Source organism: Neomonachus schauinslandi, chromosome 7 (genome assembly GCF_002201575.2).
Source record: "Neomonachus schauinslandi chromosome 7, ASM220157v2, whole genome shotgun sequence".
Taxonomy (NCBI): domain Eukaryota; kingdom Metazoa; phylum Chordata; class Mammalia; order Carnivora; family Phocidae; genus Neomonachus; species Neomonachus schauinslandi.
In genome coordinates this window covers 139,216,904-139,280,638 of record NC_058409.1, presented here as the reverse complement: position 1 = coordinate 139,280,638, position 63,735 = coordinate 139,216,904, and the positions used below count along the sequence as shown (strand labels likewise).

Here is a 63,735-nt window from a genome sequence, read left to right as displayed (position 1 = left end):
CCCCCCCCCACTCACACACACATCCATACTCTCACACGTACACAAAACAAGCCACTCATACACACATATTCTCACACACACACTCACTCTCACACATACACGCAGCACTCACACACACACTCATACACGTTCTCACACATATGCACAGCATGCCACTCACATACTCACACACACACACACAAAGACACACACACCTCCTTCATTGCAAAGAATCAGTCTTCAGTTACTAGGTCCATGCAGGGCCCGCAAGTTCTCTTCAGAGATGGAAAGGAAAGAAAGACATCACCTACTCCCTCATTCTCCATTAATTCAATGCACTGTTAGCAACCGTGTGAATTCTAGAGGGAGGAACGAGGATAACTATCCGGGCTTTTGCTCTCTTCCGGGACGAGGACATCCTGGCCAGGGCTCAGCTCGCGGGGGGGGTTAGGTCGACTTCCGTGGGCAGCCTGGGACCCCACTGCTGTTCACCACATGAATTCTCTGGTAAAATGTACGCAGATGTCAGACGTCCCGCATTGGTAAGTTTGCAGGCTAGGGACCTCCCTCATCCCACTGGACTTTTTAAATACTGGTTTGCATTTCCTGTGGTGCCCTGGTGGTTGAAAGAGCCCAGACTCTTCTAGCCAAACCCCAAAGGTCATGGGTTGTGTGTTGTTCACGGTGATTTCTCATTAACATAATGCACTGAACTTGATTTCCCCTCACCTACTAATGTCAACGAGATATTTTATGTGGTCTTTGTTTCTTGGCATTTGACATAAAAGGGAAACCCTCAGGGTTATGCTTCTCGCTGGGCAACATGGAAGGAACCTCCCTTACTGTTCCTGGCAACACTTGACCATGCTTGTCTCCTACAGGTGACAAGTCACAACTCCTGTCCCCTCTCCCTGTGCTTCAGGACCCTGCGTCCATTCAGCTGCTCACTGCATTCTTCTCACATTTTCCTCACTTCCCAAGATTATTCATGATACGTACACCCTCCGGGTTGAGTAGTGCCCATCTGCATGGTTACAAAGAACGCAGTCTTTTTTCAGGAGCGATACCAAATTCTCCTGGAGTTCCTTGATGTGTTTGAACTCACAAAATAAACTTCAGAGTCTGCAGCATGGAGAGATTATAGATAAACATGTGTTAAAGTCAATCTCAGACAGGAAAATCTTCTGCTTCATAAACGTTAGACAGTGATTAGCTGCATTAGGAATTTAATCTTTTTAAAAATTATGTCAAAGTGATATAATATTATGGAAACTAGGAAAGAATTCCATCACCAGCATAACCACTCTTTTATTAAAGAATTGTATTTGGAAACAAAGATCTAGGTGCTGGTTTCACACTGACTTCTAGCTAATGATTTTTTTTTTTCTGTTCTCAATGTTGTTGATTTCTTCTCTTTATTATATCCTATACAACAATTTTGGAGAACCGTCAGTATTTACTAAAATTGTATAAGTTCATACCCAGTGGCTCGACAATGTCATTTCTAGGAATTTACCCAATAGAAGTGCATACATGTAAAAGAATATCCACAGTCACCCGGTCATACACCTGAAACTAACAGAACACTCTGTTAATTATACTGGAATTAAAATTTAAAAAAATTTCTTAAAAATAAGGAAATTCTAAAAAAAAGAATATCTACAAAAACCATATATATAATTACCCAAAGCTAGAAACAATCCATGTGCCATTCAACAGTAAAATGGATAAACAAATTGTGGTTTATTTCTACAGTGGAATACTACTCAGCAATAAAAAAGAACCAACCACTGATATATGCAATGACATGACAATCTCAAAAACATTATGCAAGGGCGCCTGGCTGGCTCAATCGATAGAGTGTGTGACTCTTGATCTCGGGGTCATGAGTTTGAGCCCCACATTGGGCACAGAAATGACTTTAAAAAAAACCAACGTTACGCAAGGGAAAGAAGCCAAATACAAAAAAGAGTCCACTGTATGGATTTATGAAAAATTTAAAATGAGTCAAACTAATATGTTGTCAGAAGACGGGATAGAAGTACTTTTGGGGAATGGTGGTAGGGATTTGGAAAGAGGATGAGGGACACTTCTTGAGTATGGTGATGTTCTGTTTCTGGATTCGGGGTGGTTTCATGGGTAGGCTCATTATTATTTTTTAAGACTTGGGGTAGCCTTTTTTTAAAAAGATGTATTTATTTATTTATTTGAGAGAGAGAGAAAGAACATGGGCTGGGGGAGGGGCAGAGGGAGAGAGAGAAAGAATCCTTTTAAGCAAACTCCCTGCTGAGCGCGGAGCCCGAGTCGGGTCTTGATCCCAGAACCTTGAGATCATGACCTGAGCCGAACGAAATCAAGAGCCAGCAGCTTAACTGACTGAGCCACCCAGGTGCCCCACTCATTATTATTATTGTAATAATTTATCAAGTTGTATCATTTTTGGAAATGAATGGGATATTTTATTTAAAAAGTTTATTTTTCAAAAATTGTTCCAGATTTGGGGGCGACTGGGCGGCTCAGTCGTTAGGCGTCTGCCTTCGGCTCAGGTCATGATCCCAGGGTCCTGGGATGGAGCCCCGCATCGGGCTCCCTGCTCAGCGGGAAGCCTGTTTCTCTCTCTCCCACTCCCCCTGCTTGTGTTCCCTCTCTTGCTGTGTCTCCCTCTGTCAAATAAATAAATAAAATATTTTAAAAAAAATTGTTCCAGATTGGTTCTTTCTCCTGTATGTCTCGCATCTGGCCCAGACGGAAACACTCGTGTGAACTTTGTCCTGATAAACTCCAGGGTGTAAGCCGCACCCTCTGCAGTGCCCTCCCCTCCCCCTCCTCTGTCAGAACCATTAGATTGGAACTCTCATGGGTGGGGGGGGGATCAGGCTCCAAAGAAATCCTCACAAAGTGCCCCCTCAGTTTCCAACACCCCCACCATGTTTATCCCCTGAGCGTGGATTTAAGTGTGGATATGTTTCTTTTTACTCTCCCATGACCACCACATTGAGAGCACTTCTGACACCAGACACGGGGGTTTTCTCTACACCAAGCAATTCTGCGACACCAGCTGGGTGTCCTACAGGCTGACCCTGTCTACCTGGACATAGCATCATATCCCACAGGTTGAAGGCTCAGTCCCACAAGACTGCCCCCACTTCTGATGCCAATCACAATAGTGGGTCTCCAGTTACCCACAACTTCTGTCCATCTTAGCTATGAATCAGAAGTTCCATGACCTCCTCCCCTTGGATTCGATTATTTGCTAGAACAGCTCACAGAACTCAAGGAAACACGTATGCTTACCAGTTTATAAGAGGATATGATCAAGGATATACATGAACAGCCAGATGAGGAAATATAGAGGGTGAGGTCTGGGAGGGTCCTGAGCACAAGCAGCTTCTGTCCCTGTGGAGTTGGGGTGTGTCACCCTCCCGGTGTGGATGTGTTCACTGACCTGGAAGCTCCCTGAACCCCAAGCTATTGGGATTTTTATGGAGGCTTCCTCGCATAGGAATGACCAATATTAACACCATCTCCAGCCCCTCTCTTCTCTCTAGAGAATGGAGCACAGAGCTGAAAATTCCAAGCTTCTAATCATGGTCTTTCTGGTGACCAGCCCCCATCCAGGAACTGCCCAAGAGCCCGCCAGAGTCGTGTCATGAGAGCAAAAGGCACTCCTACCACCCAAAAAATTCCTAAGGATTTGGTACGCCGTATCAAGAACCAGGTACAAAGACCAAACATTAGAACAAAAGATGTTCCTGATGCTCTTATCACTTAGGAAATTACAAGGGACCTAGGAGCTCTGTGCCAGGAAGCAGGGGCAGAGACCAATATACATATTTTCTATTATCCCCCAGGATCCAAGAATCCTGAGCTAGTTCTCAGACATTTCCTTAGAAAATCTGCCCCTCGATACCATTGCATTCACTTTGGTATCTGATGTTTATTTATCTGGGCTTCTCTGCTGGAACGTCCAGCATAATATCCTCTAACATCCTTCTAAAATCCTGACTCTGCTGTTCAGACAGAGTCCAGTGTTCCTTTATAATCATTTTTAATGGGTTCTTTATGAAGAATACACACACACACACAAGAAGGATTGGTTGAGAACATCTGAACCCAGAACCTAAAATTAGAAACAGATACATTTTTCTGTAGACATTTGCAGTGGGCATCTCTTGCTTTGTCTACCTATTCTGGCAACAGAATTCTTCATTCCCGTGGCAAACCCACTCCATAGACCTGGCCCTGCCTTCTCCTCCACCTGGATGACAGTGGTGGGCAGGTGACCGATTCTAAGCCAACAAGAAGACTCCACCCTTGTACCACCGAATGTGCCAAGTCAGCCAGGCCTGCATCTTCCTGGGCAAAGGCAAGTGTGTCTTTCTATGCGGTTGCTAGCCAGGAAGAGTAAGTCTGGAGCACTCACATGGAGAACTCCCAACTGTTTGAAACCTGAGGCCAAGTAGAGAGACATGTGCAGATGGGAAACAGAGAGAGAGAGAAAGAGAGATTTACAGAGAAAGAGAAAGGATGATGTTGGTATGGTGGAAAGACCAGATCCAGCCATGTCTAAAGCTGGAAGCCCTGCCCGCCTCCAGACATGTTAGTCACGTTAGTAACATGAGCCACGAATTCCCTTTTCTGTTTATGGCAGTCAGAGTTATATCTCTGTCCATTCACGGCTGCAAGAGTCCTGAATATTTCCTGCATACATAAACAATAACTTGCACAAATTATTCAGTGGGATTCCATTATAAATCAAACTGGAGGTTGATGGCAACCAGGATGCCCAGAAAAAGTATGGTCCATCCTGTACTTTCTTCTCTATGCTGCAGACCCTGTCTGTTCGCAGGACCTCTTCCCCCTTTAACACCTGAATGGGAATTGGGTGGTTCTGTGTCACAGCCTAGGTGACACCTAGAAGCATCGTCTCAGTGGTGGGGGCACAGGGCATGGCCAAGGATGTCAACATTCATTGCCACATGCCAAGTATTTTATGGGCTACAATATTATATAAAATGACAAATGCATTTTGCCCATCAGAAATGAATCATGGTCATATTTAAACTAGAGATGAACACCCTAGGGATGCTTTCTCATAGCTAGGAATTGTATATTCTGCCCCGTCCATGGACATTTTATGGAAGAAAAGCAGTGCCACTTTGGACAATGCCAACCAACTCAATCCCATTCAGCCTTTCTACTTAGGTAGGGACACTTGAAAAGCTCTGAACAATACCAGGGAGCCCCTCCTGGTCTTGTAACTGCTTACCAAAAGGCAGCCCCTCAAAGAGGAAATTTAACAGACATTACATAATTACTTACGAATTTTCTTCTGGTGGGTCACTTGCCAGAAGACTGGGAATGGGGAATGTCCTAGAAATTCCAGAGAGGGACGCCTGGGTGGCTCAGTTGGTTAAGCCATTGCCTTCGGCTCAGGTCATGAACCCAGAGTCCTGGGATCAAGCCCCACATTGGGCTTCCGGCTCAGCAGGGAGCCTGCTTCTCCCTCTGACCCTCTCCCTTCTCATGCTGTTTCTCTCTCGCTCGCTCTCAAATAAATAAATAAAATCTTTAAAAAAAAAAAAAGAAAGAAAGAAAGAAATTCTGGAGAGACAGCTTGTCCTGACAACAGGAATAAACCAGAAGCTTACGTGGGGGGGGGGGGGGGGGCCGGGGTGCAGAGCAGGATGAGGACCGAGTGATGATTCTTTACTATCTACAATTTTTGAAGCTTCACACAAAAGCTACTTTTGATCATTGGCTGAAAGGGAAAGATCTGGATTAAATGACTTCCCTCTCATTTAAGCACACCATGGTATGGTTGGAATTCCACACCTCCTTCTGGGACTCAGGTTACAGAGGGGTCCCTGCGGCTGAGTCTTCCAGGTGTGGGGAGTGGGGAGCCATAGGTACCCCCATAGTTATCTGGGGGAGGTCAGAATGGCTGATGGCTTGATCTCCCAACTGAGCTGCCCACCCAGCTTTCAGGAAAGACACAAGCAGCTCAGGGCTTCAGTCACTCCTTGCTTACTGACATCTCCCTCAGCAACTGGAAAACCAGGAAAGTTTCCATCATTGTGATGTAAGGAGGAAGCTATTCATGAAATGCCTAGTGAAGAATTTTCCTCTCAGTCCCCTGGGTTGTTTCTCCTTCTCCCCCTCTTTCTGGCAGTCTTTCCTCCTGAAGGAAAAACAACATGCCTTGAGGCCAAAATGGGGAAGTGTCAACAGACTGGGGGAGGAGAAGGCGGGGGTGGAGGGGGTGGGTGGGGTGTGTGTGGAAGAGACTTTGCAGCTTCTTGGGATCAGAATCCCACGGGCAGGAGGACAAGGAGAAACAGCAAGGCAGGGGATAAAAGCGGAGCAGGAAATCCCTGAGCAGAAAGCTTGAGCAAGTGCCAGCTTCCCCAGGTGCAGCCTGAGGAAAGGACTGAATGCCTCTCACAGGGGAAGGCTCAGGGGGCCTCAGGCCACAGCCCGCATCCATCCAGCCCAATTAGCAACTGCTGATCGCGGTGCCTCGCCAGGCTGAGGTGTGCATGCGGGTCCCTCCTCCTGCAGACCGGATGAGGGAAAGCCAGACCCAGCGAGGCTGGTGCCCCACTTCCTGCCACATTCAACATGGCACAGAAAGGGCGCAGCTGGGAGGGTGGCGGGAAGTGTCTGTCTGGACAGAGAGTGTCCGGTAGGGTCCCAAACCCTATGTCAGCGTAGGCACTTGTGCTTGTCACGCGGGCGGACGCAGGGGCTGACCGGGGGAGCTCTGGGCCGGCAAGCAAGCAGGACAGGAGGCTGCAGAATGCGGGGCAAGAGGCAGGGACCAGGACTGGACAGTGCCCACACCACCACCCCAAACACCAGGCAGGTGTGGGCATGAAGGCATCGAGCTAGCAACCACCCTGCAGAGGGGACACGGGAGAACATGGAGCAAGTGTTCACCCCTTAGTGCCTGTAGCTTGGGGTGGGGCCGCCATCTTGAAAGAGAGAAGGGAAAAAGAAGCCTCTTGAAGAAACACCCCTGGTGGAAATGAGAACTTCAGATGAACTCAGTGTTTACCTCCAAGGAGAGGGAATTAACCCCAAAGAGAGTATTCAACTGACGGCTGGCTGCCTGTTCTTTTTTTTTTTCAGAACGGAAAGGAAAGAAAAATCTCCATGCTTCCCTGTAAGGATAGCCAGCAACGGGACAGACGTGGTTTATGGTCCATGCTTCTCTTCTCTTTGGCTGCTGAAGTGTTTTCTAAGACTTTGCTGCAGAGCAACCCAGTTAGAGCCAATGGGGTGTCTGGTGTGGTGAACTCAGTTCCTCTCTGGTTTCCTGTGGGCCCTGCCGGGTGAGACTCCAGCAGTGGGCACTCCTACCGGGCTATAAACCCAGCCCCAGACTCTTTATCTGTGCCCTGTTTTTAGTGGGGGGTAATTAAGGCTCTTTCCTGCCCCACCCACCCGTCCACCTCTGTGTTCGCCCAAGCTGCTCTGGTGGCGAAGGGCAGCTGGTTGGGGCCAAAGCTGTGGCTTCTACGGGCTACAGAGCAGACGAGAGCAAACTAGCTGCTTGTGGAGTCCCGGAACAGGTGCATGCAGAATTTAGACACAGTGTCTGGGAGGACATAAAGTATTTCTGGAGCCTCGCACCCTCAAACCTGTAGAGGGTGGACGCCAAAGCCACACCCTCCTCCCCTCCTCTCTGGTCTTAAATGTAAGCCCTTCAGATCTAACAGCAATATCTGAGCTATGAACAGTAAGGAAAATCTTCAAACTATAAAACATAGGACTGGTCATAGTACAAACAGCTAACATTCACTGGGTGATGGTCACTTGTCTGGCATGGGTTAGCCCCCAACAACACTGTGAGGAGCTCCTGCACTCATCCCCATTTTGCAGAGTTAGAAACTGAGGCAATAAAGAGGGTGAGTGACCTAACCAAGGTCTCCTAGCTACTAAGTGGTAGAGTCCGGCTTTGAACCCAGGTGCTCTGGAGCCAAAGCATTCCTCTCTTCACCATGACGTCCCTGCAATTTGAATGAGAACATGGTTCTATCGACCATACAGTTATCACATCCTGTGATTATAGCCGCATTGCTGAATGCTTGCCAGGTGCCAGGCCGCCCTTCAATCCTTTACCTACACCACCTCGCTCCATCCTGCTAACACGTCAGCAAGACAGGTACTATTGTGATCCTGCTGCTCCTGATGAGACCTTGGGACTCAGGGAGGCTGAGGGATTTGCCCCAGGTGCCAGAGAACAGGGTTCACACTCAGAGACTGAGCCCCGGAGTGTCGGGACCTACTGATGAAGCTAACATGGTGCCCAGGCCTCAAGGCCTCCCTGATCAGCCTGTTTTCTGCACTGATAAATGTATTTCCAAGACAGTCAGCCTGTGGTCTATGCATTGTATTTCTCATCTCGGGCCCCAGGAATTCAAATGGCCTGCACGAGCAAACTCGTGACTCTGGCCCAGGCTGCCCCAGGCATAAAGCATTACCTAACGTGGCTCTTGAACATACTAGAATAGAAGCATGGACAGAGATGGTTCACGAACTTTCTAGCTGTCCTTTGATGAAGGCATTGGTGAAATGCACCTGTCTCTACAAGATTCCAGCCGACCTGGACTGACATCTTATTTAGACCACTAGGCTACACCATGTAGCCCTAAAGAAAAGTTGTCGTTTGACTTAGCTTCAGAGGTCGCAGCCCCGGCTACTTTGCGTGTAAAATGAGAGGACTTCCAGAGCCCCGTGCCCTGGCGTCCCAGGCGTTCACAAGCCGTGTCTCTGGTGACTCTCCACAAGGATTCCTTGTGATGTGGCAGAGCCACGGGACGGTTTTGTGGCACCATTGGTTCTTAGTCTGCCCTTAGAGGGTTTGCCCAGTGGTCCAGTTACCACCGCTGCCTAACATACGACCCCAAACTCGGTGATTTGAAAACTCCACCATTTTATTATGTTCGTGGATTTCGTGAGCCAGGAATTTGGAAAAGGCATAGCAGGGAACTTTCTCTGCCCCACGACGACGTATGAGGCCTCAGCCGAGAAGGCTCACAGGTGGAGCTGGCTTGGCAGCTGGGGGCTGACGGCATCTCAAGGCACATTCATTCTGGAACGTGGCACAGGCTGGGAGCAGCACGGACGGAGGCCTGCGGACCAGAGGGCTCACAGGGGCTCTGCATGTAACAGGACGCCTCCCGGTGTGGCTGCACAGCTGCTCGGACCGCTAATAGGTGCGACCATCCCAGAGAACGAGGGGCAAGCCGCATGCATCGCCTTTCATGACAACCTAGGAAGTCACACCGCATCACTCCCACAACGCTGAGTGGTGGGTTGTCAACAAAGTGACAAGCCACTCAGATTCAAGAAGAGGGCTAAGATGCCGCCTCGTCATGGGAGGGTGGCATTGAGGAGTGGCCCTGGGGGCGGGGGCGCTCTGCGGCCACTGCTGGAAATCTGCCATAACGGGTCCAAGAACAGAAAGGGGAAATCACAGGATCGACTTGCCTCAAAAGAAAACCAATGACCTCACTACCCAAAATAAATGAATAAATAAAAATAAAATCTTTGAAGAAAAGCTGGCTTTTCCTATACTCCAGCATTTGCTGGTTCCTCCGTGAAAGCTCATGAGAATAGAGAGCTAAGGAAATGCGGTTAATGAAGCCAAACTATGTGCTTTAAGTAACTGCAGGCAGAGGGACTGAGAAATCTCCGGCCACAGTATTAGGAGCAGAGAGCTCAGTGGATGGCCTGGAATATGCTTTCATGAGAATGAACAGGACGTTAGCGAAGCCTGCAGGATTAGAATGACAAAAGAGGAAAATTTGAAGAGCTCAAGACAGAGGCTTGTTCCTGGCAATGGATTTCATGGATGCCCTGGTAAGCAGTGATAATTACTTAATACAAGCATAACGCTCTATTAAATATCTAATTATGCTTAAGTCATAGTTAAGCTTAAGTTATATATATATACATATGTTGTTTTTAGGAACAGGTATTTTTGTAGTTTTTGCCTGTCCATGATTCCTTGCTCCTTCTCTGGTAACAGATGGGCCGGTCCACATTGGAAACTGATGCTCTCCGACCTGGTGGGGCTGATAAATCCAGAGCCCCCACCATCTCTCCTCTGGGCTCACGATCTAGGATGGCCCCACGCAGTGATGCATGCAGTGACTGTCTCAGGAGAGTGTGTGCATCCCTGTGTGCGTGTGGTGTCTCCTGTGGGACCACAATCCGTTCTCTAGGATTTCCGTGGCTTCTGGGAAAGAGACTCTTCTTTTTTGACTGTGTGTGCTAAAGATCACATGAGGCTGGATGTGGAGAGACATAGACAGAGAATAATGATATGACATTGTCTGAATGTTGGGAAACAGTTATGCTTGGATCCAGAGCTATCCCTTGGGCCTCCCACTTAATGGAGGGAATAAATTCCATTTTTAACACGTGCTAGTTCTGATTGGAATTTTGTCCCCTACAACCACAAGGTCCTGACTGATACATTAGAGGACAGGCAACACTGCATGGTGTGGGTCCGCCTTTCTCGTCCAGATCTTTTGTCCTCCTCATATGGTCTCCCGGGGGTAGTTAGAGTTGGTGATCTAGACCAGAGGGTTCCCAGATTATCCCCTTCATGATTCTGAAGTTCAGCCTGGGCAGAAAGGCAAGCAGCGATCCTTTCTGGTGGTTCACACAACTCAGGAATATTTTCTTGGCCTTCAGGCGGAACTGATAACATCACAGATACCCCATGCATCATTGGCAGGACTGTGGAGGGCCGAGATCAAAGAGAAAGGGTTAGGGAGTCAGTCCCAAGATTGCATGCAGCAAGAAAAGAAGGCCTGAGAATATCGAGTTCCTGAAAAATGGAAACTCTTTGTTTTTCCCTGGCACAAATCCATGCACACATATTCACAGCTATTATTTTTAAGATGTTTAAAATGTTATGTACTGAGATCTCAGCCCTGCCCTTGAACATGATGTGCTAAAGGGCTCGGGGCCAGAGCCTGGGTCCTGCCAGCTCATGGGCTGCCTCCCCTTTAGCCCCACTATCAGGCTAAAGACCGCCCTTTGCACTGTACTGTTGCAGAGAGGTTGCTTTTAATAAAAACTCTTTTTTCTTGCCTTTTCTTCCTTCTATAGTGTTAACTTTCTCTATATTCATGGAGACTTATGTTTGAAGGAGGCATATGTATTTTGTTTCTTGAGTTTATGTGCTGACTCATTTTAAGGCAATAAGATAATTGATTTATTTTGAAGGTCACGATACAACCCACTGGTTTCTCAGAGACTACTGATTATGTTATATTTTTACAAAATACATAATTTTTCAAATGTACATATATATGTATACACACAAATATATATGCACACACACATTTTTATGTAGGCTTATATTAAATATATGTTTATTTACTTATTTATTTATTTTTATTTTTTTATTTTTTTAAGTAGGCTCCACACCCAACTTGGAGCTTGAACTCATGACCCTGAGATCAAGAGTTGCATGCTCTACCAACTGAGCCAGCCAGGCGCCCCTGAAACTTGTATTTCTAATAAAAATACATTCATATATATTTCCTACATATGTAAAATAGTAGTACATATGGTATATATAAATATACATTTTTTTCTGTTAAAAAAACAAATTTAACTGAGTAAATTTGAAGATGTAATGACTTCATTTTCATTTCATGAATCAGGCAGCATCTTATCTAGCAAGTAGCTTCAAAGGGCTACAGAAAGGGAAAGGCAGGACAAGGACGTTGTAAACAGAAAAAAGGATTATTTTGGGTGAGGTCACCTTCCTTTGGGGACAAAGGGTCTTATTACATGGATGACCTCATCTTCCTTTGGGAGATGGAGGGGGCCCATGTGACAGGTTAGCTTATTAAGGTGTTGACCAGAAAATTCCTGACTGACCAGTGAAAACTACATTTCTGGGGAAGGTTGAAACTGTAATTAGGTATTAAGCCCCAGCTTCACGACATGGCCTAACATAAGTGACTCCACTTTCAGTCTGTGATTTTCTTTCTAACACAATATATGTATTCACTATGTATATATTATACTATACCACATACTATATATATTAATAGTGAGCACATATGGTTTTAAAGACCACATCATTTTTTTTTAAAGATTTTATTTATCTATTTCAGAGAGAGAGAATGAGAGAGAACACATGAGAAGGGGGAGGGGCAGAGGGAGAAGCAGACTCCCCGCCGAGCAGGGAGCCCGATGCGGGACTTGATCCCGGGACTCCAGGATCATGACCTGAGCCGAAGGCAGTCGCCCAACCGACTGAGCCACCCAGGCGTCCCTTTTTTTTTTTTTTTTTTTAAAGATTTTATTTATTTATTTGAGAGAGAGAGAGAGTGAGCACGAGAGTGGGGAGCGGGAGAGGGAGAAGCAGACTCCCTGCCGAGCAGGGAGCCCGACGCGGGACTCGATCCCGGGACTCCAGGATCACGACCTGAGCCGAAGGCAGTCGCCCAACCGACTGAGCCACCCAGGCGCCCAAGACCACATCATTTTTAAAAGCCTGTAACAACAGCAAAACTCCCAAGCTTCTTGCTCTAAAATTTCCACTCTTATCCTAGTGCTTCTGGTATTTGTTTTCACATTTCTAAATAAGATGCCTTTTCTGCTGTTTATCATTTTAGACACTATCTTTTGACTTCCTGCTACCACAGATGAAAATTTCTGTCTGTTACTCTTTCCCACATTTTTATCTCCTCCCATCCCACCATTATGGTATGTCACAATTTTTTCAACCTTATTATAACTACGTCAACATTGTTCATTGCGGAGCCAAGAAGTGTGACGATGAGAGATGCTTCCCTTCTCGTACACCTGTTTGTTCTTCCTGGCCTTCACTGCCTTACTTTGTTCGCTTGACCACATACCGTATGTCATTTGTCGCCAAGTGTACCATCAGCTCTGCCAGGTGCCTACCATATTATTTTCCAGAAGCTCAAATGCGTTCATATATAACCAATCCTTTTTTCTCCCTGAAGTCCTCCCTTCTGGAATCCTCCGGCTTCCTGTCCCCACTAAACGGATCGATCTCTAGACCAGCAGCATAGCTGTAATCTGGGGACTTCCCTTGGTGTTATCAAGGCTCTCTGTCTCTCGTTCCATCGCCCGGGTTGGCCTGGCATCAGGCTTCATACAGAAGGAAGGCTATATAAGGCCACCCTTGACACAGATCCTAACCTAAAATGAAGGTACCAGAATATGCCACCCCAAAATATGCGTCTTTGGCATATGGATTATTTTGAGCTAAAGACCTTTGAGAGTCAGCCGATGTAGGAAAAGCTCTAAAAACAGGGCACAAAATGTAAAGGAAATTTACATTTATAAGGGAAATTTCTATTTGTCAGGATGTATCCCTCTCCTGTACCAGGAGGAAGTGGATCTTAACTCTAACAGTGAAGAAGGCGCCAACTTAAATCTGCATAAGAAACCTTACTAAACCACTCTTTTTTGCCATGCTTTTCCTGGTCACCTTTCCATAACTTGCCTCCTTTGCCCAGAAGCCCCAAACCCTTTTCCCTTTGTTTAGCCTCAGATGGTATATAAGCCCAAATTCCACTTGGGTTACTTATCACTGGGTGCTCCCATGTGTGCTCGCAATGCATATGTGAATAAATGGGTTTTTTTTTCATGTTAATCTGCCTTTTGGGGCACCTGGGTGGCTCAGTCATTAAGCGTCTGCCTTCAGCTCAGCTCATGATCCCAGGGTCCTGGGATTGAGCCCCGCATCGGGCTCCCTGCTCGGCAGGAAGCCTGCTTCTCCCTCTCCCACTCCCCCTGCTTGTGCGCTCTCTCTCTATGTCTCTCTCTGTCAAATAAATAAATAAAATCTTAAAAAAAAAAATCTGCCTTTTGCCTTTCTAATTTATGGGACCCCAGCTAGAGAACATAAGACAAGTAAAGGAAAAAATTGTCCCCCCTGACTTCTTTATTCTAATGTCCATATTCCAAACGCAGGGAAGACTTCAGTTGGCTTTGTGTTGGTCATTGGCCCCTTCTCAATCAGAAGAGATACGGGTGCTCTAATTGCCTTTGTGATGGATGTCTTGTTTGAGACAACATGGAGCAAGGGAGAGGTGGACATTTCTGAAAGAAGGAGCTCAGCCTACCCACCCCGGTATCCACTGTAGTGCTGAACCAAGAAAAAGCAGAGAGAGGGCCATTAACTTGGGAGCCAGAGGAATAGAGCTCCATTCTTGGTTGTACCTACTGAGTATATGACCTAAGAAAAATTGATTTGCCTCTCTCCACTTCAGTGTCCATTCCCTTCAAAGGAGAGATCTAGATTAGAGTTTGTGATGTAATCCAAGGTTCTGAAATCCTACCCTCTGTCCAATAAGAGCGTATATTATAAAAGGTGCTCTGGCTTGGACCTAGGTATGGATCACAAAACAATAATGGAAACCAGAAAGCAAATGGTCCAAAACAATAATTAAACATTTATTAAATTTTTACTATGGGCCAGGTATCGTTGAATATTTTCTTTGGATTATCACATTTTTAATTTCCAAGAATTCTTTCTTATTCTCTGATTGATCCAATTTCAAAGCATCTTGTTATCTCTGTGATGAGATTCCTCATCTGTAAAAGAGGGATAATAACCTCACCTACTTTGTGAGGGTTTGGTGAGGATTAAATGAGATGATGCACATAAAGCACCAAGAAGTGGCAGAAAAATAGTAATCAATCAATACATATTATCAAGATTATTATTAGCTATTCTTCTTGTTGGTTTTCTCTATAGCGGGCATTTAGGGGGAACCTTTATCTGTTCAGTTATTCCTACTTCATCTACCTTCTCTCATCCAAAAATGTGATGCAATTTTTTGCCTACTGGTATTTCAGCTTTGATTTTGTGTCCTTCTTTTTTAATTCCTCTGGTCACTTTAGAGTAGAAGTGTTAATGCACTCAGGCAATCTGCCACTGTTAACCACTGTCTATGAGTTTTTGGATTTTGGTAATTTAATTTTTTTCTTTTTCTTTAAATCTTTTTTTATTTAACTCACGATGTTTCTCAAAAGCTTCCACTTAATTGTGTGAGCTTTCTCTTACTCATCATAAAGCGTGAATAATCATATGTCAAATCCCCGGCATAGTGTCTGGGACATAGGAAGAAGGACTGAATAAAGATTTGTGGTGCCACCCCTGCCCTTACCTTATCCTCTTTATCTTAATACGTCTCATGATTTCTGGCTCCGGTAGCCAGACGTAAGCTCCATTCTGAACTGGGCAAGATGGTAGAAGCTGTGCACCTCCTCTCACTTTGTCCGTGAACAGGTAGAATTTCATCAGGGTTTCAATTATGGGCAGACAGCTGGTGGAGCTACGTGTAAGGCCCTTCTATCAGATGGTGCAGCTTGCAACCATGGTTGAAGATTGCAGGGCATGAGTGAACCAAAGGATTCTTTGTTGGTGTGTGGTCCAAAAGAGAATAAATTATACCAACAATGAGTTTCCAAGAGCTCTTGTCATTGGCTCGTTCATTCATTCATTCTGCAGATATCCACTGAGTGTTTGCAATGTGCTAGGAGCTGGGGATACCAAAATAGCTTTGCCTGCCATTGGGAATTATTTTCAGCACCATATATATGTTTCGCCATCTTAACATATATTAACATATGCCAACATAACACATATGTTATGCTCTTCCTAGCTCCCTTCTCTATTGCCATCCTTCCCCTCAGGCACCCCTTCCCCCCTTCCCCCGCCATAGCATAGAGGCTGAAAAAGCTAAATCGTGCTTTCCCAGCTTCCCCTGCACTCAGGGTGGTTGCTTGACACAATTCCATACAATGTCACAAGCCCCAGTTGTCTGCTGAGGGCTTCTGGGAAGGATACATGTAGCTGGTGCTGCCTTTTCCCTTTCCTCCTTCCCTGAATCTGAACAATGCTTAGAGCTTCAACAGCTTTCACGTCGGAAGGACCACACAACAATGCCTGCTTCTGGACTTCCTGTGACCTGACGCTCTTATTCATTTTATCTACTGTAATTTAAGTTTGTTGTTAGTCATAGCTGGAAACATTCTTAACTGACACACCAAGATCGCAATCAATGTAGACCCCTATACTTTTCCTTTCCTTCTTAAAACGAAATTTCACAAAGGTTCCCAAGTGGAATATTCTTTTCAACATTTAAATGGCCACTGGCTGGTTGTTACTTAATATCTTTGACATAAACTTCTCCCACTTAGCGGCTTTTATGGGGTAGAAAGCCAATGTGGCAGCAAAAAATCCTTTAAAGTTCTGTCAGCTTCAAGCTCAGATTCCAAAATAGGGCTTGACAACAACAAAACCCCCACCTGGCTGCTTCCTGGAGCAGAGGAGAGGAGTGCCTCCTCTAACATAGGATGAGGAAGCAGGAAGACGCCACTAAGCATCTCGGCAAAAGAGAAGAACACCAATGTCTGCCGACACACAGACATCATTGTCAACTCCCAAACCCATGAGGCTTGCTGAGAAATCATGCCAGACATTGCGGGATTATCATTCCTAATGGAAACTCAATCTGGAAGGTCACAGAAATTCAAATTGCAGCAAAAGCTCGTGTGATGACAGAAATCCCAATATTACTGAGCAGGGAGTCAGCAAGCTGCATCCCACAGACCAAATGTGGCCTAGCACATGTCCTTGTAAGGTCTGTGAGTTGAGAGTGGTTTTTACATTTATAAGTGGTTGAAAACTGGGCACCTGGGTGGTTCAGTTGGTTAAGCCTCCGACTCTTGACTTCAGCTCAGATCATGATCTCAGTGTCCCGTGGTCGAGCCCCGTGTGGGGCTCCCTGCTCAGTGGGGAGTCTACTTGTGATTTTCACTCCCTCTCCCTCTCCCCGCTCACATGTGCTTACGCTTGTTCTCTCTCTCTCAAGAAAAAAAGAGGTTGAAAAGTAAAAAAGAAGCATAATATCGTGTGACCTGTGAACATCATATAAAATGTGAATTTCAGTGTTCCTAAATAAAGTTTTATTGGAACACAGCCATGCTCATTCATTTATGAGTTATCTAGGGCTGCTTCCGTGACACAATGGCAGAGTCGAGTGGTTGCCATGAAGAGTCTGTAGCTCACAAACCTCAAATGTTTACTATCTGGCCCTTTACAGAAAGTTTGCCCACCCCATTACAGAATTTAGGGCGTGAGCAGTGACCTATTCCACAAGAAACATCAATGGTGTATCAAAACTCAACCTCAGATAAAAGGGTCAAAGCAAGGAGCAAGATTCTCTATAACACAGAAAAGTCTCAGTTTCTTAAGGGATCATGTGTTAAAATAAGGTTTAACAATTATACCAGTGATATATAATTTTGGAAAATTTAGAAGATACTGAAAAGTATGCAGGAGAAAATAAGAATAGTTTTTAATCTTATTACCCATGATAACAACTATTAATATTTTGGGGTTTATTCTTCCAATACTTTTCTGTGAATAAGTATTTTTTTCTACAGAACTTGGCTTCATACACTATCTTAGTGTTATTTCACTTGCAACTGATGGGAAATTTATCTTAAATAGGCTTAAGCTAAAAACGTTGGGCGGGGGGAGGAGGAGTTTCTTGGCTCACAGGAGTATTACTGCTTTGGGTATGGCTAAATCCAGAGCTTAATGTAATAGGGCTCTTTCTTCATCTCTTGTTTCCACTTCCTCCATATACATCTCAGTATCAGGAGAGCTTTCCTCAAAATGACATAAAGGCTGCAGAAGTTCCCATTGTAATTCTAATCCATGTAACAGAAACTCCCTCCAGGAGGAAAGAACATTTCTCCACCCCCCCCCCAAAACAAATAAGAGTCTTTCTAGTGTCATCCAATATTTTTGACACCATGAGTTTTATTTGCTGCCCGATACATAATTATTTAGATGCACCACAGATTTTTAAACCAACCTGTTTGAGGAAATGTTCATCTCAGAATCATCTCAGATTAGATGGGGTCTGAGAAATCGTCCAGTACATTTTATTCCTATTACAGTAAAGAAAATTGAGACGCAGAAAGGATAAGTGTTTACTCATTATCATTCAAGTAATCAACGGTGAGGAGCCAGATCTAGATGGTTCTAAGATTCACTCTCTTCCACTAGCTGTTCTCTCTTAGATGTCACCCCTGAAGCAAAATTTGAGGCTAGAAAAGCCTCAAGTCTGCCCAGATATCTTGAAAAATAAATGAATCCGAGAAAAAGAGCATTCTGATTTTTTCCCCCTACTCCTTGATTTGCTTCTAAAGATGGGGATAGGTTGGGGTAGACAACGCCACAAAGGCTGTAGTTTGTTTGTTCCTCTTTAACTAAATATAAAAAAAAAAATGCTTTGTTGGTTAATCAGAGCTGCAGGCCCAGTAAAATATCCAAAAGTTTTAGAGATTGTGACTCTCCATGTATTTTTACTTAATCTTCAAATTATACAGAGACTGTTTTTTCATTTGTATTTTCATGTGGCAAGGCTCCTGTTGTCCCTGCAATCTTAAAAAGCTTAGCAGGCACAAAGGAGGAAGGGCCATGGTCGGAAGCACATTCATGGACAAAGACATCTGAGTGCTCAGAGCCTGTTTGTAGAGGAAGAGAAGGAATGTGGCTGCAGACTCTGAGCCTGGTGATGAAGCAGCAAGAGGTGATGAGCCCTTGAAGAAAGGCAGGATTCCCATATGCTGCATTCTGCAAGCACTCATTCAGTGTTCACCAGACATTGAGCAGAAGACTCAGAGGACACGGATCTACGTCCTTGGGAGCTCACAGTCAAGTGTGGAGAGAGATGAGGACTCAGACAAGTAGCTTGCAGCACACTGGGTCCTGTGGGAAGAGCAGGAATGCACAGGAGGGTGGAGCTGGGTTGCTAACTCCTTGTGGGTGGTCTGGAATTGCTTCCCAACGAGAGCAGGCTGGAGCAGGGTTGGGAAAGACCACTCCAGTCAGCCCGGTGAAGGGAGAGAGAAAGCCCACCCAGGTAGTGCAAACAACTAGGTAAAAGGCCAGAGGTGGTAAGCAAACACAGCTGTATACAGACTGCAGCAGGACAGGTGTCAGAGATTTGGGGAAGAGTGAAGTCATCGTATTTGCTAAAAATAATAAAATAAGGACATGCTAAGTTCTGGACCTAGACAAAATCATGAAGTTCTTTTCCACGCACACCATCCCTCATCTTTCAGTTCCCTTTACAGCTCTCAGCTGACCTCCTTTATCCCCTTAGCCAGCTCGTAGGCTCTCTTGGCACTCTCCTTCTCAACATCTGCTCTTCGGAAGATCCCAGGTTTACCGATACTAAGGTGTAAATGACTGAGAGGATCGTGTTGTAATTGAGTTGATTGATATTATTTTCACAGTGGACAAAATCCCAGACCAAGGAACACATGTTGAATTGTACCATTTGTTAGAGGAGGTCATCAAGAGAATGTAACTGCTGGTTGACCTGGGCAGTCGGAGGCTCCTCACCCACCCCACACTCAGTCCTTGGAATGTGTGTTCTGACCACCAGTCCCATAGTGGGAGCTGTTCCCAGGACATAGCTTGGAGAGAGGAAGGTGTTGTTGATACCATCTGGATCATATGCATGACTGAACCCAATTAAGGCCTCTTTATACATTTTTAAGATTTGGCAGGGGCGTGCGGAGATCTAATCGTCTTGCAGCCACCCAAGACAAGGCTCATAAGTGAGTTCCCTTGCCTATTAAAAGTGCCACCTACCAAGCTGGAGTGGCCTCCCTCTTCCTTTGGTCTCTCCCTGCCTTCTGTGTAGGGGGTCAGTTGGCGAACGAACAGCAGAGGCCACAGCTTGGACAGCTTAAAGACCCCAGTTGGGGGGAGTCACAGGACTCCTGGATAGGTTCTGGGCTCTTGAGGCCTGCTTCTGCTCCCGCCATGTTGGCGCCTCCCTCAAGGACTCTCCTGGCTTCTCTGCCTGATTAAACGTCACACCTTGGCTTCCCCATTCCTGCCTTGACCCTCTGGATTTCTTAGCACGGATTGTGCAATGACAGCTTGGGCCTTGGTTCGCACTAGTGTCTGTCCTCACATTTACTCACTCTCGTGCTGTGATGGGGGACGGGACATGGGGCATCTCACCAGGCCCCAGGGTAGCAGGTTGCAGGATAGACCATTGTTCTAGGCTCAGCTCATTCAGGAAATAGATCAGATATGGCTTTCAGGGAATCACTGAGTTCAGGGGAAGTGATTTTTTTTTTTGTGGGGGGGGGGGGATGCTTTCCATATGGCCCTGGAGGCTGGGTTCAAATGCCAGGCTGCCATTTACTAACTGAATGACCTAGTGCTAGACACTTTAAACCCTCTGTGACTCAGTGCCTTTTCTGTACATTGGTAATAATAATAGTATATATCTCAAATGAGGGTTGAATTAATTAATACATAAAGAGCACTGAACAGAGCACTTCATAAGTGCTCAATTAAGCTCTGCCAACATCATCATCATCATTACCATCACGACCATCTAGAAACCTCTTCACATTTCCTCTGTTAAAAATACTGACCCATGGGACACCTGGGTGGCTCAGTCGGTTAAGCGCCTGCCTTTGGCTCAGGTCATGATCTCAGGATCCTGGGATCGAGTCAGGCATCAGGATCCCTGCTCAGCGGGGGAGACTGCTTCTCCCTCTGCCTGTCACTCCCCCGGCTTGTGCGCTCTCTCTCTCTCCCTCTGACAAATAAATAAATAAAATCCAAAAAAACCCACCAAACTAAACCTGCTTGTTTTTGGAATAAAAATTTGTAGAAATTCAGGGACTTCATATAAATAAGAAGCAACATATGCTCAGATACAATGCAGAAGGGAAGTAGAAAAAGATAAGGGTTTCTCAGGTTTTAATTTTTATGGATATCAACAATGATGGCGTAATGTTTGCAATGACAATGAATAGCCAGAGAACTTAAATGACATTTCTCCAAAGAAGACATACAAATGCCTAATAAGCACATAAAAAGATACTCAGCATCCCTAATCACCTCACACCCATTAGGATGGCTATCATTAGAAGAATAGAAAATGATGTGTTGGCAAGGATGTGGAGAAATTGGAATCCTATGCACTGTTGGCAAGAGTATTTTCTGCTGTGGAAGAGTGTGGCTGTTCTTCAAAAAGTTAAACACAGAATTACCATATGATCCAGCAATTCTGCTTCTAGGTTTACACCCAAAAGAACTGAAAGTAGAAACTCAGAAATAGTTATTTGTAGACCTATGTTCATAGCAGCATTATTTTTTTTTTTTTAAGATTTTAATTTATTTGCGAGAGAGAGAATGAGAGACAGAGAGCATGAGAGGGAGGAGGGTCAGAGGGAGAAGCAGACTCCCTGCCGAGCAGGGAGCCCGATGTGGGACTCGATCCCGGGACTCCAGGATCATGACCTGAGCCGAAGGCAGTCGCCTAACCAACTGAGCCACCCAGGCGCCCAGCAGCATTATTTACAATAGCCATAACTTGGGGGCAACCCAAGTGTCCATTGATCAATGAATGGAAAAACAAAATGTGAGATATACATATGTCTGTGGAATGGAATATAATTCAGCCTTGAAAAGAAGGAAATTCTGACACAGGCTACAACATGGATGAATTATAAAGACAGTATTATGCTAAGTGAAACAAGCCAGTCACAAAAAGACAAATACCGTACGATTCTACTTATATGAGGTAGCAAGTGTAGTCAAATTCAGAAAGTAGTCAAAGACAGAAAGTAGAATGATGTTTGTTAGGAGCTGAGGATCAGGAAAGGGAAAGAATGGGGAGTTATGATTATATTTATGGGACATTTTTGGTTTGTTTTGTTAGGACTTGCAGTAAATCACACATGGGTAGACCAGAAAAGCCCGAATCTTGATATGTAGTCATATCCTTTATTTGACTAATATTTATATAGTGTTTATGATGTGCCAAGCATTACTCTGAGGGTTTTAGACATATTTAATCACTTCATCCCCACAACAATCCCGTGGGAAAGGTACTCACAGGAGCTCCATTTTACAGATAAGGAAACTGAGGCATGGAAAGTTTAAATAATTGTACAAGTCTGTGTGGCTAGTAGGTAGCCAAGCCAGGCAGTCTGGCTCCAAGGTCTAAGGACTATAAGTACAGTACCATTTTAAGAGGCCTCCCACTCAGCTTTTGGAGTAACAATGAAGATTACAGCAAACCACAAAACCCTGACCACGAATTATTTGAAAGGATTTCAGGCTGAGTCCAAACAGCTGTGTTCATAAATATTATCTTGTCGGAGCGGGGCAAGGCTACTGGCTAATTTGTTTCGTGATTAAAGGACCTCAGTATATTTTATTTTATCATACCACAAGAAATTAGTCCTGGTCTTTTCAGCTTCTAGAATAGACAATTTTACTCATCACTGCTCATAACCTTGTTTAGTTTAAGTAGGCACAGCAATTTTAAGCCATTTACTTTGTATGAGTAACATGGCTCAAAACACGCAAGTCATGGTTTATGGCTGCAGAAAACTACCCCTCTATGTTCACATATGATTTGGATAAAAGGGATTTTTTTTCTAAACATGCAGCAGAGTTTGGGAACATTTTTATTATCTTTTGTGAATCATGGGTTGCAGAGTGGTGGGGTGGTGGAGAGATCAGATCTCATTTCAACTTCTGCATTAGCATTTCCTGAGCCTCAGTTTCCTTCTCTGTACACTGGAGATAGAAGCAGTGCCTACATCATGGGCACGTGTGAGGATTAAATGAAATAATATGTAAAGCAAAACATAAAAGAATTCTCAGAGTGCCTGGCCTGATGTCAGCTGTCAGTAAACGCCCAGCAGTAAATTAATTGCTGTTGCTGTTGGAATTTTACTGGAGTTGCCAAAGACCTACGATCCTTTGCTCTGAGATTCAGAAAAAGAGAAGCTGATTCATCCCTTGACATTGCCCTAACTATACTGGAGCCACCTAAAATTCCAGTGTTTTCCACATCTTTCTTTAGTTACGGGATTTGTTTCAAAGGGTGTCCAAACTTGCCACATGCAAGTCTGTTTCTCTCTGGAACTGTGTATATTGGAGAAAAAGGAAGTGTTCACCACGACTTTCGTTTTCTCCCCCCCCCCTTTTTTTTTCTGAAAAAGGGTCCCGCTGAATAGAAAATCAGGGGCCAAAGAACCTTGTTGTGAGCGCCTTTTTATTGTTGGTCTGTTTATTTTTTCCTTTTGATAAACAATTTTATCAGAGGATTAATTTTGTCAATAACGCACAGATTCCGGCTCCTAAAGTAAACTGTGAGTGACTTCTGAGTAAGCATAACCCCGTTCTGCTGACCTAGGGGAAAATAAAGATCAAAAAATTTGCCCAATCTAGTGCAAGAGGCCCTCGGCCGGGAGCTACATCTGGATCCAGCCTCGCCCTCCCAGGGCAGTGACCCACCAGCGGCTTAATGTCCGGGCCAGGGATAGGAATCCTTCCGTACCCTCGCCGTGGAGAGGAAAAAGGCACGGGTCCCTCTCCCTCATCATCCCACCCACCAGGTTTCTTTGCTTCCCACTCAATGGACTTTCGATGTAAAGTGCTAGGGAGATCGCGGGATCCGTCCAGGTGGAATTCCCAAGAGGTCTCCGGAGGAGCGGCTTCCCACGCCCCGCTCTGCACGCGGAGCCGCGGCGGACCCGGTGGGTGCGCGGAGGCCCCGCCCATCTCTGCCCAGGCCCCGCCCACCTCCGTCGCGGCCTCTCATTGGCGGCCCAGCGCGTCAGTCGGCCCCGGGCTCCCGGGGCGGGAGCGCGGACCGTCGTCCACAACCCGCGCCTTGTGAGCCTGCCAGCCGCGGGGAAGCGATCCCCGGCGCCGGGGGGCGGCCGCGGCGTCTGACTGACCGACGGGGGAGGCTCCGCGCCCGTCCGCAGCGCGCGGCCGGCATGGCGGCGCAGAGAAGCCCCCCGGGGGCGCGGGAGCGGGAGGGTCCTCGCGCCCCCGCCGCAGGTGGGCCCCGGGCTGGGGACGGGGCGGGGCGGGGCAGGGCGGAGCGGGCGGGGTCGGCGGGCAGCCTGGGGCGCGCTCTCCTCCGCTGGCCGTCGGCGCAGTCCGCGGGTTTGGGGTGCGACGCCCGTGCGCTGAGGGTTGGAAGGTCCGGGGGCGCCCCAGGGCAAGGGGGGGAACGAGCTGCACCCCCAAACACCCCCGGTAGGGTTTGAGCTGCAGTCGGGGACGAGGGTCGCATCGCAGCTGAATAGGAACTATGCCCTCGGGAGGCAGAGCTGTTTGGGTCGTGGCTGCGAGCCACCTGCCGAGGCGGGGAGGGCAGGTTCCTGGGAACGCAGGAGGCTGCGTTCCAGCCCGCAGGTTCCGTCTTGCGGGCTGGAACGGGGTGGGGGGCACAGGCAGCTGCTGGGGGGCCGGGCCCTGCCGCCGAGGAGAGGCAGTGTCCCCTTCTCGGTGTCCCCTCTGAGAACCTGATTGTTGTCGGGGGAGTTGCGGGGCGGGGGGAAGTTGACGGGTTTCGCGCTTTGCTGGTGGAGGATGTGGCCCACACCTTCGCAGCAGTCAAGACTTCTGAACAACAGAGAACACTGGCTTTTGAACAAGAATGTCACCAAGGACAGGAGCTGCCGCACAGAATGGCACGGGTCGCGCGCTTAAGTATGGGCGCTGAGGTGGGGGCTCCCCCCGCCCGGTGTCTAGTAGGAGTCTCGCTCCCCGCGTCGGTAGCTGGGGTGGAGGTGAAGGCTGTTTTCCTTCCCCGCCTTCAGCAGGCAGTCCCAGCTCCGAGGAAGGTGGACTTAGCAGCTTCTCGGTTTTGAGCGCATTCCCGTTGCGTGTTTGTCCGGTGGCCACCGCCGGGGTGTGAGCCTACTGGTGATTTTGGGGGAGCGTGCCTGTTCACCAACACAGAGCTGGGGCTCGAGGTACTGCAGCGTTTATGGGAAGTTGGCAGGTGCCAGGACTGCTTATTAATTGGGGTTCTTGGACCCAGCAGGAACTTTTGATTCACACCTGAGCTGTTGGGTGTGGTGGAAACAGTGCCGTTCTGGCAGTCAGGACATGAGTTCTCGACCTCATTCTGCCCAGCACTGTGTGTCTAGAAGGCACAGTCACTCTGGACTTCTCATGGATGAGGACGTTGGGGTAGCTGATCCATAAGCCGCACTCCCCCCTCCCGTCTAGAATTCTATGATTGACTTACCTCCCAATCTCAAAAGTTTGGAAAATGAACTCATTTTTTCAACCTTTCTGCACCTTGAATTATTATAGAATTCGCCAAATATTTCTTCTGGGTGTATTCATTTGAACTTTTTATGATGTGATTTCCACCCCCCCCCCCTTTGCCTTATTTTGGGAGGGAAAGCAAAGCTGGGAATGGAGGTAGGCCTGAGAAGGAGAAAGCTGGTTTGGGAGGCAGAAAGATACCTACTCTGGGCTTAACCTAATGGCCAGGAATTTTTCCTTCCAATGCATCAAGTTCAAGGTGTGCCAGCACTGTGAGCCCAGAAAATTCTTTCCTCAGCTCCAGCCTATGGGGACTGCAGATGGTGTGCAGCAGTGGAAAAATGTGATTCAAGGATCAGGTTATGGAAAACTTTTTTTTTTTTTCCTCCAAAACATAACCCATAACTTCTGAGGACTAAGGAGCATAGTTTCCCTTCTTTACAGGTGGTATTGGGGCGGGGGGATTTTTAAGGCAGTTGCCAAAAGTAGGATGGGGGCAAGTTATTTTTACCTACCCCTCTTTTGGTAAGAGAGAGACCAAGGTTCACTTCTGAGGTAATAGCAAGTGCTAACAAGTCACACTTGACAATAAAAACCAAATGGACAGCAGCCGGAGGAAGCCCACAGAGCGGGTAGGGATGGAAAGAATTTTCTGGTCGCCATTTTTACTCTTTGTAAGTGTTTGGATATTGAGAATCGTGAACTAAACATCTGTGCACAATATGATGGGAAAGACACTGTCAGAATTGGAATATTAGACAGGGAAGTGGCACCCAAGATGATTTGGTGCAATGCTCCGAGGCCCCAAGACTGGGGAGGAAAGAGGAAGCAGGGGAGACCCGCCCACTGGAGGAGAAACTCAAAATCCTCAGCATACCTTTGGCAGTCAGGGCGCTTGAAGAGGGCATGTGCTTCCTGGCTCGTCTTGCCTCTGGCCAGCCTCCGGGTCATTAACTGTTATGATTAGTTCACACTCTGCTGTGGTTCTTCACCAAAAAGACTGCCAAGTTTGCAGCCATGTCCTCAGGAGCTGCAGGACCCCAGGGTGGTCCTTGGCTAGCCGGGGGTGGCAGGAATGCCCAGTGTGGAATGGGGGACCCAGCAGCCAGGTCCCCTCCTTCCAGCTACACATAGAGCAGCTCTGCTTTTTCCTCCCCGCCCCCTTATATGCTGTTCTGAGTAAGATTTTGTTTGGGGGAAAGAGTCTAATGCTAAACAGAAAGTTTAGAAATCATGGTAATGGCCAATATTTTTGGAATTTTGCTGTTGGCTTTATTCCATGGAAAGAGCTTAGAACCATGCCTGGCCCACAGTAAGCAGTCATTATGATCAACCTTATCTTCATACTTTCCTTTTTTTGAAAATATTTATTTATTTAGTTCAGTTAGCCACCATATAGTACATTAGTTGTTTTTTTTTTCTAAGATTTTATTTATTTATTTGAGAGAGAGAATGAGAGAGAGCATGAGAGGGGGAAGGGTCAGAGGGAGAAGCAGACTCCCTGCTGAGCAGGGAGCCTGGTGCGGGACTCGATCCGGGGACTCCAGGATCATGACCTGAGCTGAAGACAGTTGCTTAACCAACTGAGCCACCCAGGCACCCAGTACATCATTAGTTTTTGATGTAGTGTTCAATGATTTATTAGTTGTGTATAACACCCAGTGCTCCTCACAACACGTGCCATCCTTAATACCCATCACTTGGCTACCCCAGCCCTGTCCCCTCTGAAACCCTCAGTTTGTTGCCTGGAGTCCATAGTCTCTCATGGTTTGTCTGCCTCTCTGATTTTCCCCCCTTCAGTTTTCCCTCCCTTCTCCTATGGTCCTCTGTGCTATTGCTTATGTTCCCCATGTGAGTGAAACCATATGATAATTGTCTTTCTCTGCTTATTTCACTTATCACAGTCCCTTCCAGTTCCATCCATGTTGATGCTAATGGTGGGTATTCATCCTTTCTGATGGCTGAGTAATATTCCATTGTATATATGGACCATATCTTCTTTATACATTCATCTGTTAAAGGGCATCTCGGCTCCTTCCACAGTTTGGCTATTGTGGACATTCATCATTTCCTTACACCGTGAGGTGGTTGTTGTTTTTATCTCTATTTTATTGCTACCAAGTCACATACAACTTGTACAAGTTTTCCCACTTCCCACATAGACTTTTCTACTAATTAAAAGATGTGTTCCTCAAAACCATGGAATACATCATTCCAAAGCTGTTCAAGGATGACTTTATGTACAAAGCAGATGTTTCTGATCCACCAAATGCAGTCTTTGCCCCGTTCCCTTGGGCAGTCCTAGGTACCACACTGGGTAAACAGGTGAGTTTACCTGGTGAGCACTTCTGTGTTTAAAGGGAGTGTGGGCAAATCAGAATGGCTAAGGACCAGAGAGATGGTCCATGGCAAGAAGAATGATGAGGATTGTGGGGCTCATACATTCCCTCCTCAACACGGACTGCTAAGGGGTGCTTCCAATTGTGATCTTCTTCTAGAACCAGTGCCGTCAAAGACTCTGCTCTCCAGGACCTGAACAATGGGTGGAGGGGGTGCTAGCAGTGGTCAGTGGGTGCCAAGGAGGAGAGGAGTGAGTAGCTGGGGTTCTTTGTGTGCTAGTTGTAATCTTCAAGAGAAATATTTTCCATCTTTAAAAGATAGTTTGAGGCTTAGGAACAAAAACAAATAAGCAAAACCCCAACGCTGCAATTAAAAACATGCACAACAGAATGTTTAAAACCAAATGGTCTGTAGTTGGTATTTTTTGCCAGCCCGTTTGCCCCACTTTGATACTTTTACATTTCTGTGAGATGGATTTGATGCCAAACACAATGTAAGTTTAGTAGCAGGTACTTTAGCTGAGTCGAAATCCCAGATTGGCACAGTTATGCACTTGAAAATGACCTTTCACCTGGCTTCCTGGCGTGGGTGGGTGCTGTCTCCTGTGTCTCTAGCACCACAGTTGTCCTTGCCACGGAAAACAGTGGGCATTCGACGGAGACACAGCCCACGGATAGTCTTAGGTAATCTTCACAACCACCACTCTGACGGAATTTGCTCCAAGTTTCCAGGTAGTAAGTGGTGGCCAGGATTCAAGCCTGGCAGCGTGGCTCCATCCAAAACCGATTCTTCACCGTCCACCTTTTCTGTCTCCTGAAACTCGGTTCAGGATTATACCTGAGAGCACTCTGATGTCCGGGTTCCCTCCCCACATTTCAGTTCTTCCCAATTAAAGTTGGGTTATCATTTCAATACCCCATTGTTGCTCCATGTAACTCAAAGGTCTGGGGGACAGAAGAAGTGAGATTGTGAGAAAGTCTTCATGATCGAGCTAAAACTTCCAACATACATGGTTGCTTTTTCTTAGCTATGAAAGCCCCTGCGTCATCTTGAGAGGAGTGTGTGAGTTATTGGGCCCGTGGATTTGACCTTTTTCTTCTGTCCACTTGAAATCTCTGGTAAATGTGCAGTTACTTAAAACAGCATGCTCTCAGAATCGAGGTTGCTTACATGTTTATTGATTTGCAATTAACTTAATGGAAGAACAGATAAGTGTTATTTCACAATAAATCAACAGAGAAAAGGTTTTGTTTATGCGCTTTTTTGCCAGTAATCTTTTGTTCTGGTTATACCCCATTTTACTACTTTCTCATTTCATTGGAACCAGAAGAGACAGGTGGCATCATGTTTAAAATAAGAGGATGATAAAATGCTTATGTTCATTTCTAGGAGACTAAGGACTGTTGTCTGGTAGCACTGTTGCTGGGATTCTCAAGTAATAAGCAAAAATCTTAGAAACCAGAGCACTTGGGTGGCTCAGTTGGTTAAGCGTCTGCCTTTGGCTCAGGTCATGATCCCAGGGTCCTGGGATCGAGTCCTGCTTCGGGCTCCCTGCTCAGCAGAAAGCCTGCTTCTCCCTCTCCCTCTGCTGCTCCCCCTGCTTGTGCTCTCTCTCTGTCTCTCTCTTTTCTCTCTGTCAGATAAATAAATAAAATCTTAAAAAAAAAATCTTAGAAACCGTAGCACGTAAAATCCTTTGCTCCGTGAATCTCTGAATTAAGAATTTAGCAGTTAGCCTTTTGTTGTTGATTTAACCAGGTATCGATGACTTTGAGGCTATGTGGGATTGTTGGATGGTAGATATATGGTAATTTAAAATACCGTATTAGCTCTCTCTCTGCTTGTCCTGTAGTTGGCTTTTATGAATATTAGGGTTAGCCTTCTAGCAGAGGGAAAAGTAATGTAATTGGAATTTGGTTCCTCAAGAGACCCCCTCCTCCCCAATCCAGAGAGAGGTGGAATCTGATTCCACATCAAGGGTTAACTGTCGAAAGGAGGGAAGCCCACTGCCCTTTCTTGTTCTGGGTACAGTGGACTTAAAGCCCTGCTCTCTCCAGGCCTGGGACAGCTGCAGGGGGTACAAATGCAGCGGAGGTGGGCGAGGGAGCTGGTGGTGGGAGCTCATCAGGCAGTGGTCTTTGAACACCTTGTGTCTCTCCTCTCAGCCCTGGAGTCCGTAGTCCCCCAAATTTAGGAGAAGTGAACTAAATTCCTTCTTGCCTGGTAAAGAGAGACCTGGCCCCTAGGTCTTCGCATAACGCCTGGTGCACCATGGCCACACCTGTGGACCTGTGACAGGAAGACCTCACCTTTCCCGTGAGGTCTCTAGAGTGACAGGAAAAGTGAGTGCTCTGTGTCTTCCAAGTCGTGTGTCCTGGGCCACTGGGCCAGGTCGAAATGCCCCAGAGGAAGCAGGACAGCTGATAGGAAAGAGACGCGGAAGAGGTGACCAGCCCGTGCGCCGTAGGCTGCGTCTAATCGGCCGCCATCCTGATACAGAGGACCAGACGGTCCTGATGCCAGCAGACAGATCAGCTCTTTGGCATTTCACTTGGCGCTTTAAAAATGAGCTTGGAGTTCAGTTTGCCGCTAAGGATGCAGTTGACCACTTCCCTTGAAAAGCAGCTGTAGCCAGTGGTGATATTAGGGTAATACCACGGGGTCCCTCGGCCCTGCACCTGAAGCCGTGTCAGACTTGGGCGTATTGTTTCCTTCCCCTGCAGTCCCAAGTAGAGAGAGAAGCCACTCGAACTGAGAGAGGGTTTATGAGACCAGTGCTCTCCACGGTGTCTCCCTCTGCTTTGGTTGCTAAGTATTGGCTGAAGTCACTTTTGTTAAACTCAGCTGGCTGTTAGGGTAGGGGAATTGTGCGGCCAAGGCTGCTGTTGACCTGCACTGTCTTGTTCTTCATGCTTTAATATTCCAGTGTATTCTCCCATTTATGCCTCATCGGTTGATTCATTCAAAATGTGGAGCCTGTAACCTCTGAAGGTACGGTTCTCCTTCTCCCTCCCTCCCAGGCTCCTCCTCCACCGTCCCTTTTTTAAAAAAAAAATTCTTGCTGTTTTTGGAAGCTGGTCGCCCTCCACGGAAGCCCCGCTGTGAGAGATCTGTGGAAGTGAGCGTGGACTTCTAACGGTGGGAGTTGTTGCTGGCACTTGTCACGGCCTCATGTAACTGCTGCGTGTGTTCAGGGCATCTTTCCTGTGGTGCAAGTTGTGGGTAATGTTTTAAGCGTAGTTGAACTTCAGTTGTTTCACAACTACTTAAAATCCTGTGCCTTGTGCCTCAGTGTGACAGCTCCTTCGACACAATGCAGAAACCCGTTACTGTAAAGAGGCCTTTAGTGGAGGAAGGGACCTTGCAGCTGAGGGCCTGGCCTCCTTATGCTTGTTGCTAGGAGGCAGCTGAGGTCCAGAGTCGCTCAGCTCTCTAGGACCAGACTGTGGGTCCCTGAGCCCCTGGTGCTGGCTCATTCCTCTGCCTTGAACCACTTCACGTTCTCATTTCCTGCTTTGTGTGTACATGAGTGTCATTAAGGGAAGAGAAAACACTGGTGGCTCACTGTTCCTGACAGGTGTGGTGTTCCAAGTGAGAAGGGTGACCACAAGGTAGAGGCTTTTAGTTAGGATTCCGTATGGCGGAATAACAGAACCACCCCAAATAAGTGAATCAAGTTTATTTCTCTCATGTTCCAGCTCAAAGGTGGCTCTCCAGGGCTGGGATGGGCTCCATGGTGTCAGGGGTCCCCTCCTCACTTCATGTCCACCATGCGTGGCTCCCATGACTAGCTCCTTCGTGGTTCACGATGGCTGCCGGACATCAGGTACTGCACTCACATTCTAGCGAGCAGGGAGGAAGAACAGGGAAGACACCCCGCTCTGAAAATTGCACATAATGCTGCTTACGCAGAATTCACTCGTGCAGCTCCACGCAGCACCTAGGGAGGATGGAACGTAGCCTTTGTTCGGGTAGCCGTGCATCCCGGTAAAGTCAGGACTCTAGTTCTCTGGAAGAAGAGAGAATGGATACTGAGGGAAGCCGGCAATGTCTGTCTTGGAGACACAAGGCCTGGATCCTGATTACGTGGATTCATTTTACTTATTCAACAAATATTTATTAACCGTCTACTCTGTGCCTAGGCACCGAGGAAGCTGAGCGCAAACAGACACAATCCCAGTCCTTAAGACGTATACCTGTGTGGGGAGACAGACCCTGATCAAACACAAACATGGTTGTGTAAACTGTGCTAAGTGCTGTGAAGGGAAGGGACACGGTGTGCCCAGCGAGTAACGGGGACTTGAGCAAGCCTGGGGGCGAGGGAGGGCGGGGGGAACGGGTCAGAGGCTTTGCCCCAGGAAGTGACCTTGGAGCTGACAGCTGGAGACTGAGTAGAGTGGAGGGTGTTACAGGCAGAAGAAAGAGCTCAGGCGGGAGGCCGGTGTGGGTGCTCAGGGAGGAACTGACAGCCAGTCCTCTTGAGCAAGAGGCAGCGGGGAGAGAAGAGGGAAGAATTAGGGTCAGCCCGCGTGGGGCTCTGGAGGGAGGGTGACCGTCGTCGTTGGCCTGTCTGGCACGAGATTGTCCCGGGACATGGAACTTTTACTGCTAAAACTGGGAGAGTCCCAGGCAGGCCAGAATTGCTTGGTCACCCTTGCTGGAGGCCACAGGAATACTTGGATTCCTTTAATATGAACTTCAGCCAAGTCCCTTCTTAGACAGACATAGCCCTCAGCCGCTGAGACACCACTGGCTGGTAAGACGTCGCCCCTCCTACTGGCCGAAGGGAAAGAGGCACAAAACACAGGCAACACTCCCTGTGGTTGGAGGGCGAGACCAGTGAGACTTTAGCTGGCATGATTTCTCCTGAGAGGAATTTCGGAAATTACTTGGCATGTGATGGTATATTATTTGAGATAACAAAAGGGCCCAGGGCAGAGGAAACCCGTACTCCGCGGTGGCCTGTCTCAGCACTGCTGGTACATTGGAATCACCTGGGAACTTAACCAGTAAGTCAGAAAATGCACAGGTGGACCCAGGGCAACGGAGATCGGCTCCATCCCAGGGCCCCTCAGGCGTGGGCATGCGAGTGGGTGGCTGGGGATCTTGCAGAACACAGACGCTGCTTCCGTGGGGCCCGCGGATCTATATTCCTAAGTGCCCAGGCGGTAGTGATGCTGCTGTCCAGAGACCTCGAGTACAGTGTCTGCAGTGTTTGATGAGAGTTTTGGAAGCCACTGGTTTCTTTTCCCGGAGAGCAGAGCTAAAGGACCACATAGAGGTGCATGGGTCCGTGAGAGGAGAGAGGAGGAAGACGCCAGGAGCCCAGGGAGGTTCCGCTTTGTGCCGCCATCAGGGGTGGGCCCACCTCAACTTCTCAGTTGGTTCCTAGGAGTTGTGGGTTATATGATGTGGCTGGTTCCTGGTTCCAGAAGAACCGGCTCTGCGTGGTTTCTGGTTAGGATGGGGCAATAGGAAGGTGATGCACCATTACCTCTCTCACACCTTTAGAGGCTTTTCCAGCTCACTTCACTGGCTGCTAGGATTTGAGTCTTTCCTACAAGTAAGAAAACCAGGGGCACCTGCGTGGCTCAGTCGGTGAAGCGTCTGCCTTCCGCCCAGGTCATGACCCCAGGGTCCTGGGATCGAGCCCCGCATCGGGCTCTTTACTCAGTAGGGAGCCTGCTTCTCCCTCTGCCTGCTGCTCCCCCGCCTGTGCTGTGTCAAATAAATAAATGAAATCTTAAAAAAAAAAAGAAAAAGAAAACCAAAAATAATAAGAAAAGCCAGAAAGATTTTTCAATAGGAGATGATACACCCATTGAATGTAAAAAAGCAACAAAAACAAAAACAAAAAAACCCAAACAAAGGAAAAATACCACTGGCTACAGAGTGGGAAATGGTTTGGGGAAGGGAAGCCAATTAGAAGGATTAGTAACCATTAGTGACAGAGCCCAAATGGGTCTGATTAATGGAAAAATCACCGCAGGGCAGAAACGAAGAGTGGTTCATCTGAGTGTACCTTTAGTTCTCTCTCGGTCACATTTCATAAATGATTTGTATTGGGAGGTGGAAGACAGGCTTAATCTTTAAAGGTCTAAGAGTTGAGAGAGCGCCACCAAAGTCCTGGCGGGCAGTGAACCAGGTCCAAGAACACGAAGTTTAGCGGGGACACGTGTCAGCTCCAGGGTCTCAAGCACAGAGCCTGCACGCGTGATGACCTCCTTGCTTCCCTTCCCAGGTTCTGAACCTGAAAGGTAGCCACGGGAGTCAGAGAATTTTATTTTTATTTTTTAAATTTTTTAAAAGATTTATTTATTAGAGAGAGAGCGAGCACGTGCACGAGCAGGAGGGGCAGAAGGAGAGGGAGAGAGAATTTCAAGCAGGCACCATGCCCAGCACAGAGCCCCACGTGGGGCTCGACCTCAAAACCCCGAGATCACCACCTGAGCTGAAATCAAGAGTCGAGCGTCTGACTGCACCACCCCGGTGCCCCAGAGTCAGAGACTTTTTAAATGTCAGCTCAGTGAAAACACCCACACGTCCTAGTTGTGTGGCCAGATCGGCTAGCTGAGCAATGCCCGAAGTGAGCTCACCTCCAAAAGGTTAGGCCCCAGGGCACCTCTCTGCCAGCAAGGGAGGAGGGGCCAAGCTGAGCAGGTTCTTCCAAACCTGCCCTCAGACCAGCCGCTTTCCCTCGGGAAAGAGTCAAGTAAGAGAGGGCTGGGGCCGAGGCCTGAGCCAAGTCTCCAGGAAAGCCCTTCCAGCTGGAAATCTGAGAAGGGTGGGATGAAAGCGCTGGTCTGTGTCTCTCCCTTCAGAGGCTGGAGAGACATACTCCAGCAACAGGTCTAAAGGGCTTTACGTTGATGGCAGGCTTAATGCGAGCTGACGGCTTTTTCTTTCTCAGGTATGCAATACTAATACAATCTCAGGCTGTATGCATCCTTTGAGTGAATCATCTAGAACAGGGTTTGGCAAAGCACAGTCCCTGGGCTGAATCTGGCACCACTCAGTGTTTAGATGGCCAGCCACCTAAGAATGGTTTTGACATTTTTTTTAATGGTTGGGGGGAGAAAAATCAAAAGAATACCGTTTCCTCACATGTGAAACTTATATGAAATTCAGACTTCAGTGTCTGTAAATAAGTTTTCTTGGAACACAGCCCCACTGCACACTGTCTCATACTTGCTTTTAGTCAGGGCCAATTTGAGAACTTGGGACAGAGACCAGATGGCTGGGGAGCCTAACATACTTTCTCTCTGACCCGGTACAGAGAGCTTGCTGAGCCCTGACCAAGAATGAAGGGGTGGTCAAGGGTTTGCATTGTCTCCTGGGTGGGTCACACTCAGGACATTGTGTTCCGCCCCGTGGCCTCACTGTAAGTGTGGAGTGGATTCAGAGGAGGGTGACCCTGACGATGAAGAGGCACACCCCCCCCACCCCGAGACTGTGTCCTATGAGGACTGGTTGAGACCACAGGAATGTTTAATCTAGGGGAAAAGCAGGCACAGTGCAAACGAGGGCTGCCTTTTATGTCCCTGCTTGTTGATTGTTTTGAATTCTTGGAAGAAAATTGCTCCAGGAAGGCAGCTTGGAGGTTAATTCAAAGGGCACTGACCTTGAGTCAGAACGTGTTGGTTCAAGTTCGGACTTCTACTTGCGTTCCCTGGGCTTCAGGTTCTTCACCCCAGAGATGAAGGGTGCAGGCGACAGCCCATCCCGCGTCCAGGTCCACAGTGACTTAAGATTCAGCTTTCACCTCAGAGGTGTCTTCCGGCCGGCAGGGGACACGGTCATGGAGACACCTCACCGACCTGCAGCTTGGATGGAGTGCAGAGGGAGCACCAAGGGGAGGGATTCGCTGGGGGCTGGTGTGCATCGGACCCCGGAGAACAAGTAGGAGCTCCAGCCCCTTCACCCAAAGCATTCTGTGATTCTGTGAAAGACTTAAAAGGTGTTGTGTAGAAGGGCAATCCCACAGGTTCCTCAGGACTCCAAGTGATACCCTTTCAGACCCGACCACACAGGTAACATCAACCTCTCTAACAGGATCTAAAGGCCCCGCTGCTCTGAGCCTGGCCATCCTTCCCTTTCTTCCCTTGCCTTGCGGACTCTTGTCCGTCCCCTGGGCCTCCACTCTGACTCATGCTGGCCGAGGTCAGGTACCGATGTGACCTCTGTTGCTGGGAGCCATGTTTCTTTGGAGCAAACACAGGAGGAGGGGCCAGCCTTGCATTCGCAACAGTAGCATCAGCTCAGCCCACAGGAGGATTGTTTTGAATTCTTGGAAGAGAACTGCTCCAGGAAGGCAGCTTGGAGGTTAATTCAAAGGGCACTGACCTTGAGGCAGAACGTGTTGGTTCAAGTTCGGACTTCTACTCGGGTTTCTTGGGCTTCAGGTTCTTCACCCCAGGATGAAGGGCGCAGGCGACAGCCCATCACATGCCCAGGTCCACAGTGACATTGCGTTCGCAACGGTACCATCAGCTCTTGGCCCGGGGCTCAGCCCACAGGAGGCGCTTACTCTATTCATAGACTAATGGTAGACTTGGATCAATAAAGAGAGAAATATTCCAGAAAAGGAAATGGTCTCCCACACACGGGAGTGCGTCTGCACCCCCAGAGGTGGAGGGGAGATTGCAGCGGGGACTCAGCCAGGGAGTTTCGGGGTGCCTAGTGCCTTGGCCCTTATAAGCACCGGTGTGTGGCTTGGGTGTAATTTCGTTCTGACCCTCTGTTATCACTGATGGTCATCTCCGTTGGGGAGACCTTTTGGGATCCCCGAAGCTACGTGATTTGGCTGACGTCCAGCAGCTAGGCTATGGCAAAGTAAAGACAGAGTCCCTGGCTTGTTCGGCTGAGTCATTGGTCTCTCCCAGGCCAGGGAGCCTGCCTGGCTGGCTAAGTTGATCCTGGAGTGCTGAGATTTCTCAGAGACGGCGTGCCAACTCGCTAGGACCTGGAAGCCTCGCCCACCCTCAGCTCTTGTGTTTTTAGAGTTGGGGGGTTTCAAAATCCCCTACCCGTGATTAGAAAATTACACTTATCTTTTAAAGTGATGGGTTGCAGTTAACACCCCTAAACTTGTGTCCAGTAAGTGAAAAAAGTCTCAGAACTATGACATTATTAAACACACACACACGCACAGTCCTGTCGGGGTTTGGCAAGAAGCGGTTTGCTACTGTCCTTCCTGACACTCAGTTGAACAGGAGCCTTGGGGATAGCATGCCCAGTCCTGCGGGGATTGTGCTAGAAGCCCGAGTGGGTTGCCTGACAGGGCTACAGCTGAATGTCTTACTGGTCATGGCTTTTGAGATAAAAACCTTTCGTGGGTTGCCTGACAGGGCTACAGCTGAATGTCTTACTGGTCATGGCTTTTGAGATAAAAACCTTTCGCTTGGTGGCTGTCTTCCTCAGTGATTCTGATCTTGCACTTTTGGGTTATAGCACTTTACTGAGTGGAAGGCTGTCCTTTTTTAATGGAGCAGACTTAATACCTGAAACACAAAAGCATACAAAGACTTTTGACCTCACATTTCAAAGATTTGTTAAGAGGACTTTTTTTTTTTTTCCTGAATATTTCCTCCATAACTGATATAAAAACAAACAGCTAACCTGTGAATTTTCAAGAACCAAGACTGTTAAAAGCCAGTCTTTCACACTGCCATGCTGACTTTTTTTTTTTTAAGATTTTATTTATTCATTTGAGACACAGAGATACAGAGAGAGAGCATGAACAGGGGGAGAGGGAGGAGCAGGCCCCCCGCTGAGCAGGGAGCCCGCCATGGGGCTCAATCCCAGGACCCTGAGATCATGACCTGAGCCGAAGGCAGACGCTTAATGATTAAGCCACCCAGGCCCTCTGGGCCTTGTGTCATTCTTCGTCCCTGCAGAGAGACATCCCCCCGACACACACACACCAGGGTGTGCTGAACCCGGGGAGTGCAGGCCGAGGCACCGTGGGCCTGGACAAGCCGACCAGTAGCCTTCCCTGACGGGAGGGCATCGCGCCACCCATCCACCATCTCCTTGAGGATAGAGCAGATGTCTTTCCACTTCACATCCTGCCAGCCCGGCGCCCAGCCCAGCGTGGGGGGAAGAAGGACAACCGAGGAGGGCCTGGCGGGGTGGGGGGGGGCGCGGGGGGAGGCCTTCCCAGACCCGCCTGTCTGCTGTACCGTTTGGCTTCTGATCGCACCTCTCTGCAGCATTTCCCGCCCTTGCTGAGAATACCCCCGAAAGCCACATTCACTTTTTTGAAGGGGACAGTGTTCCAGGACTCAGCTCAGAAAAGTGTGAGAAGTTTACCAACACCTCTGAAATGGCTGTGTCCCTTGCTTGGTCACAGCTGCCCCTAGCCCTTCACTGCCCTCGACACAGAGTGTGCAGCTGTCCTGGGACCTTTCCCACGGGTCCCTCTGCATCCTGATCCATCCGTAAGTCTCTCTCGGGCACTCTGTCTCCCGGGTCCTGCTGAGTAACCGTAACACGGGATGCACGCAGGTGGAAGAGCCGTTGTAGGCATTAAATTCAATTTAGTATCTTTTACCTTAAATTTTAACAAGATGATTTTAATGCGTATATTTCTACACTCCCTCTGCTCTCAGGCATCTGAATTAAATTGCCTTTTACATCTTTTGGCTCAGGCCTAATGTCCCCTCTCCATGGCCCACTGGGGAGCCCCTGATCTGCTTCAGGAGAAAGTCATCAGCCAGACGCAGCTGGCTGTGTAGACAGACGTGTGTAGGAAGAAGGGGTTGGGAGGGAAGTAGAGGCAGGAAGGGATGGGCTCTCTGGGCCCGGGACACCCCTGGAAGTTTTGGGGGTGAAGGAGACACTGAGGAGTTTCCACGAGAAGGAGCCCAGGGCTCCCCACTGGGACTGCCATCTGCATAATCACCCTGCTTCTGGCCCTGCAGTGTCTTTTGGTTTTGTTTTCAGGGTTTTTTTTTTTTTTTTTTCCCCTTTTGGTTTCCTGTTTGAATTATTTCAGCTTTGGTACATTTTAGAGAATGGAAAAAATTCTAAGTAGAATTTTACCGCAAAAAAGTGGCTTTCTCTCTTTTTTTTTTTTCACTTCTAGTCCTGGTCTCTATCTGCCATATATAGTTTGAGTGGTGGCAGATGAGATTTGACTTTCAGATAGCCGCCTTGTTGACTTCGGGAGACTCTGGTGCCATTCCTCCAGGGCATCTGAGCAACTTAAGTGCTGGTTCTTTCGACTGTGTGGCTTGGGGTCTCTCGCATGTCTTTGCGCTGAAAAATGGGGGGTGGGGAGCAGTGAGACCTAGTTAATCCACTTTCCAATAGGACAGATGTGCACGGTGGCCTCATTTCAGCCACCACCCAAGTGGTCCATTCCAAACGTACTAAAATGAAATTTTGTTTTTTCTCTCTTGACTAACATGGGTGAGGACCAAATCCATAATTCTGGCAGGAGAGGCTTCATTGCCAAACCCGGCCCCCCACCCCCCTGCCACTCCCATGTTGCTTGTCCTTGTCCTCGACCCTCTTTGTATATCTTTTCCCGCTGGTTGCCAGGGTCAGCGTCGCCCCAGCGACGGGAGGGGAGGCTGGGCGGGTCACTGCTGAATCCTCCCTGGTGGGCTGGTGGATGGGGGACCCAGTGAAGGTCCTGACACGGGAAATTTTATCCCCTCTCTGCTGTATTTGGGGAAATGAGATTTGACTCATGAGATCATCCAAGACGCGATGATGAGTTTTCCACAAGACACCTCATTTGTGGTGTTCTCGTCTATGGCTGTTTTTTTGAGTTATAATCCAGTTAGTGACACGTGGGGGGAGGCGGGGAGATGGATTTTAAGTCTGTTTTTTAAGAGTCTTAATTCCACTTGCTGTAGCAAAGCCGATTTGAAGATTGACTCAAGGGCATACTTCATAGGCAGGAGAGCCAAGGGATTGGGCCTGCCGCTCGGGTTCCACATTGCCCTGGCTTTGAATCTCAGCTTTACCGCTTACGTTTCAATCTTTCTCTCCTGTGTGGCTTCCTCATCTGCAAAAGAAGGGTGGTTGGACTAATAGCAATAAAAATAATAATGAACATGGACTTGGAGACTCAGGGTTTGCCAGATGGCATGCTCAGCGCTTCCCTAACATTTCCACCCCCCTGCCCCGCAACGGCTCCCGAGGCAGAACCTGCTCCATCCCCCATGTTACTCCGTGGGAACTGGCGTGCAGTCAGCACTCCGTGGGTGCCAGGCACTGTTGCCATCCCCAGGCTGAGAAACAGAAGCTTAGGGAGGTGAAGTCACCAGGGCATGAGCAGGGCTGGGTTGGAGCCCTGGGTGGAGGAATGTCTTCAGGTGCATGAGGGAATGAATTCCTATGGAGCACATAGCATGGCTCTGGCAGATAGCCACACTCAAACTGTAGCTGTTTTAGCGACCAATGAAGCCATACACTTTCCTACTAACGCACTGCACTTCCTCTCCTTAGATGAAGAAACCCCACTCCTCGTCATGTCATCGTATCTTGTATGAACCCCTCAGGGTTGTCTATGAGCTGCAGCTGCTCCTGTGGGACTTCTGGGGTCCCGCCCCCAGGTTGCTCCCTGGCGCCCACACCAGCCCCCATGATTATGCTCCCGGGCCCTTGTTGGGTTAAGCCACTTGACCAAAAACTGTGCCACTTAGGTAGAGGGAGGCCAGGAGTGTAAGCTTGTATTCCAGGTTTGCACACGAGAGGCATACTGAGCCCTCATGTGTGTGTTTGTTTTCTGATAAGTTGATCCTATCTCCCTTTCTTGGGTTGGAGGCGGGGTTTAATTTCAGGGTAAAGGCAGTAGGGCCAGGGAAGTGTGTTGTACATGTGGGGTGGGGTGTCAGATGAGCCATAATCTGTAGGGGGCCCCGTGGAGGCCCCAGGCAGCTGCCAGAGAGGCTCATGCTCAGGAGAAGGTGCTGGTTTAGGGGGTCTCAAATCAAGTGCCCCAAGGGGCCTGCCAGGAACTCAAAGGATGCCAGGGGTTGGTTAGAGTCTGGGACAAATGAGAGCAGGGTGCCCCATGGAGGAGGCAGCAGCCAGACCCCACCTCAGTGACTTCAAGCCCTCCAAGTCCACACAAAAATGAGCACCAGCCAGTGGGAAATGGGCAGATGCTCTAAAAGTCTCTTCCTGGAAGAAGAAATGTGAATGTGTTCCTACAGAAATGCAGACTACAGAGAGAAATCACAACCAGGACCCAGGATCGGGGTGGAGGGAAAACGCAGGTGCTGGGACATGTGATGGGGGGGTTAATTGATGGTTTGTTCTGGAAGGCACTTTGGCCATAGCTGTCAAAACTAAAAATGTACACACCCCTTGATCCAGAGTTTCCTGTTTTGAAATTATCCTAAAAGCTACCCTGAGCCCACAGGGACCGTTGGAGGATAATGTCTGTCTTGGCAATGTTTGTAAGAGTGAGAAATGGAAAACAATCCAAATGGTTTATCACTACATACATATGTGATGGTCTGTCTTTATACTGAAATATTATGCGTTCTTTAAAAAGAAGAATGTAGATCTATATGTAGTGATATGAAAAGATGTCTACTTTGTATGAAGAGAAACAGCAAACTGTAAAATCATGTGTAATATTCCATTTTTCTAGAAAATGTTTATAAATACATGAAAAGAAATTATGTATCACCTAGACAAAATTCTAGTTCTTGCTGAGTTTAAGGATTTACTAAAAGTATTTGCATAGGTCAGAATTGTCACAGTTGGGAAATCACTCTGAATTAATAAAAATCTAAATTATAGATGTAAAGGCAGTATAGCTTTACATTTTTAAACAGCTCCCAAAAAGTTTTACTAAATAGCTAGGCAGGGCTAAATATGTAATGAACAGCTAATGAATTGTTCTAAACAGATGAGTACCTGTTTTTGAAAATGCCCTTTTAAGTCATTGTAAGTGTGTCTATTCTTATTTACTGGTAACTTTATTTCTTTTTTTCTTTTTTGGTTAACTTTATTTGCTGGTAAATTCTTTCCTTATGAGAGTTTAAACGTATATCAAATATCCATATAGTCAAAAATGCTAAAATTGGGGCGCCTGGCTGGCTTAGGTGGTGGAGCACGTGACTCGATCTTGGGGTCGTGAGTTCAAGCCCCACGTTGGGTGTGGAGCCAACTTAAAAAAAAAATGCTACAATTGCAGATCCTGAATTGCTGAGGCTTTTACTGCAGTCAACCACTGGAATTTTACTAAACCTTGTGCCAGGGAGGGAATGATTTCACAATGAACCCCGGGAGGTTTGGCCACTATTCAAAAGTTCTCTTCCTCATTTGTACTTCAGTGTTTTACATGCTCAAGCATAATACAATTGGGAATCTGCTGCACATAGTAAAATACTGTAAGTATACAGTTGGAGCTCTCTGGCCCATTCGTTCTCCCTGGTCACATCAGGAATGGGAATGTATGCCATACACAGCACACCTGTCCCCACCTCACTGCTCTTCTAAGGGGTGTCCAGCCTGCTGTTTGGGTCACTCATTGTGTGTGTGAAGGTGATGCTGTCTGCTATGGCTCATAATGATCTAAGAATGTCCAAGTGGGCAGAAGCGCCTGGTGGTGGCATTGCTGGAGGCCCCCTGGTGCCGAGCAGAATTCCTGGAACTATTCTTGGCTTCAGCAGATACACAGCACAGTGCACGCACGCACCGTGCTGGTTCTGAAATCATCTCATTCCATCTTGCCCCAGTGAGGTCCGTGTTTTTCCCAATATTACAGTCAAGACAATTCAGAGGAGAGCAGTCAGGTTTCCCATGGTCACACAGCCAGGGTAGTAGAGGCAGGTTTTGAACAGGTCCCAGGGATTCTGAAACCGATACTCTTTATGGTTATTGCTGGTAAATTCTGTGGAACGAAGATATTCTTACGTAGAACGTTGATTATAGGAGAACCGGGGGTTTCTTTAACTTTCAGATTGAATTTCTGAATGCTTTAAAAACTGTTTATGTAATCAGGGGCTCCTGGGTGGCTCAGCCAGTTAAGCGTCTGCCTTCGGCCCTGGTCACAATCCCAGGGTCCTGGGATTGAGTCCTACATCGGGCTCCTAGTTCAGCAGAGAGCCTGCTTCTCCCTCTGCTTGTGCTCTCTCACTCTCTCCCTCTGACAAATAAATAAATAAAATCTTTTAAAAAATAAAAACTATTTATGTCATCAGTGATAGACACTTTGCAGGTAAAATTAGCCAATATATTTTCCCCCCTTAAACAAAGCAGACTTGTGTAATTGTGATGTGCCTTTTTTTTAATTATTAATTTCTTGTAGGAAGTGACCAAGTTCACTCCTGGATGCTAGTCACCAGCCAAGCTTTAGGTACTGTGTGGAGAATAGCAAAGGGGTCAGTGATGTTGGCAGCTTCATGTCTGGTGGCCGCCCTCTGCTACTTCAGGAGGATGCACTGCAATTTCGGGCACTGGCTGAAATGGTAGGTGGTCAGATCAGCTTCCAGTTTCACAAAGAGACCCTTGCTGTTCAAAGTATATTTTTTATATCATTGTTCCCTTTATCTTTTAGGTGGATTGGATATCTGCAGAGAAAATTCAAAAGTAAATATTTTCATATGTTATTTCTAAGGTGCAGAGAGGGTTCAAGAAGGGTGAGGAAAGGGAAAATTAACTACCTTTTCTATTTGATTTGGTCCAGGGAACCTCAGTGTGGAGGCGGAGGTTGATCTGCTCAGTTACTGTGCGAGAGAGTGGAAAGGAGAGACACCACGTGCCAAGCTGATGAGGAAGGTGAGTCTGCTGATACAGGTCATGGATGGTACAGAATGCATGTGTGAAAATCAGGAAGCAAACGTTGCACTCTGCTTTACGAAGCCCAGAGATCCGCTAACACCAGATGTGCCACGAGGAACAATTGTGGCTCTCATGATAGAGCCAAGCAGCTGCCACACACTGGCTTTGGGCTGTCACCTAGATAGAGCGAGGATCTGGACGAAGACGTAAATGGGGCTGTAATTTCAGGAAATTTGAGGGGGGCACTCTTTTCAGCTCCTCCTGCCAGGCCTATGGCCCATCTCCACATGCAGGGGAGACTTCTGTCCTTGGAGGGATTAGGCACCTGGATGTAAAAGATTTTGAGGATTTTTAGAATTGCCCATTGGACCAGTCTTGGTAAATATTTCCAGCAGTGCTATCCAACCTTGTCAGCAGCGAGAAAGTTTTGTTGCAAGTACTTTTTAGCATGGTCTTAAACGTATATAGTATTTTTTTTTTCCCACTGTGGTCAAGTTATACCATCTTCTTCCCTAAATGACATTCCCTGGCCCTGAGCTTCCAGGAATTTATCAAATGAAAGAGCAGGACTTGGACTCACTACACACTGAAGTCACTTTAAAATGACTTGTGGTCGCATTCATAATTTAGAATTGTTTTCATTTTTGTTGTCCACTTTATTTGGGAGTCACACCTCAGTGGCAGTGCAGTGAATTCATTTTGCTTATTCTCTCATCCAGAGGACTTGAAAACCAAATTCTTCTTTTTGTGCGGACAGGCTTACGAAGAGCTATTTTGGCGGCATCACATTAAATGTGTCCGACTAGTAAGGAGAGATAACTATGATGCTCTGAGGTCAGTGCTGTTCCAGATATTCAGCCAGGGCCTCTCCTTTCCATCCTGGATGAAAGAGAAAGACATTGTTAAGGTACGTCCACACACTGGAAACGTGGGGGAACAACGCGTTGACAAGCATTGCAGTGCAGATGGCTGGGTCTTCCGTGGGCGGCTCTGAGATGGAAGGAGCCTTCCAAGGCCCTACATACCCCGTCTGTCTCAGAGAGGCCATCCTACTCAGTCTTGTTTTTAATGTCACCGTCTTTTCTCAAGAAGGGCATCTGTCGTTCATAGGCAAGGTGGTCTACTAAAATTCACTTTTTTACTCTACACTTACTCGAGTTTTGACAAACACATAGAGTGCTCCAGAGATCCCCCCTATTCCTTTATAGCCAACCCTCTCTCACTCCTAGCCCCGGGTCACCATTGATAGGTCTTACGTCCCTATCGTTTTGCCTTTTCCAGAATGTCCAATCATAGAACTATCCAGTGTGTAGCCTTTTGAATCTGACTTCTTTCATTTAGCAAAATGCATTGCCATTCATCCATGTTCTGTGAATTTGTAGTTCATTCCTTTTTATTGTTGAGTGGTCTTCCTTGACGTGAGAATGACGCAGTTTGTTTATCCGTTCATCACTTGAAGGACATCTGGATTATTTCCAGTTTTTGACAAGTACGAATAAAGCTGTTATAAATATTTCCATACAGGATTTTGTCCTTTTGGGCAAATGCCTGGGAATGAGATTGTTGGGTCATGTGGTAGGTGTAGGTCTAAGTTCATAAGAACCTGTCATCTGTTTTCCAGTGTGGCTCTGCCATTTTGCATTTGTACCAGTAATGTATAAGAGTTCCAGTTGTTCCACATTCTAACCAGGATTGATTTGGGGTTATTTGTAGCCATTTTGATAGATGTGCCCTGGTATCACTCCGCTTTTAGTTGGCATTCCCCTAGTGTGGAAGGATGAGTGTCTTTCCATGTGTTTATTTGCCATCCATGTTATCTTCTTAGAGAAGTGTCTGTTCAAATCTTTTGCCCATTTTTATTTATTTGTTTATTTTTAAATTATTATTTTTTGTTTTATTTTATTATTGACTGAATTTTGAGAGTTCTTTATATATTCCAAGTACAAGTGCTTTATCAGATAGTAATTTGCAAATATTTTCTCCCAGTCTGTGCCTTTTTTTTTTTTTTCCATTTTAAGAGTGTAAGGTAGTACATTCTTTTTCTCTTTCTTCTTCTTTTTTTTAAGGCAGAACATTCTTTTTTTTTTTTTTTTTTTTTTTTTAAAGATTTTATTTATTTATTTGAGAGAGAGAGAATGAGAGAGAGCACATGAGAGGGAGGAGGGTCAGAGGGAGAAGCAGACTCCCTGCTGAGCAGGGAGCCCGATGCGGGACTCGATCCCGGGACTCCAGGATCATGACCTGAGCCGAAGGCAGTCGCTTAACCAACTGAGCCACCCAGGCGCCCCAAGGCAGAACATTCTTGATGAACAACCTGAATTCTTATTTTGAATGTAGGATATTTAATCTAGGATGTATATTTAAGGATGGAGGAGCAAGGAAATATAAAGTATATGTATATATATAGCTATACATGGTCTATTTCCTTACCATTTTTTAAATTACACTTGTTTTTATTAGTTTCATTTTATCTAGCAAGTACTTGTCAAGTGTGTGAGGTGTGCCAGGCCTGCTGCTACTTGCTGAGGACAGAGAATACAACCAAGCCTCTGGGCTCCCCAAGCTCAGCGGGGCAGGAAAATGGATTAGGTCTCTTCACTGGATCAGAGGCTTAAGTATTCTGTAATCTTATTAAATCCCAACAAGGGTCCTGTAGAATGGGTAATATCCTCCTTGATTTATGGTGGCAGATGAGGCTAAGAGGGTAAATAATCTGCACTGGTTGAGCAGCCTCTCAGCTGGTAAGTGACAGAGTGAGGGTTGGACCCCAGAGTGCCTCATTCTAAAGCTTGTGTGCTCCCTGACGTACTATGGTATTCTAACATTGTTTGGGTAAAAATAATTTCTAAAGGGATATACCCAGGCAGTTTGGGAAGTGTTTTATGCAGAAAGATTGTTTCCATAGACATAATCTTCATGTAGGTTTTCGTCAGTTGTAAAATAATAAATTAAAAATCCGATCCAAATCACTTAATCCACAAATCTAAAAGGAACTATATGCTTTTATTTAACTGTTGTTATCATGTTTTTAAACAGAGATTGCTAAGTGAGATAAGATCATGCACCGTGATGACGTACTCTAAATTGTGTGTCATAAATGTTGAGGTACTAATCATGGTTGGCATCTACTTCCTTTTCAAGCTTCCTGAAAAACTGCTCTTTTCACAAGGTTGTAATTGGATCCAGCAATACGGTTTTGGTCCTGAGAAGTATACAGGTTCCAATGTGTTTGGAAAATTACGCAAATGTGTGGAATTATTGAAAACACAGGTGAGTGTTTGGGAGAACAAAAGACTAAGAATGAAAGCGCACACCCCAGATGTAGCGACTCTTCTCTGTCAGGCATGTCACTTGATGCCACATAAGGAGGACACGTGGCCAGGAGCATCTCTTCTAGGAACTGACGATTGGCTTTCCTATTCTTTGTTCACCTTCCAAGTAATGAACGAGCAATGTCGTACAGACAATTAGGTCCAATATGGGTTAAGGAGACCTTTGTGGGCTCTCTGGGAAACCTTAACAATCACGTACCTGTTTCCCTTCAAAAGATGGGGTGCAAGGTGCACACAGCGCACTCAGAAATGCACTTCTGGGATGTGCCCTATTAATAACTTGGGCACAGCACAGATGCTATAATTTGAACTAAGAGTTTTTCCTGCCTTTTAATAGACGCAGATTTTGGATTGTTGAAATGGATCCTCCATGGTAAATACCATAACATTTCTGTGCCATAGTCTCATGTAAAACTGATATATAAATAGTCATTGTGAGGATTCAGTGAGTTAATACATGTGGAGTGCTTTAATCTGTGCTTGGTGAGTTAGTATGAAGGAATGCTAGTTAGTACTGTTTGTCTCTGGATTATCTTCTGTGTGACCCAACTATCTTAAGATGTCTTAGGAAACTAACTTGTGTGGCATTTTACCTAGTTGGTGGTGCTTTTTTGAAAAATGTTTCATTTTAACTAGTTTGTGATTGTAAAAGTAATACATACTTGTGGTTAAAAAAAATCAGGGTCAAAAGCTATAAAATGAAAAGTTAAAGTTCCCCTCTATTAATCTTTGGTTTATTTTTTAAGCACTTTGAAAAATTATGCCATGGTGTAGGAATTCACCTTTCCCCTGTTAATTTCCCTTTTACATCTGTATTTTTAGTGGACTGAATTTAGTGGAATTAAAGATTATCACAAGAGAGGAAGTATGTGCAACATCCTTTTTTCTGATGTTCTTCTGGAATATAAACTGTATGAAGCTTTAAAGTTTATCATGCTATATCAAGTCACTGAAGTTTATGAACAAATGAAGACTAACAAGGTCATTCCCAGTCTTTTTCAACTCCTGTTTTCCCGGGAAACATCATCTGACCCTTTAAGCTTCATGATGAACCACCTGAATTCTGTGGGCGACACATGTGGACTAGAGAAGGTAATGGGGGCAGAAGAATCCTGTGTGTTTGATTCAGGATGATACTGACAGTCCTTGAACACACAGGTGTTTGGAGTTTACTTTCAGCGGTGATAAAACCCACTGCAAAGAGGGTTTTATCTTAAATCCTTAAAAAAGAAGGAAAAGAAGAGCAAGAAACCTCACTGCTCCGTGCTGTTTGCTGTGTGTCTGCCCAGCCCTGTGGCCAGGGGGCCCCAGTGTGAGAAGCCTTTCTAACCTTTCACTCTGCCTCTCAGATTGTGGTAGGTTCTCTCACAACAGAGTTGAACCAGGAGGAAGTCCTGTTGGAAAATGAGATGAAGTTTGGGAAAGCACTTGGTTACTTACTAAAGATAAATAGACATTATTGAAAAATTTTAGGGGCACCTGGCAGGCTCAGTTGGAAGAGCATGCAACTCTTGATCTCAGGGTCGTGAGAGATTGGGTGTAGAGATGACTAAAAACAATAAATGAACTTTAACTTAAAAAAAATTACTGAAAAATTTTAAATCCGGGGACGCCTGGGTAGCTCATTCAATTAAGCGGCCAACTCTTGATACCGGCTCAGGTCATGATCTCAGGGTTGTGAAATCGAGCCCCGCATCAGGCTCCATATTAGCACGGAGTCTGCTTCTCCCTCTCTCCCTGTGCTTCTCTCTCTGCTCTTCTCTCCCTGCTCATGCATGCTCTCTCTCTGTCAAATAAATAAATGAATAAAATCCTAAAAAAATTTTTTAAATCCAGAGAATACTTTTTTATCCCCATGGTAAAGAGGTTTTGTTGTGCTTTGCTGTCTTAGGCAGTGCACAAAATTACCTGCATTTTTATAAAAAATGGATATAAAACTAGTTGGAAAACAGTGTGATTTTTTTATTCTGAGCATTCCTTTATTTTTTATTAGTTTTTTTTTTTTTTTTCCTCCAAACAGCCTTTCCCTGTAATTTTTTCATGCTAGTCTACAAAGATGTTCCTCTGCTTTCCCCTGCCTTCCGCGTCATGGGCACTTGTTCGTGTCTGTGGCCCCTCAGTGGTTCATGTGTGGGTCTGTAAATAAGCACATTACTCCATAAGCTGCAGGAGAACACGCTCCCTCTGCTGGTGGGGGACAGGGAGTTGGACATGTGTGTTTGTGACCTCTTTTTCATCTCTTCTCCAGATCGATATGTTTATTCTTGGGTACTCCCTTGAAATAAAGATCAAAGTGTTCAGACTGTTCAAGTTTAACTCCAGAGACTTCGAGGTCTGCTACCCAGACTTGCCACCCAGGGAGTGGCCAGAGATCTCCCTGCTGACGGAGAATGACCGCCACTACCACGTTCCCGTCTTTTGAGTCCAGTGTGGACTGGGTACCAGCTCTCGCCAATGGCAGTGGTCCTACTTTCAAGGAAAGTCCAGCTGGAAAACCAAAGCTAGCATCACAGCCATTGAAAGGATCAGGACCTTCTTCTCTGGAGGGGCAGGTGCACTGGACGCAGGGGTGCACGGATATCCTTTGTTTTCCAGCAGTTTCCTCCAAACCAGCCTCACTGATATATTTGTGGGTTGGTGGTTTGACCTTGTTCATATGGGCTCTGGCCATTTCACATGCAGCAGGCATTTCAGGGCACAAGGACAGTAAATTTGGGCAGTACAACACCAGGAAAAAATCGAGAGGAAAAGGGGAAAAGGACTAACCAGCAAAGACTTTGTCTCTAACCTCAATGTTCTCGTTAGGAACCTTGTCTTTGACTGATTCTGGATCTTCATAAGCGTGGCCTTATTTTAGAAGCATTACCTTCCCTGGAATCTTTATGGTATATTGATTTTTCTAGAACCACTTGATTAACTGTAAAATTGTGTGTGTGGGTGTACACACATATACACATGTGTATACATTGTATAGTTTTATATATACATATATGAACACATACACACAAATAATCACTACTTTGTAATGTTGTACAGTTTGTTTTATACTGCTTTACATTTTTTTGTTACTGTTGCATCTGGCTGGTCCGATTTGTTTTATATGGATAAAAGAGATTAATTCTGTAGATGAAGGCAACTGAATGACAATTATTGAACTATTACAAAACATTGAACTGTGGTGTATTTATTTACATGTGTATTTAATGTGCGGTAGCTAGAATCATGCCACCCTAACCCCTACCATGTCTATGTCATAATCTCCAGAACCCGTGAATATGTTGGGTTAAATGGCAAAGAAGAATAATGTTGCAGGTGGAATTAAGGTACTAATCTGACCTGGAAATAGGGAGGTTATTCTGGGTTCTCCAGGTGGGCCCAGTATAATCCCCAGGGTCCTTAAAAGGGGACAAGGGAATTGGAAGAATGTCAGGGCCAAAGGGAAATGTAAAATCCAGAACGGAGAGAGACACAACATTTCTGGCTTTGAAGATGGAGGAGGGAACCATGACCGAAGGAATAGGGGTGGCCTCTGAAAGCTGAAAAGGCAAGAAAACAGTCTTCCCTAGAGCCTCCAGATTTTAGCCCAGGGCAATCCGTGTCAGATTGCTAGCCTACAGAACTGTAAGATAATGCATTTGTGTGGTTTAAGTCACTAGGTTTCTGGTAATGTGTTAGAACAACAATTGACAACTAACGTACTCAAGGTAACTAATTTTTGGTCATCTTTATTTTGGAAATACTTTTCTAGTTTATTTTGTTAATCTTTATTTTGAAGGTACTTTGCTGGTCTGTTTTGAATTTCAGTAAGTACAAAATAACTTTTAAAACCTTGGCCAGTGATATACTACTTCAAAGGGACAAATCCATTCTAAGAGTGATTTACTTAACATTTTTTATGCTAACGTTTTCTCCCATTTTCATACTGTTTCCATTATAAGTAAAATAAGGGACATTAAATGCTGTGGTATATAAAAATAACATCCCGATTCTTTGGTACTGAGGATAATCAGTACGTCCAATGGTACGTTGTCCTCTACCTGCTGTCATTTCGTTTTCTGGTTGAAGAGTTGGAAAGCAGTCAGCTCAGACCAAGGGGCTTTGTGTTACCTTGATAGCCCCATGAAACGGGAGTTCTTTTCTTTTTTTGAAATAGGAGTTCTTCATTGATCTTTATAGTGCATTCCTGCTTGGAAGCGTCTATGATTTTGCATAACTCCTGTCATTTCATTGACCCTGCCGAAAGTTATCCCCATGATCTATTACTAGGACTAAGAAAAAATGAACTCCATCCACCCTTTGTGTTCACAAGCAGACGCGATGACAGACTGCAGCAGGCTACTGTGATATTCGTGGACTGTCTGATCTAGACTTATGCTTCCCGTCGGGCTGTCCAGGCACCTACATGGCATTTGTAAATTACCACTCACCTTGCATCTCCTTACCCGATGTAATGATTTCCACATCAGCCCAGGATTGAGAGGAAGAGCTTTTCCCAGGCATGGGCAGCCTATAGCTCTGTGACCTATTAATCAATTATGTTTATCCATAACCTTCTGTTGGGGGGAGGCAGGGCAGGGTGGAGTGAGACCAAATTGTGAAAAAAAGGACATTTTGTTACAAGGAAAGTAAAAAATTAAGATCTCTAAATAGTTGCTATGTTCTGGGAAGGCATCCAAACAAGATTTTAAGGGAGGAGGTACTGGGTGTTTTTGGTCTTGTTTTGCTTTTAATTCAGTTGTGTAACGAATAACAAACTAATTGGAAGGAAGTGTATATAAATTTTGCACCACTTTTAAAGGCCAACAGTAACTTGGAGGTGAATTTCCTGTGTGATGCCAACATTTAATGTCTTTCTAACCTTATATGTTTTAAATGATGAGAAAATTATAGCAAAAATGCAAACATATGTCCTTGTCCTTTTTTTTTTTTTAATAAGTTTTCCTTTTTTTTTTTTTTAAAGATTTTATTTATTTATTTGAGACAGAGAGAATGAGAGACAGAGAGCATGAGGGGAGGAGGGTCAGAGGGAGAAGCAGACTCCCTGCCGAGCAGGGAGCCCGATGCGGGACTCGATCCCGGGACTCCAGGATCATGACCTGAGCCGAAGGCAGTCGCTTAACCAACTGAGCCACCCAGGCGCCCCCTTGTCCTTTCTGATTGTTTAAAAATTTAAGCCCAATGCAGGGCTCAAACTGAGGATTGTGGATCCTCAGTTCAAGACCCAGCTGAGATCAAGAGTTGGAAGCTTAACCAACTGAGCCACCTAGGCACCCCTGTCTCTTTCTGATTTTAGAATACATTTCTCTCTTAAATTTTGACCATTATGTGTCCATACCGAGGGGTTGGATGAATACCAGTATGAGACTTTCTTATTGTGGCAAAATGTACATAACATAAAATTTACCATTTTAATCCTCTTTAAATGTACAGTTCAGTGATATTAAAGACATTTACACTGTTGGGTTACCATCACCACCATCCATCCTCAGAACGTTTTTTATCTTCAAGGCGTACTTTTTTGATAGGAGGCAAGTTTAATTCCCCCGCCTGGTACTTGGACTTCTTTTACTTCTCACATTCTTTGTATCATGGCCTTGTCATGTCAGTGTTTTCTCCAGGCTTACACGCAGAAGTCCAGTGTGAGGGAGGTTTAGGTGACCACAAGAATCAGGCAGATTCTGTTCTACTTCATCTCCAAAGTAAAGAAATAATTACAGGTGGCTTCTGGTTTCGTCCTCGGAACACTATCATTTAAAAGCTCCCCAAGAAACTGTATTAATTCAGGGCTACCCTGGTGACTTGCATTTCTTGGATGTGGGCTTTCACAGTCTTGAACAAAGTCATTTCCACCCAGAGGGAAAGCCGCAGGGCCTTCCCTAGTGTGTGGGAGACCCCGGATCAAGCCAGCGTAGGATCTGCCCGGCCTCCGGGAGAGAAGAGCAGCCCGAATCGGGGCATTCACGTTAATTTTCCAAGCATTTGCCTACAAATGAATTTTGTAGGAAAATAATTACTGTTCTATATCAGGTGGCTTTCTCATATTCTAGTGAGATCAAAGAGAAAGACCATTTTAATTCTGTCCAAGCTGATCTTAGGGAGGAAAAGAATCTGACTTCTGAGTACTCTGGAAATGTTGGGAATTCCACTTTAAAGAAGGTAAATTTTTGTGTTGATAACTAAACTGATATGTGAAAACCTATTCAAATACAAATACAGAAATGACTAATTCAGAATTAGTGTCAGCAAGTTCCTCAGATGGTGTGATTGTTTTCCCAAGAATGTGCTTCACACTGCTTAAGACTAGTTACTGTGTAAAACATAAAAATAACAATCTATATTTTCGTGGATCTAAAACTTAAACCGTCTACTGGGTTACTTATCATTAAGTTGACTATTGTTTCATTACCTTAGTATTGACTGTATTTAGATACACTTTTCTCCATAGATATTCAGTTTCCTTCAAATCCTATTTTCTTCACAAGGATTCTTTTATAGTCAGACACAAAATTAGGTGGGTCCAAACTGCGCAATCACTTTTATGTTATTTGTTCAAAATCATTGGGTCTTCCCTTAATTCACTTTGGTTTTAATCCTGTCCTATCCTGTAGGCTGAGAAAATGAAAGCTTATCTGGATTATGTTTATGTTTAATATCAACGTGGGTTGTAAGTAATGGAAAACCACTCGCTCCCTTACCCAACAGCCCCTGGACCAAAATGCTCTGCAGAACAGCCAGAGGTGTGTGCTGTCTGTCTGCACTTGAAGGTCATAGACCGTGTGCAGAATCGAGAGATCTGTTGGAACAAGTGTTGCAAAGCCAGCTCTGGTGGGTGAACCACACATGGCATTTAAAGTTTCATCCTGGCTGGTGTCTCTGGAGAAATACTGTTCTCTGTTTAAAGACCAGCTTTGTGTGTGGGGGGTTGGGGGGTGCCTGGCTGGCTCAGTCTGTAGAGCATGCAACTCTCTATCTCAGGGTCGTGAATTCAAAGCCCCACGTTGGGCATAGAGATTACCTTAAAAAACAAACAAACAAACAAATAAATAAATAATAAAACAAAACCCAACTTTCCATATATAATTGATCTATTGGTCCTCACAGTCAGTGTCATTGGGGCGTAGGTTGTTCTTTAAGTCATTTTGCTTCCATCACTTATTTGTGATGATCTTGGAAAGCTTAGTCAAGAGGAGTTCCTAAAATTAAAAAAAAAAAAATGCTTGCTTTAAGTATTTCCAGCTTAGTTGAGACAGGCTGTAAAACCCATCTGCACAAGGAGCTTATTTAAACCAGGAATGTGTTCCTGAGAAGCATTCCTAAGTACAGAAATATTTTTCCCATAGAAATCGCTTATTTGTAAATAAAGAATTTTTTTTTTTTTGCTCCTAACTTATAAAGCCTCACATGGAAGATTTAGATGGAACCAAATAGAGGTCGGTGGTTAAAACAAGGTGGGAGCGTAGCATTTTACAGTTTTGTTCACCCTGAAGTTTAAAAAGGTGGAATGAGGGTCAAATCGGCAATGCGAAAATGCTATGTGGACACCGTATGGCTTTACCCCATTGCACCTTACCATCGATCAACAAATTTATCAGGACAAACACAGAAGCCTGAGACATTCCTGGCCCCATTTCTTGTTATCACTGCCATCCCCAAGGACAAAACCTGGGAAACAGCTTGGGAACTGTTTCACGCACTGGTCAGCACATGCACGAATTTCCTCTGGGTGCTGGCTTCTCTGCTGGACTGAGCTTCGTGGAAAGGACGTCAGGGCCAGGTGAAGAGAAGCAGCTGGTGAAAACTGACCAACAGCTGGAGCGAAGACCTGAAAGGTTGCTTGAATGTCCTGGAACTTGCAGTGTGTGATTTCAAGTAGACACATTTATGACTCCCTTAAAAAAGGAGCAGAGATGAGCTGATGAATGGTGAAAATGATGTTTGTCATAAAATATTTGTATCATTGTAGCTAAATAGGAGAGGTAAATGTATCTCTCTTATCAGAAGCAACCTTTGGCTATCATTTAACTTGCTAGATAGATTAAAGGAAAAACTCAGCCCTGGTGGATATGTGATCTACGTTTAATGCATTAGTCAGTGGTAGGTAAATGAGAAATTGTTTCCACTTGCTTTATATTTCACAAGATAATAATGGAACACTTGAATCTGCTTGTGAGACCAGTTATATTTAGTAGTTGTATTTTCGGCTGTCCCTCCTGTAGGTCTTTACAAGTGCAGGCAAATGTAAAGATACTCTATGTAGTGTACAAGAAAGGGAAACCCTGCACAATTCTCTTTTTAGAGCAGGAAGGGAAGTGGCTTTTTCCCTTTGAAAATTGTGGCAGAGCAGTGCTTTTAAAATTATTAACGGCGAGGGACAAGTTTTTAAATTTTCCAATGCTTTGCAGACTGGCACTTTTGTAAAAATATAGTAAAAATGTTACACTGAGATCAGGTTGCTATAAAAGTTTCTCAGTTCTTCCTGTCAATGTCTGTATGTGTTACTGCATACTGGCAACAAAGGGTTCACAGTGATGCTGGTCTGGAGAGCACACTTTAATAGCACTAACCCAGGAGTTTCAGGCAGGAATCAATAGATTCTGATGCCATTTACCTGGGAGTTTGGGATTTTGCCCAGATTTTAGGCAGTGCATTTTTGTTGTCATTTTGTGGGACTTTTTGCTGTTACTGGTCCAACCGAGACGCTGTATGGAGATGGTGCTGTGTGTGCCTTGCTTGGGGCACCTCACTGAGGAGGCGAGTGGGGCTGGGATCTCCCCTCCAGGCTTTCCTAGGTTTCTACAGTCTCTTGGCAGAAAGTAGCGAGAACCTCATTTTGATTTCGGTTCCTTGTGCTAACAAAAAATCTTCATCATCACACTTTATTTCTTTACTGGATTTCAAGTTCCTGGGGGAAGGGATGTGGGTCTTGTATCATTGTGAGGAGAACAGTACTCATACAAATATCAAATGAATTCCAAATCCCAAGCTGATGAGAGCTAAGTGCAGTTGTTACTACTTAAAGAAGCAAAGACTCTCATTGTGTATTTTCCCCTGAAATTTCTTTTTATTGATTCAGGGCTTAAAGAGAGCTAGTTTTTAGACGTCCTGGGGAGAGAAGCTTCCTGAAGTTAATGATACCCTGGCATACTCATCACGTCAGTGTGACCTATGGAATGGCCACAGTAGACATTAGAGGTCAAGCCAAGTTTTGCTAACACTGTATCTCTAGTGAGGTTAAAATTAACCAAGGACACTGACTTCACCCAGAAACAGGTTTTTAAATAAATTATAGCCCCTGAAAGAATGTTATGAAGTGGGTCATGGACTTCTTTTATATATATACATTTTTTTTTTTATTATTATGTCATGGACTTCTAAAAAGGAACAGAACTTTAAGATGTCCGGGGAACACATGGGCCATGTTCCATGCCGGTGGATGAGGCCTGACCTCAGTCTGGACTCTGCCGAGTCTCTGGGGCAGGTCCCAGGTTGGGGACCACAATGTAGGGCCAGGCTGGTGTGGCTGAAGGGAAGCAAGAACGTGGGCAGGCTGAACTTGCCAACCCATGGCGGGAACACTTGAGCACATCTCAGATATTTACCAAAGTCAGAAGCAGAAGGACACACCCAAGGTGCACAACTGAAGTCAGGAAAAATGAGGTCCTAGAAGCTTACTACCAATACAGAGGACAATACCTTTTGGTGGCAAGGGAGACAGGAGGGCGCAGTTCAGTAACAGGGGTTTCCACCAGACTGTGTTAACCAGATACACCCATTATACCTTGGTTCCTGATGGTCTTCCCATCTGCTCTCCTTGGCCTTTGTAGGACTCATATACAGGGGATCGAAGAGGGGCACGACCTAAATTTCTGCAGTAAGGAAGAACTTTGGACAAATCTATGAATTCCAGTCCTGTGTTGGCTTTATTGTGAGTGAGAAATGATTAGGAGCTTGAGTTGCTGTTGTATGATTAGTGGGAAATATTGCCTGAGTCTAAGTCTTGTCAGGAATGCAAGATATAGGCGTTACTGACATAGTCTGGGTTCTGTTCCAGCAGTGTGGGTTGTGACGACAGAAGCCCATGTAAGTGAGTTTGGTAGGGAGAATCCCACAGAGCAACAGGGCAGGAAGGACAGCCAGTTCCAGGAAGCTGCCTGGGCCTTGGACAGCCAAGAATTAAGGTTTGCAGCTGTGTCTCTCACGGTTCATAAGAGAGAGGGTCTCATCGCTCACGATTTCACTGCCTCACCGCACACGTTTTCTCTCTTTCTCCCTGCCCCACTCAGTTTCTCTCCACCTCTGTCTCCCAGTCATCTTCTTCCTGGCACACAAGGCTGCTCCCACCCCCGAAGGAAACTGCATCGTAGCTCATCAGTTCAAATTCCCGACAAGTAGAATCTGATTGGCTCAGCCCACGCATGTCCCTTGAACCACACGCCCCACTCCATCCAATCATCTGTGGCCAGCGCGAGAGGCCAGAGTGTCTGCCGCACCGATTCAAAATTTCTGGGAAGCAGGCGTGAGCACGGTGTGCCTTGAACTGTTATCTATCGTATGTGGAGATTTTCACAGCGCAGGTGCACACCTGAGTGACCTTCCGCGATGGAAGAAGAATCTAGTTCAGAGCACCATATAATTAAGGTTAGTAATCTTATCAGTGAGCATCCTCACTGATAAAAATGTTAATGAGGTCACTGGAGATGAGCAAAGACAAATGCCGGGTGGCACCCATGTCGCAGGGTAACCATCACACAAAGTTGCCCTCCTGAAATAGTTTTCTCAGTCGTTAGGGTGGAAGATAAAAAGAAAAAAAAAAGTTGCAGGTGCCCAGAGTAATTACCTTCGTATGCAGGTTTGTTGCTGTTGATCTTTAGCTGATGAGATACACATGTGATATTTTAAAAATGCAGATCAGGGGCGCCTGGGTGGCTCAGTCAGTTGGGCCTCTGACTCTTGATTTTGGCTCAGGTCTTGAGCTCTCGGATCCTCAGAACAAGTCCTGGGTGGGGCTCTGCTCAGCCGGGAGTAGGCTTGAGATTCTCTCCCTCTTCTTCTGCCCCTCCCCCACACCCACCACTCTCTCTCTCTCAAATAAATAAATAAATCTTTTAAAAAATGCAGACCGGAAGTATGATTCCAAACCTCTTCCTTACTGTACTCCTCAACCACCTCCAGATAATGAGACTTTCAATGTCAGCTTTTATGTTGAATGAGAGGCAGTGATAAAATGTTGTAACCAGAGGCATTTTCTTTTCTTTTTTTTTTTTTAAAGATTTTATTTATTTATTTCAGAGAGAGAGAATGAGAGAGAGCACATGAGAGGGGGGGAGGGTCAGAGGGAGAAGCAGACTCCCTGCCGAGCAGGGAGCCCGATGCAGGACTCGATCCCAGGACTCCAGGATCATGACCTGAGCCGAAGGCAGTCGCTTAACCAACTGAGCCACCCAGGCGCCCCCAGAGGCATTTTCAAATGGATGAAACAAAATAGACTTTTTCAAATATTAACTGGAAAAGACTCTCTCTGCATAAAACCATTTAAAGAGGTTTATAAAGTTTAGGAATGTAAGCAAAGACGCATGATGAGGGACAACCTCTTCAAAATTGTAATACCGCCTCCAAGTTCCTATTTGTAGATTGATGGTCCTAAGGAGATGCACAGTTATATTAACAGAATCTTCAGTACCATTGTATACCAACAGAGAGCAGGAAGTTCAGCATCATCTATGTGACAGGCCAGAAAGCTATTAAATCCTTGTATACAGAGAGAATCAATTGTCACACTGAATTACTAACCTTGTGATTAATGATTGACTATCTGACAGCCACTTTTCTTTACAAGAGCGTTCTGTTTCACAGCATCCAGTCATATGTTTGGTCCTTCAGTGCACCTGCAGCCAATCTCACATTCTGTGTTCCCGCCCAAAAACTCTTTGTTCTCAAACTTTAGGCATAGTGGAAACAGAAATTTTTGAATCTCTTCCCAAGGTTAAGCCAGGGATCTTCTAACATTATGCTTTCAAGAGAATCACCTTCCAAATTGACTATTTAAGAAACCCAGAGGGTCATATCTTAGTAGTAGGGCTAAACTAACTCAGAATAGAGGCTACTGCAGACCTACTCTTAAACAGTTTTTTCTAAAAGCCATGAAAAGATCAAACCCATCTGATCTTCCAGTAGCTTCACTGCTTCCAGAATAAAGCTAACGCTCTTTAAAGAAAGATAGCAAAGTTCAGATACTCAATAACCTAACATCCAATATTCAGCATCCAATAAAAAATTCCTAGACATGCCAGGAATCAAGAAAACGTGACCCATAACCAGGAGAAAAAAAGAGTCAATAGTCAATAAAAAAAGATCCATCGATGACAGAGATGGTGGAATTAGATCACAAAACTGAATTATCTATTATAAATAGACTCAGCATTTTTTTTTTAAAGATTTTATTTATTTGACAGAGAGAGACACAGCGAGAGAGGGAACACAAGCAGGGGGAGTGGGAGAGGGAGAAGCCGGCTCCCCGCTGAGCATGGAGCCCAATGTGGGGCTTGATCCCAGGACCCTGAGATCATGACCTGAGCCGAAGGCAGACACTTAATGACTGAGCCACCCAGGCGCCCCCTAGACTCAGCATATTTTTAAAAAATATTTTATTTGACAGAGAGAGAGAGAGCACAAGAAGAGGGAGTGGCAGGCAGAGGGGAGAGGGAGAAGCAGGCTCCCCACTGAGCAGAGAGCCTGATGTGGGGCTCGATCCCAGGACCCTGAACCAAAGACAGATGCTTAACTGACTGTAGACTCAATATATTTAAGAATCTTTAATATGAATAGAATGGAAAGAGAACGAAGATACAAAAAGAACCAAATGAAATTTCTAAAGATAAAAATTAAATTGGTGAAATGAAAAAAAAAAAAACCACTGGATGGGATTAACTGCAGCTGAGACATAGGGAAAGAAAAGACCAGCAAACTCATAGATGTAGCAATACAAACAGTTCAATCTGAAACATAGAAAAAAAAGATGGAAAAAAATAAACAAGGCTTCAGTGACCTGGGGATAATATCAAGTGGTTTATTGTATGTGTAATTGGAATCCCAGAAAACTGTGATTTAGTGGGAGGGGAGGCAAGGGAGACAGAAAAATATCTGAAGAAACAATGACTGAAAAATTCCAAATTTAATAAAAACTATGAACCCATAGATCTACAAACCTTAATTAATCCCAAGGAGCATAAACATACACAGGAAATCACATCAAAGCACATTGCAATTAAATTGCTGAAAAACAGTGATAAAGAGAAAATCTTAAAATCAGTCAGAGAAACAAGGCACATGATGTACAGAGGACCAAAGATAAGAATGAAAGCAGATTTCTTTTCAGAAATGATGCAAGTCAGAAGACAATGGTATGGCATCTTTAAATTGCAGAATGAAAAAATAAAATCTGGGGGCGCCTGAGTGGCTTAGTCATTAAGTGTCTGCCTTCAGCTCAGGTCATGAGCCCAGGGTCCTGGGATTGAGCCCTGCACCGGGCTCCCTGCTCAGCGGGGAGCCTGCTTCTCCCTCTTCCACTTCCCCTGCTTGTGTTCCCTCTCTCACTGTGTCTCTCTCTGTCAAATAAATAAAATCTTAAAAAAAAAAAAAAGAAAAGAAAAAATAAAATCTGTCAACATAGGGTTCTATATCCAGCAAAAATTTCCTTTAAGATGTTTAACTTAAGGGGTACCTAGCTGGCTCAGTCAGAAGAGCATGCAACTCTTGATCTTGGGGTCATGAGTTCAAGCCCCACATGGGGTGTAGAGATTATTTAAATGAATAAAACTTTAAAATAAAATGAAATAAAATAAAATGTTCAACTTAAGGTGGAATAAAGAGGTTTTTTTTTTAAGATTTATTTATTTATTTATTTATTTGAGAGAGAGAGAATGAGAGACAGAGAGCATGAGAGGGAGGAGGGTCAGAGGGAGAAGCAGACTCCCTGCCGAGCAGGGAGCCCGATGTGGGACTCGATCCAGGGACTCCAGGATCATGACCTGAGCCGAAGGCAGTCGCTTAACCAACTGAGCCACCCAGGCGCCCCTGGAATAAAGACTTTTTAAGGTAAACAAAAGCTGAGAGACTTTGTAATTGAATATCACTGAAATAATGTTAAAGGAAATTCTTTAGGTGGAAGAAAAATAAAACCAGATGAAAACTTGGATCTACACAAGGGAATGAAGAACACAACAAGTGGTAAATATGTGGGTAAATATGAAAGTATTTTATTTTCGTTAAAAAAATTCAACTATGTAAAGCAAAAATAAGCAAAATGTATGACAACAATAGCATAAGGGATGGAAGGGGAAAATGGAAGTATACTGTTATAAAGTTATTACATAGCATTCAAATATTATTTAAAGTAGACTTGGTAAGCTAAGGAGATATGTTATAAACATTAGCACAACCACTAAAAACTAAAATGTAGAAGTATAGCTAATAAATCAATAGCAGGAAGTTGGTGGGGGGGGAATGAACAGAGAACAGATGGGAAGAATAGAGAACAAACAGCAAAGGACAGACAGGCAAGTTGGGGGAATTGTTAAGGAAAACAGCAGACTGTTGAGATGCTGTGCACCACAAGAGAAGAACAGCTATCTTTCAGATGGGCTTATAGTTGAAGAAAGCAATAATCAACTGAAGGAACAGGTAAGGATTAAAGAATCATCATGGAACAGAAATGGGAAGCTCTTGCTTTTTGAAATATTTGGACTCAAGATCCATCTCCCAAGTTCTCAGAGTGTTAGGGGCTCCTGTTTGTGCCTACTCAGATTGATGCCCTTTCTTTCCTCAGGAAGAGAAGTGTTATTTACAACTGTTGTGTTGTGGGCTCCTATGGAAATGTACTCTGACCTCTTACACAACATTTTTACTTAAGCCAGAGCAAAGGAAAGAGTGGACATTGAGAGATCAAATGGCTGCCTTCCACTCTGTTCCCTTTAAAAATCAATAATTATTTTTTTCTTCTTAAGGAAGCTGCATCTGACTTTATAGAATTTGGCAGAGTTAAGCATCCTGTGCTAGTTATTTTGATATTTAAATATGAGTAAGATTGGTAAATGGCAACTAAAATGGAACCATTTGAGTAAGAATGGAAAACAGTGAAATGGAACCATACTCATTTTGTTAGATTTTTTGTAGAGCATTTTATCCACCCTCCAATGTAGTAATGCAGATGAAAACATGAAGTTATGTGATCAGACACAATTTTGCTGTTCAAACATTCGTGGAGCTTTTCTATATAATTTCTTATTTTGAAGTGTTAAATCTGATAGAATTCCTTTGTAATAGTGTTATATGGGGTCCAAATTAACACTCACCCTACAGATAAATTCTGTTATGACAGGATTGATCATATAGAAATATGTGTAGTGGACATGCATCTGCAGTTATGTGCTGAAATTAATCTTTGGATTAGATTTAGAAAGGTGGAAGATTAGATGCATACCTTTTCATTTATACCTCATCCTTAGAAATGCACCCATTTCCACAAACAATGAATCATGGAACACTACATCTAAAACTAATGATGTAATGTATGGGGATTAACATAAGAATAAAAAAAATCCATCTAAAAAAAAAAGAAAGAAATGCACCCATTTCCAGGCCAAATCCAAGATTATGTCTCAGAAATTTGTGCCCATATGAAGCATGCTTAAGAAGACAGTCCTTGCCATGAAGGCTGTTGACAGAATAACCTGAGTATATCCAGGGCAGGTGTCTGGGCTTCTAATGTCATGGGAGACTATGTGCTCCCCGAATAAAATAAATTGTTTGATAATGCAATGGAATGACTTGTTAAAGAATTCAGTAATAAAAGTACCTTTCATGAATACATGAAATACATATACATATATTGAAATACTCAATACTTATATTGAGTTATTTCACAAATATTGGCTTAGTTTATCACATGTGTAATTGTTGACAAGTTTTGGATAAGGAAATGAAGTTAATAGAGGCAAGTGACTTTTCTAAGAGCTCATGCTGACTACCAGCACGTAACAATCAATCAATATATTTTGCTGACTGGACTAATAAAGTAGTGTAGCAGATCTTTCATTTCCTGCTTGAATTCTCACTAAATGTATACATAAAGGCAATCATGTCTGCCATAATATATGACAGTGTTAAAAAGAAGAAAAGCACAACAGAGATGTCACTTCTAGAAAACTTCTGTAGGACCTGGGTAGCCTTTTGAAGGGTACCTTTGAAAGCATAACCTATGTGGGGGAGCTGTCCCTGGTGCTGAACCTGCCATAAAGCAAGTAGGTCAAAGAACGGCCTTCACCAATTTTTTGTACGTATTTTTTTCTGGGCTCCTCTTACCAATGACAATACTATTTTTTTTAAAGATTTTATTTATTTATTTGAGAAAGCGAGAGCAAACGAGAGAGAGAGCATGAGCTGGGGGACAGGTAGATGGAGAAGGAGAGGCAGACTCCCTGCTGAGCCGGGAGCCTGATAGAGGGCTCGATCCCAGGACCCTGGGATCATGACCTGAGCCAAAGGCAGACACTTAACTGACTGAGCCACCCAGGTGCCCACCAATGACAATATTATTAATAAAAATATTTATAAAACATTTTGAACATTTAAAGACTATTTTTTAGGTTACAACCTTGTTATTTACACAACATTAAATTTACATTTTAAAGTGTAAATTCAACATATTCTAGTATATTCACAAAGTTGTAAAATTATCATCACTATCTAATGTCAGAACATTTTATTACCACAAAGGAAATTCTACTTCCTGTCTCTATAGATTTGCCTATTCTGGACTTTTCATATAAATGGAATCACACAAGTGTGACCTTTTGTGACTGGCTTCTTACTGTAACATCATGTTTTCAAGGATTATCCATGTTTTAATATGTATCAGTACTTTGTTACTTTTTACTGACAGACAATAATCCATTGTATGGATATACTACATTTATTGTTTCTACTTTTTAACTATACTGCTGCGAACATCTGTGTACAAGTTTTTTTTGTGTGAATATGGTTTCATTTCTCTTGGATAGGTACTTAGGAGTGGAATTGCTGGGTTATATGATCTTTTCAATATCTTGAGGAACTGCCAAAATGCTTTTCCAAAGTAGATGCACTATTTTACATTTCCCGTCAGCCATGTATGGATATTCAAATTTT

General features: G+C 45.2%; 1 protein-coding gene across 1 annotated transcript; it reads left to right on the top strand.

The window, feature by feature from the left end:
• The first annotated feature begins 23,699 nt into the window (after positions 1–23,699).
• OTULINL (OTU deubiquitinase with linear linkage specificity like) lies at positions 23,700–49,701 on the top strand. Its single transcript, XM_021702522.1, has 8 exons — positions 23,700–23,905; positions 42,747–42,906; positions 42,996–43,027; positions 43,125–43,216; positions 43,977–44,126; positions 46,361–46,489; positions 47,374–47,643; positions 48,800–49,701. Exons 1-8 carry the CDS (start codon positions 23,842–23,844, stop codon positions 48,971–48,973), a joined length of 1,071 nt encoding a protein of 356 aa, XP_021558197.1. The 5' UTR covers positions 23,700–23,841; the 3' UTR covers positions 48,974–49,701.
• The last annotated feature ends 14,034 nt before the right edge of the window (positions 49,702–63,735 follow it).

What these genes read in the sequence shown, in the direction of transcription:
- OTULINL (XM_021702522.1), top strand. Translation starts at nt 23,842, where the DNA reads ATGGCGGCGCAGAGAAGCCCCCCGGGGGCGCGGGAGCGGGAGGGTCCT. An exon ending in TCCTCGCGCCCCCGCCGCAG is followed by an intron (nt 23,906 to 42,746) that starts GTGGGCCCCGGG and finishes AATTTCTTGTAG; the next exon opens with GAAGTGACCAAGTTCACTCC. An exon ending in AAGAGAAAGACATTGTTAAG is followed by an intron (nt 44,127 to 46,360) that starts GTACGTCCACAC and finishes TTCCTTTTCAAG; the next exon opens with CTTCCTGAAAAACTGCTCTT.